This window comes from Cornus florida, unplaced genomic scaffold (genome assembly GCF_030987335.1).
Source record: "Cornus florida cultivar Cherokee Brave unplaced genomic scaffold, ASM3098733v1 CherokeeBrave_3.0.0_Hap2_Chr02, whole genome shotgun sequence".
NCBI lineage: Eukaryota > Viridiplantae > Streptophyta > Magnoliopsida > Cornales > Cornaceae > Cornus > Cornus florida.
This window is the reverse complement of record NW_026775572.1, coordinates 25123145-25194135: the sequence shown is the minus strand read 5'-3', so window position 1 is coordinate 25194135 and position 70991 is coordinate 25123145. Positions and strand designations below refer to the sequence as shown.

The window sequence follows — 70991 nt, the reverse complement described above, 5'->3', positions numbered from 1 at the left end:
CATTTAAATAATTAAATAACCACGGACCTTCATTAATTAACCCAATAAGGTTTCATACAAGCCCAAGACCACATCTTTTGGTCCAACTTTCCTTAAGCCCAATCCAATTAATTTAAATAAATAAGATAATTAATTAAATACAGAAATTAAAATAACTAATTACATGAAGCACATAAACAAACAAGAATTTACAACTAAGTCATATAATACTAATAAAATCAACACACCAATAATTCAATCAATAATCAACCACACAAACAATCAATCATCATACATAATCACGAAATATAACTTAATTAAAATAAGATAATTAATCTAGCACTCAATAAAATAAAATAAATCATTGAAAAATAAAATAAAATAATTAATCCTAATTAATAAATCTTTTAAAATTATCGGGGTATTACATTAACTTTGATCTACTTGACCTAACAAAAAAAAAATTAATTAACAAGAAGTAACAAAAAATTTAATGACATACAATAGATCACACACTAAAAGCAACAAAAAAAATCAAATTGAAACTAACTATTTACACTAATTGAAATACAAAGTACCACTGCCAAGACAAAAAACTATGAGAAAGGGTCACCGTGACCACTGTGACAAGGTGTCACTGTCACTGCTATCCTCATCAACCACCAGCACTTTATCATCAATCACTTGGGCTCACTAACAAGTGACAGTTCATGTCCACCAGCACCAGCACTAGCACTGCAGTCCACACAGCAACCGCCCAAACCACTTGAACCATTAGTGTTCACTAACAAAGTCACTGTTCATATGTACACCAAACCAGGTCATCAATTGTCTACTACCTGAGTCGCACAAACCACCAGCGACTCCCACTCACGTAACATTAATCACCAATGTGACCTCGTCCACTTAATCCTTCATAACCAATGCCAATCCCTTAAACTTGACCACCACAATTGCCAAGCCACATTGCATTTTAGCATATTAGTGCCACTTACAGTTTGGCTAGAAAAATGCTGCTTCGATTAGCCTTTTTACCAATTACAGTACCGAAACAAAGAAACATGACACTAAATGCGCAAAAAACCAACAGGTCATAAATTCAACAATCACCAAATTATCCTTTTAAATTTTAACAAGTTCCATACCAAGATTTGAAAAAGATCCTGTGATTCGGATAGTAAAGAATATACAAGCCATAAGCAATTTTAGATATCAAATCCTCTATACCAACAACCAATTCTGTAAATAATTTGTCACTTCAAGATGAGTATAAGCTTCACACCATTCACAATTCAAATACGGGACATAAGAAGAAACATAAGCTTGTATCATGGAATTTGACATCTCAGCTATATCTAACATTGAAAACATCAAATTAAAATAAGAATGATGGAATTTGACAGTCACGTGATGGTGGTGACTGTTTATATGTATATGTATATATGTATGATATACGTAATATCATGTTAGATTAGCAAAGTATGTTATAAATATATAATATTAATTATTATCTCTGTCTATAACTTTGAGTGCATCAGAGCTTTCCATTTTACTGTTGTACACTTCCTAGATCCGATGCATGAAACAAGCCAAAAGTTCACAACCCTATCGTTGCACAATTGTCATACACTTTTGTGCCCCTAACCATATATCACTCTCTCTACAAGTCCATATCGATAGAAATCTCCCATGCCAATATTAGTCAAGATACTCAGAGAGCTTATTTTGTCCTAAGTTGGATAATTCTTATTGGTGGACTCTCTCTTCTTTGCTGTTTCAGTTTCAACATTTCAGAAACTCTACCAATGCTCAAACTGATAAAATTAAATTAAAATTGCATATAATCTACTTTTTCTTTTTCACAGATAAAATTAGGGTTTAGAGAGATGAAAAAAAAAAAAGCCCAAGTAGATGAATCATATTACACACCATTGTTTCAGAATTTGAGGAACTGAAAAATCATGTGTACAATGACCAAATATTCTTGTAACTAAAAGAATTAGACACTATGCTCAATAGTATGTCTTCAACTCTAAATTTCCTTCAATTCTAAGTGCTTTGACTTAATTTGAGTGCATCAACATATTATCAACATCATCAGTCGTCATCGCTAGAGTCAACGTTGATATCAACATCCTCATAACGTTGACACTAACATCCTCATCTAGAATCGTCATCTAGAATCACGTAATCCTCTTGCATAGATATACATTTGATTAAAATAAACTGAAAAGAGACTTCCTATCATAATTGGTCATTTTAAAACCAACATCACTACTACAACGGTAAGGGGATTTAAATAATTCAATTAGCTAGGCAAAAAAAAACATACCTATTTTATTTTTGCCCACTCCACCCATTCCCATCAACTCCCTTCTTTCAGAAAAGAGACCTATATTATTAGGACAAAAGAAGAAAAGTTTTAAAAGCGTTAATTAACTTGTAAAACATATAAATGAAATTGAAAACTAAACTTCCAAGTCTTTAATTCCCATTAATAAATTGTTCAAGCATCACATCATAACAATATTATATATATGTATGTAGAAACAAAAACAAAAACAAAAAATCAATATGTAAAACATGAATAACTAAACATAACCAATGGCTAAAAATGCCAATTAAAATTTTAGAAAAAATAAAAGTTTGTTACCTGATGACTGAGAAGGCATGTTTCTTGAACCTTGTTCTTACTAAATGTTAAAGCCCGATGCTAACCCTAAAAATAAGAAAACACTCAAGTTGTGAGGAAGAGATTTCACAATCTCACTCATAACAATAAAAACACCACCATCTAAGTGCTAGTTGTATCGTGTATCAACCCAACCCAACTATGCTTGTAGTCAAAATGTTGGACACCTATCCATAGAAATAGGTGTGATTACGGATAGGTGTGATTACGGATAGATGTGATTAGCACATATTATACTCAGCTCTTACGTTAAATTAATCCAATAACAAAGTACAATGCATCAATTTAGGAATAATCTTCAAAATTAACAAATTAATATCCTGATATTCTGCATTCTAATAACAAAAGAAAATCAAAAAGCAAAATTTGAAAATAAAAATACGACAGAAAGATTGAATATATCCTTTGTGCATTACACAGATTGTATTTCTACGTGAAACAAAACATCCAGGATTTCTCAATGGGGTGGGCTAAATCAAAATATATCAACCAAAATCAACTGTTGTTTAATTCAATTTTAGTTAACTAACAATGTTTCTTTAGACAATTGACTGATTAAGGCATAGAAAATCCTATTTGGGTAATTAATAAATAAAAAAAAAAAATTACCAATTTATTTCTAAACAATTCACCATTCAGTACCCTATCTCTTCTTTTGACCAATTTACTAATCCTATTTGAGAATCTACTAGTGGAAGCAGAGTGTGAGGTAGTTCATGGCAAGCCCCTTCCAACACTATGGAATTCACTCAAAAGCATGCTTTTTGTAAGTATTTTAATTTTCAAGAAGTAACTTTAGAGCTTTACCCTATATTAAGTATTTTTGCTTGTCAAAGTTCTTGTTATTATTATTTTTTTTTAAGTTCTGAAAAGATTTCCATCTTCAACAAGTTTGGCATGTTGATAAAAATTGTTTCAGATTCAATCTCTGCAGATTTCTAATCCAATTCAGATTCTTCTTTTTTTCTTTTTTTATGCCCAGATTCAAATTTTCTTGTAGATATCATTGACAAAAAATAAAAATAATAAAATAAAATAAAATAAAACAGAAATAGAAGTTATAGAAATAAATAAAAAAATTATTTGTTTTGCTGAAATAAAATGTAGATTACGGTGATTACCTCAAAATGCAATGCAAATTTTGTTACTTTATATTGTAAAAAAAAAAAAATTATTTAAAAAAAATCATAAATAATTTCACCAAATATGATTTAGTTTGCAGAACAAGAATTACAGACCTTGATTAGTTGATTTAGAAAAAAAAAATTAAAACAAAACCCATACATACAAGTTAGCCGTTGCACAGAGAGAGAGAGAGAGAGAGAGGGCAAGCTTGAGAGTTGAGAGACAGCGGGCCAGCGGCTGAAGCTTGCGAACGGTGAACCCGAACTGGAACAGCGGGCGATGGAAACTGAAAGATATGGGTTTTGATTTTTTGAACAATCTGAAATGATATGCCGATATGGGTTTTGAACTTTTGATTCTTGCAAACTGAAATATATGGGTTTTGAACTTCTGATTCTTGTAGATTTTGTAGTTTGCAGTTGTGGAGAGAGAGAGAGAGGGGGGGAGGGGGGGGGGGGGGCCAGTTCAGAGTTGAGAACGAGAATAGAGATGGTGGAGGCCATTGGGGAGGCTGAAATGATTTGCCCTAAAAACAACCAGTCGGGTCAAATTCCCCAGTCAAAAAGGTACTGAAATTGCAGAATTTGGCTTATTTGAATCTGACAGAGTGATAATAATGATATTCACTATTTGTTGTTTTCAAACTCACAAGAGAATATAGATGTTGCCCTTAAAATATTTTGTTTTTTTGTGACCCATCATCCATGGGCCTATAAATTTTGAAGTAGGCGACCCCCTTTACCGTCTTGGGTCAGGACCGACCCCGGGCTTTTTTGGCTTGGGCCGTTATTTTTTTCTTCAAGGCTTCTTCAATCATAAACCTATCCATAACCTGAAGTCCACCCAGCTGATCAAGAATTGATTAGTATCTTGGCCCTTTTTTATCAAGTTAACTGCAAAATAGGATTTGAGTTAAAAATAAAGTCGTTACATATTATATACACACACACATATATATATAGAGAGGGGGGGGAGGGGGGGACCCCCTTTACCGTCTTGGGTCAGGACCGACCCCGGGCTTTTTTGGCTTGGGCCTTTATTTTTTCCTTCAAGGCTTCTTCAATCATAAACCTTTCCAAAACCTGAAGTCCACCCAGCTGATCAAGAATTGATTAGTACCTTGGCCTTTTTTTATCAAGTTAACTGCAAAATAGGATTTGAGTTAAAAATAAAGTCGTTACATATTATACACACACACACACACATATATAGGGGGGGGGGGGGGGGGTGGGGGGGGAGGGAGAGGGAGAGCTTAAAAGCTTAAAAAACATTTTGGAAAATTATTTTAAGGCCGAACTCTTAAAAGTGATTTTACTGACTAAAATTTTGATTAGTTGCAAAATATAAGAAAATGGGACCTACGGTCCCTACCCCCTTCTTTATACATTGCAAACATGACTAATCAAAATTATTTTGTATGTCAGGCAATTCACTTTTATTCTTCGGCTAAGTAAGAAGGCTCAAACATTTTAGATAGAATACATCATTAGCACTGCTAAGTAAGAAGGCTTAAACATTTTAGATAGAATACATCATTACCAACTGCTATCATTCATTAAAATAAAAATAAAAAATAAAAACAAACATACCATTTTTCTTCCTACAACAAATTTATGATTTTAAAAATCATATCTAAAATGACTCATTTTTCTGAAAAGGTCTAAAATCCCTTTAGACTAGCATACAGACATAACTGCCAGCCCTTGATACCTTGCCATTTGGATCAGAGCAATCTCTAAAAAAAAGTATATATAAACACATACCTGCTAAAGAGATGATTCAATCATAAAACTGTTTATACAAACCACTTTCTTCTGGCTTCCACAGGGCTGCAATTTGGACAAAAATCTAGAAAATGAGCCAAGAGCGCCACCACGGACCATCTGTAGAAAATAACACATTTCTATTACATTTTACTTCAAAAGAGTTAGCTCCAAGAGTTACGAGTTTATACAATGAATGTTACAACTTAATCAATGTCTGTCTGTAAAATATTATCAGAGATGTTAGTATGACTGACCAGTTTATAACAATATTAATGATGATAGTGATGGACTAGCTAGATAGCTTTCATTTTAGTATAATATGAAGGAACAACAATGTAGGATATGAAATGTTAATTGTGTATGTGACATTTGAATGAAACCATAGTTTTAAACAAACAAACAAAAAAGTACCTTCAGAGGAAGAGTTTATTCTATTTATTCTATTGTAAGGTACCATGACCTCCAATTTGACAATAGATTGATTGGCCACAAAGAATGCAGTTGAGTCCACCACCTTTTCAGTTGATCTGCTACCTCTTCCATACCAAAATTTTCAGTAATATTGTCAATTTGATCCAAATCATGGTCAACTTTTAGCTGGTACCGACACACTGGACATGTATTGTGGATGCTCAACCAAGGAAGGATGCAATCAGGGTGATAAAAATGTTTGCAAGGCAGCTCTCTCACTTCCACACCAACCTCAAACTCATCCTTGCAGAAAGGACAGCAGGAGTCACAGCTCAAATGTCCCGGTGTGAGTATCACCGTAGGCAAGGCCTCAATGGCTGAAACCGGTGCAGGAGGTGGCCCCAACCTATCATTCTGTGTCAGCTTCTGAATCAACTCTTCAATCCCATTACCGGGACAGACTTCCATTGAGTCCATGGCCTCAAAAACCGCACTTTCAGGTGGAGAGAGTGCTCATGGGGGACGAATAGGGAGTGCCAAATGGAGGACTATCCAGGCTTCCCGAGCACGCCAGTTTTCAACACTAGTTTTGCTTGTTATTAAGGGGTCAAGCATTGCAGCCATGGCATCCAGTAACCGCGATGCAGGGGATGGTTCGAGGCCCCTCAAGAGCATTGGCCTTGACATGTCGAGCTCAGAGCCGAGTAGACCTAAACAATAGGGATATAAAGTTTTAGATGGGTTGGTTGAGGCCGGCTATCCTGACAGTTCTTTGGCATTGCCTACACCAATAGTACTGGTGAGTTCTCATTCTCTGGACCGATTGATCAGAGACATGGCTGTGGAGGTTGAAAGTGGAGTGGGTTTTTGGAGATTGATTTAAGGTTATTATTATTTTTAAATAATAAATAAAAATTTACTATACTAATTTTAGACCAGCCCAAAAAAATAATAATAATAAAAATAAAAATTAAAAATTAATAATATTAGCCCACCTCAGCCTCCCACCCAAACATGAAATGTATTAAAACAGCGATGCGTAACAGGATTAGAGATGAATTTATTGCTGACTATGTGACATCAATCTTGAACGAAAGCTTGTTTGGAAAATTGATTTGAAATCTATTATTGACGAATTTGAGTTTTTAAAGACTCGTCGAGCACAATTTAGATGGATATTTTATAATTTTTGAATTTAAATATTTATTTTTATTTTTATTTTATTTTATTTTTTTGCTTAAGAAATTTTATTATTAAATTTATATTTAATATTAGTCCACCCCAACGGAAATCCTGAATCCACCCTGGGTGGAAAAGGAAAGAAACTGATGGAAGGTTTTATGTGTATGGGTTTGTGAATAGAAGAAAGGAAGGTATGGCTTTTTGGAGTCGTACACAGAGATCTATCTTTCTAGCAAATTGTTGCCTGACTTGTTGGTTTCTTTCCTGTCTCCTTTTAACAAAGAAAATGATGAGTGAGAGATGATGCAAAGTTATGTTATAAAGGTAGCAACGCAGGTTTAGAAGTTTTAATTGAACTGTGTGTCACTTTTCTGTCTATATCCCAATTTTCTGAATATTACAAATTTAGAAAATAAAATCTTCACTAGGGTTGCAAACAAATTGGAACTATTAGCATTCCTTTGTTAAACTGAATAACTCATAGCTTCGTTCCTTGAGCTAGTGAAAAAATGTTCATTGGTCGAAATTCATAACTTAAACCAGACACAACTAGTGAATGTTATCCATTTATTAGCATTTATATGTTTTATAAATGAATTGTTCTTTATTAATATTTACCTGACGTTTGAGCTCAAAAATTGAGTTTGGCTTTGGCTATAGCATTATTTGATCCTAGTCAGTGACTCTTATCCAAACTTGATTTGTTGATTTTTAAACATTTGGTTAATTAAGCTTGCCTCTAGGAATTATAATTCCTAGTTTTTAAGCTTTGGTGAAATATAAAATATTATTCAATGATTTAGTTGGTAAAATGCTCAGAGCAAGTGTATCCGCATTCAAGTTCACATTCTCCTTAGTTTGTTAAACTTTGGCTGACAATATAGTTAATGAATTGAATGATAATTATACCCATCATGTACATTTTGAACAATTGGATTTGGGCCTATAATCTGGACTCCACTCTTTGTGATACATCTAGCTATGGGTGGCAATTTAGGTCCAACCCATTAAACTGCTCAAATTTATACATTAAAATTAAATTAATTAGGTACCCAAATTTAAGTTAGTGTGTTAATAATGGATAAAAAGTGAGTACTTATTAAATTCAAAGAGTGAAGAGTCAACAAAAGAGTTAAGAGTGGTACCCATTTTAACCCGTTCAAATAAAATTCTTTTTTTTTATTTTCTCTCTTCTTTATTTTCTCTCATTTTTCTGTCATAAAAAAAATAATAAATAAATAAATAAACCCTTTTTATTTTTTTATTTTTTTTATTCAACAATCATAATAGTAATAAGTGTAGGTGTTCTAATATTAATATTTCCTTTTCCTATCTCTCTCTCCTCCCCTGTTTCTTTCTCCTCCATTCTCTTCTTTTCTTTTCTTTTCTTTTCTTTTCTTTTTTTCCTTATGTGATATAACTCTCTCATTCTGTCTCTTCTCCCTTTTTGTTATCTCCTCCTACTCTCTCTTCCCCCTTTCTCTCCCTTCTCTCCATTTCTATCTTCTCCTCCGTTTTCTCTCATCTCGTATTATTATTATTTTGGCATAACTCTCAAAGTAAGTTGTAATAAAATAATAAAAGAAAAAAAAAAATTGTAACAAGTGAGACCAAAAATTAATAAATTTAGTATAAAATATATATTCTTTGGTATTCAACAATTAAAATAATTTAACAATTTATATCTAATAATATTTGATTAATTAACTTGGTTGTGTGTTCACTAACCCATTTAACATCCAACCATTTTATCACCCATCATAAATAAGTTAATAATGAACTATTGATTCATTGTTAACTCGCCCATTTATTATGAGCTCAAATCTCGCCCACCCACTCAACTAACACCCCTAATACATCAAACTAACAAAATGTGAAAAGGCAAGGAACATTTTATTCTCTCTTTTTCTCTCTGTGTATGGAAAAGTGAAGCATGTCACAAATAAATTTGTGATATGTATTATATGATGGCTGTTCCACGTCTATCAAGATAATAGTAATTTACTATTTATTTTTTATTTTATTTTAAAGAAAAGTTGAAACATGGAAAAAAAATTTAATAACGCAATTTGATTCACTCTCCATTCTATAGTATTTTGATACAAAAATGAGCATTCTCGTAACAAAAGAATTACTATTTGATAATTCATTTTGACGCTTAATTCTAAAAAAAATAATTAAATACTTATCTAATTAAATGTATTTCTATAATTCTTTTTATTTTCATGATTATTTATAATTTTTGTTAAAATTTTGAAAATATCTCCATTCAATTTGTAAAATTTTTAAAAATACTCTCTCAATTTATAAAAATACCACATTTCACATTCTTACCCCCATTAATTTTTTGAATACAAAAGATAATCATCTCTTTTTCACTCTCTACTATCTGCCACATTCATGATTCTCTCTCACACATTTTGATATTTTCACTTAATTTTTAAAAATACCCATTATATATATATTTTTGCATTTTAGATTCAAAAGAAAGTACATAAATTGACTTTCTTGTTTCTTCACGTTCCACATACATGATAATCTAAAAATTACAGACACGATTAAAAAATTAAGAAATCTGAGTCGAACAAGTTGCAAAAAATTAAATTCTTATATTTCTTATTTTATTTTAAAAAATCATCTTTAATTTTTTTTTTCTTTAACGGCACCTCCGGCCTTAAAAAAATTCATTGATCTGTCATTATGTATTTAATAAAATTTTAAGTACCACTTAAAATAAAATAAAATTTTAAATTACAAAGAATATCATTTCGAGTATATAAATATAGTATATTATTTTAAAAAATTAAAAATATGGTACGGTATGTAATAATGTGGGTTCCACATGTAGGATGACAAAGAAGAAAAACAGGGAGTCGAGTGCTTTTGTCTGTGTGTGTTTGTGACCCATGTGAGTGTCGTGAAAAGTCTAATGATTAGATACTTTCTAGAGTCTATAAGACTATTGGAGTAATTTGGAGCATGGAAAAATCGTCCCGTCATTATTTTTTTGCCTGTAAAAGGACACAAGTCAACAAAAATGATGGCAGAGTAAATTTAACCTTATATATATATTTTTTATTTGTATAATTTTTTAGAGCTTTTGCTCTGTTATGATGTTATCTCAGTATGAGATTTATATATATTCATCTCCCCTTTTGTTAGAAATATTATTTTATTTTTTTTATTTATTTTATAAAATAAAAAAATGTTGCAGTAAAAGGACAACCAATAAGGATGAAAATTATGACAAGGAAAATATATGTGAATGCAAGTAGTAGAATATATAGAAAAAGATGAGATGGTTCAACGTGATACACATGACCTAGAAGATGTCCCATTCCTGCTGGAGAGCTTGATTGACTAATGTTTGTGCCCAAAAAAATAATAATTATTATTATAATAATTATTATCAAATAAAAATTATAATAATTTGTAGGAACTCTCTCACTCATAGACCATGTTACTGTGCACACAATTGTTTTTGGAGGCTCATAGTAGGCTGTATCAGTGCAAAAATTCAACATGTATAACTTTGTTGTAGCATGCATTTAATTTAATAATCTCAGATATAATTTATATTTCCTATCAATCAATGAGTGTATTATAGTTTGATATTCAATCATGTGTGGACCTTATAAATAGGATTGAGTAGCTAAAAAGCTTTCATGCATTTGTATATATACATATAAACCTGCACACCCACATATATATAATCTGATCAATGAATCAGAATGTATGGTATGAATTCTTACTTTTGTATTAGAGGGTGAAATTTGTATAACCCTAATTTCTTTCCCTATTCTCCATCCTGTCTCCTTTTAACAAAGAAATTAAGATGGGTAGGAGATGATATGCAGATAAACAAATAAATGTACAATATCTTATGGGTATTCACAGTGTAGTACGAGATATTATTAAATGGTCTTGGTTAACTAATCCAATGAAAAGTTAAACGTTGAGACCGTGGCGGATCCAAGGGGGAGCTTGGGCAGGCTTGAGCGCCCCCTCCCCCCCTCCCAAAAAAATAAATAAATTTTGTATAAGTATATTTAGCCCAATGTTTTAAAAAAGAAAAAATTAATAATAATATTAGCCTCCCTAATTTTAACCTAACCAAACAAGCCCAATATCTAAGTCACAATTTTAAAACAAAGGCTCAACCAAATAGGCCCAAGCCAAACAAACCCTAAACAATCACTAAACCAAAACACAGAGTACTTCTAAATTTCTAATCTCGCGCCAATCAGAGAGCTCACTCCTTCTCTCCCTCTAAAGTCTAACTCCGTTTCCTCTAAAATTTTCCAACTCTTTAATCTTTTGATCCCTAATTTCCCCTTGTTTAATATTAGTCCCCCCATTAACGAATCATTTTCTCAATCCAAAAGTCTGAACTGCGGCTTAGTTTATCAAATGCCAATGATTCAAAATGAAGAACAGAATATGATTCTCTATAGTTGGGCTTGGGCCAAGCAAGTTTTTTAAATGGGTTGAAATATGATTCTTGTTTTGTAATAGGCTAAACACCCTTTGTTTGGAATACAAGTCTCTTTTGTTTGAAGATTATGCTTCCATTCATGGGCCTTTGTAATGTTAATGCTTAGGCCCATCATGTACATTTATGGTAGGGCAAATTGAATAAAACAAGCTTCTACTTTCAATTTATGGCCAAAAAAACCTCCTATAAAAAAAGTTGACATAGAACCCCCCTAATTATTTAATTTATTGCAAAGTGATGTTATAATGATAAAAATACCTCTTAATATAAAATTAAGATAATTATTTATTTTAATATAAAATTAAAATTAATACAAACAACTAATTCAGTATAGTGGTGTTAAAAAAAAAATCAAATTTTTTTTAATAGTTCGCCTATAAGAATATGAAAATATCTTGGAATAATTTTTAAATTATTTTTGTTATTTCAAAAAAATCTAAAATGAAAATAATTTTAAGACCACCTAAATTTTCTAAAATTTACATTAAAGGGCATTTCATATTATACTTATTTATGTTAACTTTTTCCTTCAGAGGGTTTTCTTGCCAAAAATTAAAAGTAAAAAGGGGCTTTATGCAATTTCCCTTTATAATATCTTATATTGTATATATTTTGCTTGATTTTCCGAAATATATAAATAAATCTATGTGTCATTTGTTATTAATATGATATCTAAGCTGTAATCTGACTTGTAAAAATAAATATATATATCATAAATAAATAAATCTATGTGTCATCTATTATTAATATGATATCTAAGCTGATAATCTGACTTGTAATATATATATATATATATATATATATATATATATATATATATATATATTTTGAAGAAATAATATCAAAAGAGATTGAGAAACAATGATATAAAAAAAATAAATAAATAAATAAGACGACAAATAGGTTGAATAACAATGAGTAAACAAAAAATAAAAATAAAAACTAGATATTTGATTCTTTGTTGAAGAAAAGTGCCAAGACGGAAGAAGAAGAAAAATTAATGATAAAAATTTTATAATATGTAAATATTATATATTATAATTCAATCCTAAATATGTCACTGAATTTGGATCATGTTAAATACAAAAGAGAGAACATTTTACTGTATATATGTAAAGGAGTTTGTATAGAAAGAGTTACGTGTAATAAACAAATATATGTATATAATGACTATATATATGGTAATCCTACACAAGGTTAGAATCATATACAAATATGAATATAATATTACAAATATTAATATATTCTAACTTTATATAATATTACCATATATATATGATTCTAACCTTGCGTAAGATTACTATATATATATTCTAACAGTCCTTAAAAATCAAGGTGGATTGAATGAAACCATTTTAAGTTTGGAATGAGATCTTGAAAACGACATGACGGAAGTGATTTGGTGAAAATGGGTTTTCACCCATGATGAAGATGGAGGCACGATTAACTAGCATAGCAGGCTGTAGCGACGTGCTGACGTGGTAGGCTGTCATGGCGTGCTGACGTGGCTTAACAGTGGCGCGCGTATGGAACTGACGCGGCTGGGCGCGTGGCAGTGCGTGAAGGCGCGTGGCTGCCAAAAAAAACTAGCTGAACCTGTTGGCGGCGCATGGGAGCGCGTGCTGAACCTGCTGAAGGCGCGTAAGAGCACGTGCGTGGTGTTTTTCTTGCTGTTTTTGGCGGCGTCGGGATTAGGGACAGCAACGAGGGCGGGTTTGGGCAGGTGTACCCTTCCCCGCCCCTGCAACCGTTTAAAAATCCCGCCCCAGTCCCCGCCCAAAACCGCAAAAACGGGGAAACTTTTCACCCCATCCCCATAATCGTTTAACATTTTTACCCGGCGGGTACCCGTCCCGCCCCGTTTAAGACCATAATTTATTTATTGTTGAAATAAATTTGTTCTTTCTTTTTTTTTTTTCATTCATCTTCAATTTTACCATTGCAACTTTCCTTTTAATCAAATTCATTTGTTACTTTAATATTATTATTTGGGGTACTTAATATATAGTGGTAAATATATATCCTAATGAAATAAGGGTTCTTATGTAATTTGCCTATCTAAACGAGACGGGGCAGTGTGGGGTGACCTTCACCCGCCCCCACACCAAACTCACGCGGATTTTTATTACATCAAACCATCCCCGTCCAAATAAGCAAAACGGTTCCCCAAAATCGCCAAAAACGGGGTGGGTCAAGGCGGGGCGGGTAACTGCGGGGACGGGTCAAATTACCATCCTTAGTCGGGATGATATTAGTGTGACCTTTCGCCTGGTATGTTCAAAATTATAACTTGGCTCTGATACCATGTCAAATACAAAAGAGAAAATTATGTAAGATATGTATATAAGAGGGATTTATATAGAAAGGGTTATGTGTGATAAACAAGTAAATCATATATCTATATGATAACTATATATATACGGTAATCCTATATAAGGTTAAAATCTTATATATGATAATCCTATATAAGGTTAGAATATATTATACAATATAGTAAATGCAACCATTCACTGTTGGCACCACAGCTCCATTAGCTTTCAATGCTCCTCCATCTTAAAAATAAAAAAATTTAAAAAAAAAAAACATTGGGAAAAAAATTAAAAATTAAGCAAATTAGGAAAATCAATAAATTGAATCACATTTACCATGGAAATAAAGAGGAAGAGGAAAGGAAGATCTACACATAAACCATACAGCACAAAAATGGCAAAATTGAGAATGACTATCCCAAAAACATCAACTGTTTCTTTTCTTTTCATGCTGAACAAGTGGCACAACATCTAAATACCATTCGAGATATCAATCTCAACAACAAAATATCTACACCATCAAATACAAAAGAATTTTCATGATGATATATGCCGTGCTCATAAGAATACGCAGGTAAGAGTAACGTGGGTTATAATTTATAAGCCTTGAAGTCAACATACATTGTTTGAACTACTTTACAACGAGATTTTATATATATATATATATATATATATATATAAAAATAAAAAGACTTTACAGTGTGGATTTAGTTTCCTCTGAAATACACGGATGGAGTTTACTTTCATCGGTAAAGATGTTGACATGATCTTATGAAAGATGACCTTCAAATTGAGCTTATGTGATTCAAGAGTTGGCAGTCTAAGAGGGAGCTTGGAAAGCAGCTCACTCCCTTGACTATGAAAAGCCTTGAAGTTGACTAGTTGGAACCGTAACATTCAAGTGTAGCAGCAACTATTAATCATAAGAAAGTTATAGTATAAACAGTCATAAGCTACTTTCCAAGTATCTGTGCATTTCAGGATAGAATGAGCTTATGCCAAAGCAGAAAGTTTTGTCATCATCTCTAATAGGTACAAAAAGTTACAAATTAGCCTATACAATAAATACTTATACTCAGAAGAATTTGTCAAGTACTTGAGAGATGCTGTCGGGAAATACCGCCGTGCACTGTCCGCAAAATCTGAATCAACTTTGATTCCCTTATTCAAGTTAAAAAATTAAACTTATCAAAAAAATAATAATAATAATAATAATGTTAAAAAATTAAAAAACAAAGAAAAAAAAAATGTGAAAATTTGAATTTTTATAAAAACAATTGATAACAATTAACCAACTTGATTTAACATGACATACCACTCTGTAGCAGCTGGTTATATTATGCCCAATCGCATTTCTCATGTATCTAAAATGGTCCCAACCATGATCATCATATGCCATCACCGGAGGGGTATTTCCAGGATAAAACAACACCTTAGACAGTTCAGTATTTGGGGGAACACATCTTCGCCAATATGTTATAGGCTTCCCCTTCATAGATATACATTTAATTAAGATAAACTGAAAAGAGACTTCCTATCGTCATTTTAAAACCAACATCACTGCTACAACGGTAAGGGAATTTATATAATTCAATTATCTAGGCAAAAAAAACATACCTATTTTCTTTTTCCCTACTCCACCCATTCCCATCAACTCTCTTCTTTTAGAAAAGAGACCTATATTATTAGGACAAAAGAGAAAAAGTTTTAAAAGCGTCAATAAACTTGTAAAACATATATTCTGAAATTGAAAACTAAACTTCCAAGTCTTTAATTCCTATTAATAAATTGTTCGAGCATCACATCATAACAATATTATATATATGTATGTAGAAACAAAAAGAAATAGCTAAAAAATGCCAATTAAAATTTTGGAAAAAGTAAGAGTTTGTTACCTGATGATTGAGGAGGCATGTTTTTTGAACCTTGTTCTTGCAAAATGTTAAGGCCCGATGCTAACCCTAAAAATAAGAAAACACTCAAGTTGTGAAGAAGAGGTTTCACAATCTCACTCATAACAATTAAAACACCACCATCCAAGCACTGTTTCTATCATGTAACAATTAAAACACCACTATTAGGATATGCAAAACTGGGTACAAATCTGACATATGGTATTACTTGCACAAAATGGAAGAAAATGAGAACTTTGCATCAATAGATTCTACGCACACATGTACTTCCCCGTACTTGAAACGAGTGGTAAGTGAAGCTAGAATGAAGAAAACATATAATATAAAAAAAATACAGCCATAAAACAGTGAGTATTTGAAAGTTTATAAATTCTTCCCTCTAGAAGTAGCAACATTTTGGAACCTTGTCCAGTGATAACTTTAAATTTTTCTCACTCTATATAATAGTATATTTCAGTAAAAGTTTTCTAATTAAGTCAAAAACAACTGCTAATGGATATTAAGTAACATAAGATGGAATATCTAGAGGTAGCATGCATTACCAATCTGTAAAACCCAAAACAATTACTTGCTCTTCTACTAAAATCACTGCTGTCTGGCACCACAGCTTCATTGGCTTTCGATGCTCCTTCATCTTAAATAAAAAATAAAAATAAATATAAAACATGGGTAAAAAATAAAAATTAAGCAAATTAGAAAAATGAATAAATTGAATCACATTTACAATGGAAATAAAGAGGAAGAGGAAAGGAAGATCTACACATAAACCTGGCAAAATTGAGAACAACTCTATACCAAAAACATCAACTGTTTCTTTTATTTTCATGCTGAAGAAGTAGCACATTTAAATACCATTCCAAATATCAATCTCAAAAACAAAATATCTACACCATCAAAAACAAAAGAATTTAAATAAATACTGACCTTTCTTCATGATGATATAAGAATCTGCAGGTAGAGGAATGTGGGTTATAATTTATAAGCCTTGAAGTCAACATACATTGTTTGCACTACTTTACAATGAGATTTTTTTTTATATAAAAAGACTTTACAGTGTGGATTTGGTTTCCCCTGAAATAAACAGATGGAGTTTAATTTCATCAGTTTTCCTTTTCTTTAGTTCAAGAAGCTATGCAAAAGGAGAGAAAAGATGTTGACATGATCTTATGAAAGATGACCGCTTATGTGATTCAAGATTTTGCAGTCTAAGAGAAATCTTGGAAAGCAGCTGACTCCCTTGACTATGAAAAGCCTTGAAGTTGACTAGTTGGAACCGTAACATTTAAGTGCAACAGAAACTCGTTAATCATAAGAAAGTTACAGTATACACTGCCGTAAACTACTTTCCAAGTTAAACTCCATCGGTGTATGTCAGGATAGAATGAACGTATGCCAAAGCAGAAAGTGTATCATCTTTAATAGGTCCAAAAAGTTACAGTATACCCTAACTTTCCTCGGGGGTGGGAACAGTAAATACTTACACTCAAATAAACTTGTCAAGTACTCCCACACGGGACAGAAACCGTTGCACGGTTGCACCTGAGAGATGCTGTCGGAAACACCACCATAGGGCACTTAGTCCGCAAAATCTGTATCAACTTTGATTCCCTTTTTCAAGTTAAAAAATGAAAAAACAAAGAAAAAAAAAATGTTAAAATTTGAACTTTTTTAGAAACAATCGATAACGAACTTGATTTAACATTACATACCGCAAACTAGCAGCTGTCTATAAGATGCGCAATTGCATTTCTCATATACCTAAGGTTCAATCGAATACTATGGCAGTGTCTTTCCAGGATAAAACAACACCTTAGACAGTATTAATTTTCCAGGCTTGTTCACCTCAATGATGTTACGTTGTCAACAAGCCTAGTTATGAAATAAGTCACGTCTGCAGGACTTAGTAATGTCGAATGCTTTGTTAAGAGATATTGGCTTTTTCTGAAAACAAAGACAAAATTTGAAAAATTAATGTATTAGGAAAAAATGAGATAAGTGTGCAAAAACAAAGAAATTCCAGACCTTAAGGGACCCCACTTCAGTATACGGAGGAGTCCTCAAGAAAGGGATATGTTTGACAACATAAATGTTTTCCACTTTCCACTAGTGTGGAATCCCAGATCGTGTAGATGTGTCAAAGCAGACAACATGCCTCTGATTCAATAACACAAGCATAACTCAAAAAAAAAAATTTATTTTTTAAAAATTACTAATCATCTTAATGCATGGCTTGCTTTGCCGGTAAGTAGGTGCCTACGAGGCCGTCGGGTAAAATGGCCAAAAACATAACTTCATACTTCTTGACCCACTCGTCAAAGGTGGTCTCGTAGAGATCAAAAAATACCAAATCTAATTCACATCAAATCCTCAATATTCAACTATGTTCTGGTGTTTCACTCTCTCAGCAACATGGTAGTTGCTCTGAAGTTTTCCATTAGCTTGTATAACGTAATAGTGTATTGATCCAGGATCCAAAATAGCCTCCTCATAGTCAGCTTTCCCACCTTTCTTAGTTATTGTATAAATAAATAAATAAATAAACATGATGGTGAATTGAAATTTAATGAGACATACACTTGTTATAATAATGTGATACTTAACTTTGATCTACTTGACCTAACAAAAAAAAAAAATTTTAATTAATTAACAAGAAGTAACAAAAAATTTAATGGCATACAATAGATCACACACTAACAACAACAACAACAACAACAAAAAAAAAAAAAAAAAAAAAAAAAAAAAAAAAAAAATCAAATTGAAACTAACTTTTACACTAATTGAAATACAAAGTACTACTTTCAAGACAAAAAACTATGAGAAAGGGTCACCGTGACCACTGTGACAAGGTGTCACAGTCACTGCTGTCCTCATCAACTACCAGCACTTTATCATCGATCTCTTGGGCTCACTAACAAGTTACAGTTCATGTCCACCAGCACCAGCACTAGCACTAGCACTAGCACTGCTGTCCACACTGCAACCACCCAAACCACTTGAACAACCAGTGTTCACTAACAAAGTTACAGACCAGGTCATCAATTGTATACCACCTAAGTCGCACAAACCACCAGCAACTCCCACTCACGTAACATTAATCACCAATGTGACCTCATCCACTTAATCCTCATAACCAATGCCAATCCCTTAAACTTGACCACCACAATTGCCCGGCCACATTGCATTTTAGCATATTAGTGCCACTTGCAGTTTGGCTAGAAAAATGCTGCTTCGATTAGCCTTTTTACCAATTATAGTACCGAAACAAAGAAACATGACACTAAATGCGCAAAAAACCAACAGGTCATAAATTCAACAATCACCAAATTATCCTTATAAATTTTAACAAGTTCCATACCAAAATTTGAAAAAGATCCTATGATTAGGATAGTAAAGAATATATAAGCCCTAACCAAATTTAGATATCAAATCCTCTTTACCAACAACCAATTTTGTAAATAATTTGTCACTTCAAGATGAGTATAAGCTTCACACCATTCACAATTCAAATACCGGACATAAGAAGAAACATAAGCTTGTATCATGGAATTTGACATCTTAGCTATATCTAACATTGAAAACATCAAATTAAAATAAGAATGATGGAATTTGACAGTCACGTGATGGTGGTGACTGTGTATATGTATATGTATATATGTATGATATACGTAGTATCATGTTAGATTAGTAAAGTATGTTATAAATATATAATATTAATTATTGTCTCTGTCTGTAACTTTGAGTGCATCAGAGATTTCCATTTCACTGTTGTACACTTCCTAGATCCGATGCATGAAACAAGCCAAAAGCTCACAACCCTATCGTTGGTTCACAGTTGCCGTACACTTTTGTGCCCCCAACCATATATCTCTCTCTGCAAGTCCATATCTATAGAAATTTCACATGCCAATATTAGTCAAGACGCTCAGAGAGCTTACTTTGTCCTAAGTTAGGGAATTCTTATTGGTGGACTCTCCCTTCTTTGCTGTTTCAGTTTCAACATTTCAGAAGCTCTGCCAATGCTCAAACTGATAAAGTTAAATTAAAATTGCATATAATCTTCTTTTTCTTTTTCACATATAAAATTAGGGTTTAGAGAGATGAAAAAGAAGAGAGCCCAAGTAGATGAATCATATTACACACCAGTGTTTCAGAATTTGAGAAACTGAAAAATCATGTGTACAATGACCAAAGATTCTTGTAACTAAAAGAATTAGACACTATGCTCAATAGTATGTCTTCAACTCTAAATTTCCTTCAATTATAAGTGTTTTGACTTAATTTGAGTGCATCAACATATTATCAACATTATCAGTCGTCATTGTTAGAGTCAACGTTGACATCAACATCCTCATAACGTTGACATTAACATCCTCATCTAGAATCGTCATTTAGAATCACGCAATCCTCTTGCATAAATATACATTTGATTAAAATAAACTGAAAAAAGACTTCCTATCATAATTGGTAATTTTAAAACCAACATCACTGCTACAACGATAAGGGGATTTAAATAATTCAATTAGCTAGGCAATAAAAACATACCTATTTTCTTTTTGCCAACTCTACCCATTCCCATCAACTCTCTTCTTTCAAAAAAGAGACCTATATTATTAGGACAAAAGAGGAAAAGTTTTAAAAGCATCAATAAACTTGTAAAACATATATTCTGAGATTGAAAACTAAACTTCCAAGTGTTTAATTGCCATTAATAAATTGTTCGAGCATCACATCATAACAATATTATATATATGTATGTAGAAACAAAAACAAAAAATCAGTATGTAAAAAATAAATAAATAAACGTAACCAATAGCTAAAAATGCCAATTAAAATTTTAGAAAAAGTAAGAGTTTGTTACCTGATGACTGAGGAGGCATGTTTCTTGAACCTTATTCTTGATAAATTTTAAGGCCCGATGCTGACCCTAAAAATAAGAAAACACCAAGTTGTGAGGAAGAGATTTCACAATCTCACTCATAACAATTAAAACACCACCATCTAAGTACTATATGTATCATGTATCAACCCAACTATGCTTTCAGTCAAAATGTTGGACACCTATCCATAGAAATAGGTGTGATTAAGGATAGGTGTGATTAGCACATATTATGCTCAGCTCTTATGTTAAATTAATCCAATAACAAAGTACAATGCATCAATTTAGGAATACTCTTCAAAATTAACAAATCAATATCCTGATATTCTGCATCTAATAACAAAAGAAAATCAAAAACCAAAATTTGAAAATAAAAATATGGCAGAAAGATTGAATATATCCTTCGTGCATTACACAAATTATATTTCTATGTGAAACAAAACATCCAGGATTTCTCAATGGGGTGGGCTAAATCAAAATATATCAACCAAAATCAACTATTGTTTAATTTAATTTTAGTTAACTAACAATGTTTTTTTAGACAATTGACTGATTAAGGCATAGAAAATCCTATTTGGGTAATTAATAAATAAAAAAATTACCAATTTATTTCTGAACAATTCAGCATTCAGTAACCTATCTCTTCTTTTGACCAATTTACTAATCCTATTTGAGAATCTACTAGTGGAAGCAGAGAGTGAGGTAGTTCATGGCAAGCCCCTTCCAACACTATGGAATTCACTCAAAAGCATGCTTTTTGTAAGTATTTTAATTTTCAAGAAGTAACGTTAGAGCTTTACCCTATATTAAGTACTTTTGCTTGTAAAAGTTCTTGTTATTATTATTTTTTTAAGTTCTGAAAAGATTTCCATCTTCAAAAAGCTTGGCATGTTGATAAAAATTGTTTCAGATTCAATCTCTGCAGATTTCTAATCCAATTCAGATTCTTTTTTTTTTTTTTTCAAATTTTCTTGTAGATATAATTGACAACACAAAAAAATAAAAACTAAAAAAAAAAATAGAAGTTATAGAAATAAATAAATAAAAATATTTGTTTTGCTGAAATAAAATGTAGATTACGGTGATTACAATGCAAATTTTTTTACTTTATATTGTAAAAATAAAAATTATTTAAAAAAAGATCATAAAAAATTTCACCAAATAGGATTTAGTTTGCAAAACAAGAATTACAGACCTTGATTAGTTGATTTAGAAAAAAAAAAAAATTAAAACAAAACTCATACATACAAGTTAGCAGTTGCAGAGAGAGAGGGGACAAGCTTGAGAGTTGAGAGACAGCGGGCCAGCGGCTGAAGCTCGCTAACGGTGAACCCGAACTGGAACAGCGGGCGATGGAAACTGAAAGATATTGGTTTTGATTTTTTGAACAATCTGAAGTGATACGCCGATATGGGTTTTGAAAAGTTCAGAGTTGAGAACGAGAATAAAGAGGAGGCGATTGGGGGGGCTGAGATGATTTGCCCTAAAAACAAGTAACCGGTCAAAGTAGAGAACGAGAGTAGAGATGGTTGCCCTAAAAATATTTTGTTTTTTTTGGTGACCCACCATCCATGGGCCTATAAATTTTGAGGTATGCAACCACCTTTGTCGTCTTCGGTCAGGACCTGCCTTGGACTTATTTGGTTTTGGTCTTTATTTTAATATGATGGCTGAGTTGACTTGGGTTTGATTAAATAGGTTAATTTTATTTTTATTTTATTTTTTTTCTGACTGGGGTTAAAATTAGTATAGTAAAAAATATATTTTTTTAAAATGGACTCAAACCCATCCCTACATCCACCCTCGTATATAATGGTAATCATAGTGGTAAATAGTTAAAATATGGAACATTTTTTTTTTTTTTTTTCGGAGGCTTCTTCAATCAAAAACCTTTCCAAAACCTGAAGTCCACCCAGCTGATCAAGAATTGATTAGTCCTTGGCCCTTTTTATCAAGTTAACTGCAAAATAGGATTTCAGTTAAAAATAAAGTCATTACATATTATATATATATATATATATATATATATATATATATATTGGAAAATTATTTTAAGACCGAATTCTTAAAAGTGATTTTACTTTCTAAAATTTTGATTGGTCGCAAAATATTAAAAATGGGACCTACTGCAATCCCTATCCCTTTTTTACATATTGCAAACATGACTAATCAAAATTATTTTGTATGCCAGGCAATTCACCTTTATTCTTCGGCTAAGTAAGAAGGCTCAAACATTTTAGATGGAATACATCATCACCAAGTGCTATCATTCATTAAAGTAAAATAAAATAAAATAAAAACAAACATACCATTTTTCTTCCTACAACAAATTTATGATTTTAAAAATCATATCTAAAATGACTCATTTTTCTGAAAAGGTCTATTTTAGATGATGAATTTCGACCTTTAAATCATTGTAAAGTAAATGAGATCATTCAATTCATGGGGATATGGAAACAACCCTTTAGACTAGCATGCAGACATACCTGCCAGCCCTTCAGGTGGACAACCAATAAGGATGAACTTTATGACAAGGAAAATATATGTGATGCAAGTAGTAGAATATTATAGAAAAATATAAGATGGTTCAACGTGATACGCGTGACCTAGAAGATGTCCCATTCCTTCTGGAGAGCTTGATTGACTAATGTTTGTGCCAAAAAATAATAATAATTATTATTATTATAATAATCCAATAAAAATTATTTCACTGTTATTATTATTATAATAATCAAATAAAAATTATTTCACCGATCATTGCATGCAATGTTGCATGTATAAAAAACGGCTCCAAGGACACCTTCCTTCTCACTATAAAAAACGGCTCCAAGGCCCACCTTCCCCCTCACTTATCTGCATATATATATATCATCTAGATGTACCATTGATCGAATCTATATGTTTCCCCAGTAGTGCCACACCTCTTATTACCAATATTTGTGGCATGTGTGCACATACCTATTTATATAGGTCCATTTGATAAGAGTTGCAAACAAAACTAAAGTATATTTTTATTTGGAGCACACTAGTCTTAGCGTGATCAATTTCTACATAATTTTACCGTTGTATTTGGATTTGGATTTGGTTGAAAAAACATAAAGCTTCAATTTTGCATTTAAAAGTACAAGGAAAATTCTCTTAGATCACAATTTGTTTGACCTTCTGAAAAAATAAATAAATAAAAATACTACTAGAACACAACATTTGCTAGTCAAAAAGAAAATATATTTTTCCTCCCAAGTCTTTTATGTGGCTATTTTTGGGTGATTAATTTGTAGGAACTCTCTCACTCATAGACCATGTTAGTGTGCATAACTGTTTTTAAGGACTCTCATCTAGGGGACCATTACAGCATTTACACAATTGTTTTTAGAGGCTCGTAGTATGCTGTATCAGTGCAAAAATTCAACATGTACAACTTTGTTGTAGCATGTATTTAATTTAATAATCTCAAATATAATTTATATTTCCTATCAATCAATGAGTATATTATAGTTTGATATTCAATCTCGTGTGGACCTTATAAATAGGATTGAGCTAGCTAGAAAGCTTTCATACATTTATATATATACATATAAACCCGCACACCCACACATATATACAATCTGCATGAATCAGAATGTATGATATGAATTCCTAATTTTGTATTAGAAGGTGAAATTTGTATAACCCTAATTTCTTTCCCTAGTCCATCCTGTCTCCTTTTAACAAATAAAAGGATGGGCATGAGATGATATGCAGATAAACAGTGAAATGTACAATACCTCATGGGTATTCATAGTGTTGTACGAGAAATTATTAAATGGTTTTAGTTCATTTGACACCTGATGGACTAATTCAATAAAAAAATTAATATTAAGAATTTTTATTTTATTTTTTATAGTAATAAATTAACACACTCTTGTGAGATCATTTTTTCCATTCGAAATTCTAAACTAATTCATCAAGTGTTAATCGTCCAGACTATCTAATAATATTTTTTTGGCATTGAACCCCAAGTAATGCAGTCATACTTTCCGGATCCGACCATTAATTAATAAAAGGGTCATGTTTCTTTAGATTCTCAATAGTTGGGCTTGGGCCAAGCTAGTTTTTTGAATGGGTTGAAAAATGATTCTTGTTTTGTAATAGGCTAAACACCCTTTGTTTGGACTACAAGTCTCTTTTGTTTGTAGATGGTGCTTCCATTCATGGGCCTTTGTAATGTTAATGATTAAGCCCATCATGTACTATAGTAGGGCAAATTGAATAAAACCCCCTTCTAAATTCAAATTATGACCAAAAAAAAAAAAAAAAAAAAAAAAAAAAACTCCTATAAAAAAAGTTAGCATAAAACCCCCCTATATATTTAATTTACTGTGAAGTGATGTTATTATGACAAAAATGTCCCTTAATATAAATTTAAAAAAATTATTTATCTTAATATAAAATTAAAATTAATACAAATAACTAATTCGGTATAGTGGTGTTAAAAGAAAATCAATTTTTTTTTTAATGGTGCATCTATAAGAAAATGAAAATATTTTGGAATAATTTTTAATTTTCTTATTGTTTTTATTTTTTAAAAAATATCTAAAATGAAATAATTTAAGACCGCCTAAATTTTCTTAAATTTACATTAAAGGGCATTTCATATTATACTTATGAGGATTTTATGTTAACTTTATCCTTCAGAGGGGTTTCTTGCCAAAAATTAAAAGTTAAAGGGGGGTTTTATGAAGTTTTCACTTTGTAATATCTTATACTGTATATAGTTTGCTTGATTTTCCGAAATAAATAAATAAATCTATATTTCATTTGTTAGTAATATGATATCTAAGCTGATAATCCGACTTGTAAGTATATATTCTGAAGAAATAATTTCCAAAGAGATTGACAAACAATGATAAAAAAAAAAGGGGGAAAAAAAAAAAGAAAAGAAAAGGAGAAGTCAAATAGGTTGAATAACAAATGATTAAAAAAAAAAAAAAAAAAGCCCTGGATACTTGATTCTTTGTTGAAGAAAAATGCCAAGAGGGAAAAAGAAGAAAAAAATAATGATAAATTTATTTATAATATGTAAATATTATATATTATAACATTTAATAATATATTTATAGCATGTTTTATATTACTATAATGCACATTCGGTATGTTTAGTTAATGGATTTTAGTTAATGGATTATCAAATTCAAATAATTAACAAGTTATCGAGTTTAATATTTCAATCATAAGTAGAGTGGCAAATTATAACACGACATGACAATACAATATGAACACGACATGAGTTAAAAGAATTTGGATTTAGCATGAATGAGTTTGTGTCATAAAAGGATCGACACAATTAACTCGTTTACTAAACCGTATCGGGTTAGAGTTGAATGGTTTAATTCGTGTAACCTGTTTTTGATTCATTTAACTCGACATGTTATAATCGTAAATATGACATATATAATATGTTACCTCTTTAAACCCAATTACTATGGGTAGTTAAGCCATTTCAACATAAACCTTGTTTGTGCCTTGTGATATATATATATATATATATATATATATATATATATATTTTTTATTTTAAATATTTGGGTTAATTATGACAATTTTTTTCTATTATTTAGTATTTGATTAAATATTAAATATCTCGTTTTGATAAACAAGTCATTAAACGGGTTAACACGTTTATCTGTTTAATAAACAGGTTGGGTTAGTGTTGAGAATTATTGACACGATTATTAAATGGATTAGATTTGGGTTTACCTATTTAGTATAATACGACATGACATGAACACCATCCACGAACACGAATTGCCACCCCCAAATTCCTAGGTATACCACTAAATTTGGATCAAAATTTAATTATCAACAGGTATAAAATCTATCCAGGTGTTAGAAGTTTTAATTAAAACATATTTTACATTTTTATCTGTGGTCGTAATTATTTTCATATTTCAATTTTAATTTCAATATCTCTGTAATTTTTTTCCCCTAACTTAAATCTCTGTTAATGAAATTCAATTTTTATATGAAAAGATGGTTAAGAAAAAAAATCAAGTAATAAATGGTTCACGTTGGATATGAGATGGTTAGTGTTTTAAACTTGAGTTCTAACAATATTTTCGAGTCAAAAAGTCAAACAAAACAATTAGCTGGGCCCATGAGACTCATGACAGTAAAAAAACTTTCACCAATTCTTATGAGAATTAACTATATTAAAATTTTATTTTTTTATATATTTTAAAATGACAGTAAAAAAAACTTTCACCAATTCTTATGAGAATTAACTATATTAAAATTTTATTATTTTTATATATTCTAAAATGTCTATACATAAATTTGTACTACCTTAATTTTAATAAATGAATTGGATAGTCGACAAATTAATAAAACTTCATGATATTTGTTTGTGTTTTGTTTTTTTTTTTTTTTTTTTTCAATCTATTAGTTGTGCATGGGTAAGATGATGTTAGATTAGTCCATATAAATAAAAGGAATAGAACTTTTTTTTTTTTTTTTTTGACAGAAAAAAGAAAGGAACACTCATAATCCAATCATTGCAATTGATTTTTTTTTTTTTTATATTTATTTTTAAATAATTAGGCAACTAACCGTAATGTAATACCCTACCAAACCAAATAGTACGTTTGAAGACCAGCCGGTGAGCGCTTTGGTAAACCGAGTCGCCTCAAGTAGGGCCGGCTGAGTCGACGGATCCAAATCCCGAGTCAACTCACCTGGTGTAACTATTCCGGATCGGTTTGTCGTTAGTCGGCCATCCTCCATCTCCATCAAAAGCCCAATCCCAATCTAAATTTCTCTCTCTCTACTTTCTCTCTCTAAATCACAAAGAGAGAGAAGCAAAACCAAACCCAAAACTCGCAGCGCCCTTTTCCTTGGTTTCTCCCTTCTACCATGAAAATCTGAACAAAATTTTCTCTCTATCCAAACAAGAAAATTAAACATGTCTCACGCAGTATTCCAAACGGCCCTAATGATGCCCATCAACACTCAGATCATCCCAACCACCAAAACCTTATCAGCAAAGCCCCTCTTTCCCCCATTCAAGCCAGTTTTCCGGCCGCCGGTGCCTCTTATCGCCTCCGTCAAGGTCCATAAATGTTTTGTGGTGAAGGCTTCGTCGCCGGCGGTGGTTGACGGAGATTCCATAGCTGGATTGGAACGCTGCTTCAGAGAATCCCCACCGTCTGATTCATCGTCGTCGTCGTCGACTGCTTCTTCGTCGTCGGTGATGTACAGTCCGGTTATGAAGGGAGAGTATGGTGCTTTCGGTACGGTCACTCTTGAGAAGTCAAAGCTCGATACGTCGCAGAAGCAGCAAATGAGGTCCAGTCCTGAGGTCTGTATTCTTCTGAAATTTTTGTTTATACTCCGTTTGGTTTCTTAGAAACTGAAGGAAATCATACGAAATTCTGAATTGGAATGACTTGTGCCTAATGTGAATTTTTGGTTATTTGCGGTGGCTACTTTCTTATCCTGGAGATATTGAAATTATGGCTGACAATGTTGTTTTCCTCATATTTTTTCCCCCAATTGTCTCAGTAACCAAACAGAAGTTTGGGCTTTTACGAGTTGAATAATAGTTTCCTCGCTTACTTGGCTTAACTATTAGAGCAATAAGTTCATTTTGTGTGTATGATAGTGCATGAATGCTATTACTTGACAACCCCTATATTCTGTAAGTTGCAAGATTGTCTTAAAATTGTCTTCGGATGCCTTTTTTTTTTTACTGCATCTGTAGTTTCATTGTAATGCTTACTGGGGATATTTTATACGGCAGAATGTTGGGTAGTTAAGAAACAACATATGTATAAAGAGTGTTGGGGGTAAATGAGAATGTTGAGATGAATGTGCGGCAAGGTAAAAAAAAGGATAGAATTAGAAATGAATGGTTGAAGTAACCCATTTGAGATCAAATGAAAGTAAAACAATTAAGATGGTTTGTATATGTATAAAGAAGATCACCAAGTGCACTAGGTAGGGAGAATAACATGGTTTACATGAGGGTATTGTTAGGAGAAGGTGAAGACCAAAATTAATATGAGTAGTGTTAGGAAATATACAACACTGTGTATTTTGATTATGGTTATGGTCTTAGATATAGAGTAGAATGTATGAAATATGATTCAGGCATCTGATCCCATCTAGTCTGGGAAAAGCTTTGTTGAATTGAATGATCAAAATAAATGACAAAAAAAAAAAAAAAAAAAAAAACCTAGACGAAAAATTGCCTGATTTTACTTGTCTTTAATCACACTTATCATGACCATGGTCAATCAGGCCTAGGTATACAGTTATTACATTGCTGATTGATTTACATTCGTGGTTTAATACTATATTGCACAGACTCTTCAAAAAACAAAGGTACTTGTGTCGAACACGCAACACTCGGACTTAAGGATGAGTTATTTGTTAGACACGCTTGGTTAGACATGTACCTAACTAGTATATCCGGTAATTCAATTAATTGTACATAAAACTATCTTATTATGTTTCTTTTGTCATGTTATTGTTTTGAAAGTGGGTTAAGTGTATGTGAAATTCTACTTGTTATATTAAAATATATTTCACCCCAACATGTGATAGAGAAATGTTATATGAATATTTAGTTCAATAATTGGAGTCATTGGACACAGCATCACCCAACATACAACCGAATCTATGTTAGTCGGGTCTAATATTTATCAGTGGTTTCTTTTCTTTTTCGTATGTTTTTGTACAACTAAACTGTATTATTGTCTTAAGACCATTACAAAGTTCATGTTGTTCTGAAGTTCTTTTATACTGCTTGGCTTGAGTAACATGTGTGAGATATAAAGTGAGAGATGCATTCAACTATTGATTTATTGAACAATATGCATGAGTCTCATCCTCTAGGATGCTAATGATGGATCTTAGAATAGTAAATACTATTGCTGGATGCCAAATGAGTTTGCTGGTGTGGAACCATCGTATAAGACTCAATTAGAAGTTTGTCAATTCTGAAAAGTGAAAAGGAATCATTCAAGACTATTTTGATTATTACTTATCAAAAAAAAAAAAAGAGACTATTTTGATTATCTAATGGTCACTAGGATATTTTTCAAACAAATGTCTCTACCTGTTTAAAAGTGCTAAAGAAGGTGGTTAACCATATATAGGTGGGTCCCATTTAAATCCTTGTGAGTTGTGAGGGCAAGAAATAGGTGCTCATAGAAGTTTGATTACTCAGGTTTAAATTTGTTCTTTTGTTTAGTAATTGAACTTCACTATGCTTGACTTGGTTTATCCCATTGGTTCCCTGTTAGACCATTCTGAATCCTGGGATATTGGCTCATCTTTTTGTGATATCGCAGACTGCAATTGGGGGAGGCGGTGGTGACATTGGCAAAAGAATCAATTTTGGTGGTGGTGACGGAGGTGATGATGATGGTGACGACGATGATTACTTTGATGACTTTGATGAAGGTGATGATGGCGATGAGGGCGGACTGTTTAGGAGGCGGATTGTTCTTCAAGAGGTTGACAAACTTATCCATGTTAAAGCACAAATTCAAATTTCCTAGAGATTAAACTTTTTTCTTCTCTTCAAATGTGTTTCACTTAATAGTATTAGTTCCAAATGATGATTTTAGTGAACTTTCTGCCAGCTTTTTGATCGAAAATTTGTTGATGCGGTATTGAATGAGTGGCAGAGGTCAATGATGGACCTGCCTGCTGGACTCCGACAAGCCTATGAAATGGTAAAGTGTTTTTCGTGTTCTACACTGCTTTATGGGGATTTTGAGGCTGGATTCTGATGTGTGATATTCTATTCAGGGTTTGATCAGCTCAGCTCAAATGGTAAGATTTCTAGCAATCAATGCGAGGCCAACCACTGCTAGGTTTATTTCTCGAGCACTTCCTCAAGGGATATCTAGGGCATTCATTGGCAGGTAAGTTTAATAGAGAGCTGCCATATTCAAAGGATTTATCAATTGACTTCTTTAAGTTCTATCATTCTTTATGTGCATTCTCCGTGTGTGATTTTGTGCTAAAATTACAAATTCGTCTTTCTAAATACTTGGCAATTACTTAAATATTAAAATTCGTGCTCCATATTATGTTATATTGAACATCTTTTTCTCCTCTCTCCTATTTTTGTTATTTGTTTTTCCTATTTTACTCCAGAGGGTATGTTCAGAATTTTCTTTGTTCTTTTACATTTCCATTCATTTAGGGAATATTTCTTTCTTTTCTGTCTTTCCTTTTTAAATTTTCTCTGAAGAGGTTAGCATCACCACTTTTGTACAATTATTATAGAAACCTCTGACCTAATAGACTAGGAAAGATTTGTTGTGGGAACTGCCAAGGGTCAGATTTTCGCATGACCATTGGTGGGAGGATGGCACTTTAAAGTGATAGCTTTAGACCTGTATAAGGTTGCAGTCAATAACAAGACTTGATTTTGTCAATTTTCAAAGGGTTGCATTCAATGAAGAAATTGTTGGTCATTTACTATTTTCTCTCATTCTCTCTCTCTCTCTCTCGGGATTCACTTAGTCATGTCTGGAACAACTATGGAAGCTTTGAGTACTTGGCAGGATATAGAGTGAAAAAGAAAGTCAAACCAGTGTAGCAAGCAGCCTGTTGTGCCTTTGATGCCATGTAATGAGAGAAAAATGTGAATGTTTGAAGGGGTGGGGTTGCCAGTTTTGAGATTTGGACCCATGTTGTTGTCTTCCTTGTATTTGGCTTACGGGAAGACCTTAGTATTTGGATAATTCTTCTGTATTTTGTTTTTGTATATGTTTATATGATGTGCGCACACGAGTTGTGTGCTCTGTATTGATTTTCTTTTATCTAGTGAAAGAATAGGTAGACTAGGAAGGAAGTAGACTATTTAGATTTAAAGAACATTTAAATTGAATAGTGCCCCATGAGGAGGCACTAGGTACATATGGAGTCATTTGATTAAAACTGTAAATGACAATGAGTTATAGAATCCAGTTTTCGAGGCTAGGCTGAGAACCAGATTTGAAGTTTGGCTTCTCTCAGTGGTGTCTATAATTATGGGTTTTGTTTCATAAGCTGTAAGATTTAAAAAGATATTTTTCAAGAAGCTTTATATTTCGGCGAGATTTGCCTGATTTAAAGACCAAGTGGTTCCATCATATGCACAAACAGCTACAGTGAGAAGTAAACCAAGGGGGGTCAAATTTCAACTGCCTAGCTGTAATCACTGTGAAAATATTTAATTTTGTACTGGTGCCATAGGAGCTCGTCACTAAAGAAGCTGTTGTAGGATGCTAGATTTTCTTTTTTGGTTGTAAGGATGTTTCAAATATTTTAAATCTTATTAGTTTTGGAAAATGGCAATTTCATATGTACATATTAGGGTGGAGAGATTATGTATGGAACTTATAATGGATATTGAAATTACCTGGGAAATAATAACTTTAATCTCTCCTAAAATATATGTATGTATATATATATTATTGAATAAAAAGTGTCAGATATGGTACTTAACAAAAAAAAAAAAAAGTGTCAGATATGAAGTTAGTCTTTGCCATTTAACTTTTCAAGCCTTGCAAGTTATCAATAGGTGCATGTTGGTTATGCATTTTACTCTTAAGTGACAAAGTATTAAAGATAGATGGGTCCCTCCTTTAATATCCCTACCAGAACGATTTAAGAAATTAAGATGCATATCACATTTGTATAATTAATACTGTCTCAGTTCTCCTGTAATAGTATCTCAGATAGATGGGTTGCCAGTTTTGAGATTTGGACATATGTCGTTGTCTTCCTTGTATTTGGCTTAGGGGAAGGCCTTAGTATTTGGATAATTCTTCTGTAGTTTGTTTTGGGAGAGATCAGTATATGGTCTTTGTTTTGTTTCTTCTTCCTTTATTTTTTTATTTTTTATTTTTTTGTATGTGTTTATATGATGTGTGTGCAAAAGTTTTGTACTCTGTATTAATTTCCTTTTATCTATTGAAAGAATAGGTAGAGTAGGAAGGAATTAATAGATTATTTAGATGTAAAGAACATATAAAATTAAATAGTGTCCCATGAGGGGGCACTTGGTACATAGGGAGTCATTTGATTAATACTGTACATAATGAGTTACAGACACCAGTTGGTGAGGCTTGGGTGAGAAGCAGGTTTGAAAATTGGCTTCTCCCAGTGATGTCTGTCATTATGAGTTCTGTTTCATGGGCAGTAAGATATAAGAAATTTTTCAAGAAGCTATTTATTTCAGCGAGATTTGCCTGATACAAACACGAGTGGTTTCATCATATGCACGAACAGCTACACTGAGGAGTAAACCAGGAAGTGTCAAATTTCAACTGCCTAGCTGTAATCACTGTGAAAATATTCAATTTTGCGCCAGTGTCATAGGAGATCTTATCAATGAAGGAAGCCGTTGTAGGATATTAGATTTTCTTATTTGGTTGTAAGGATGTTCAAAAGATTTTAAATCTTATTAGTTTTGGAAAATGGCAATTTCATATGTCCATATGAGGTATGGAGCTTATAATGGATATTGAAATTACTTGAGAAAGAATAACTCCAATCTCCCACGTAAAACAATAAATATTATTAAAGAAAAAGTGTCAGATATGAAGTTTAGTCTCTGCCTTTTAACTTTTGAAGCATTGGGAATTTGGAAATTATTAATAGGTGCATGTTGTTTAAGATGTGTATCCCATTTGTATAATTGAGACATGTCCCAGTTCTTTAATAGTATCTTCGGCAGTAAATTGCTAATTTGCTAACTTGTTTGAGTGCACATTTAACATGATCTTTTAGCAATCAACTGATTTCTGTTGTATTCATCTTTATATTTGCAGGATGATCGCAGATCCTGCATTTTTATATAAGCTCCTTCTCGAGCAGGCTGCTACAATTGGTTGTTCTGTTTGGTGGGAGTTGAGAAGTCGCAAAGAGAGGTATATACTTTCTATATATCTATGATCCAAATTCTTTGATATTTAAGGCTTATTAATGAATGTTTTACCTTATTGTAGGATAAAGCAGGAATGGGATCTTGCACTCATGAATGTTCTCACAGTGACAGCATGCAATGCAATTGTTGTTTGGTCGCTTGCCCCCTGTCGTTCATATGGGAATACGTTTCGATTTGATTTGCAGAACACATTGCAAAAGCTCCCAAACAACATTTTTGAGAAGAGTTATCCACTTAGAGAATTTGACTTGCAAAAGAGAATCCACTCTTTCTTCTACAAGGCTGCAGAGCTGTGTATGGTTGGAGTTGTAGCTGGAGCAGCTCAAGGTGGTTTGTCAAAACTTTCTGCCAGTAAAAAGGAGGGAAGGTAAACAATTTCTTTTAAGCATGTTTCTCTTTTATTTACTAATTGTTTCTTTCCATTTCAACATGTGCCTTTATTTTTCCAGACCAATCATCCTGAAAGTAAACTCTGAATCATTACTTTGGCAGGTTATCCGTGACAATTCCAACTGTGAGTAGTAATGCGCTTGGTTATGGAGCCTTTGTTGGTCTATCCAAAAACCTGTTTAATCAGCTTTTATGTGGAATTGATAGAACAATGATGAACCATTTTGATGTTATCGGAGTGGCACTAATTTTTAGCACGGCCATGAGGTCCGTGTTTCTCTCTATACTATTCTTTTGCGCATCTGTTTGTTACAATTTTTAGCAGGTTTTCACTTATATATTTCTTTTCAGCTTTTTAACCATTTATGCTCCGTGATTGTGCTTATATTGTTAAAAGTTTCAACTCATTTAACTGGTTTACCATTTTCGTTGAGATGGTTTTATATTGTATTCTATATCCTCAGTCCTAATACGTTCTCATTTAACTCTCTCAATTTTGTATCACTCGTCATATTGACTTGACCTCCTAATTCAGTATCAGTAGGATTCTCTTGGGTTATTGCTTCGACCTATAAAATGAACAATCTATTGCTGTTGTAGAATATTCAAGGCAATCCGGATTTCAGAGTGGTTTTGCACACCCTTGATGGAAATGTTGGAGAGATGCATATTTGGCAATTCTTTGATAAATCGTGCAAATTGCTTTGGCCAAAGTTCTGACATACAAATTGCTACATGCATTTTCTCTCGACTTCTGTGGACCACTTGATAATAATGCATTGTTATTTGATGTTTTTCTTTAACATGTGCAGGATTTCAAACGTTCAGTTAGGAGAGACATTAAGGCGGGCTTGGCTTGGAGTGGAGGTGGATCCACTGGCTCAGTCAGATGATCTTTTGAAGGCTTACAACAGGCCGTCCGAGGCAGTTGCTCAGCCTTCTTCAAATTGGTTCATATCCAAGAATGCCATTGTTTCTGGGCTTGGTCTTCTTGGCATCAAACAGGGGCAGACCGATTCTGTTGCCGCGGGGGAGGCACCACCTCCTAAGGCTAGGAGAAAGAGAATTGTCAGGAAAAAGGTGGCGACGAGTTGAACATAGCTAGTCTACATGTAGTTACCATCAAATGTTCATTTTTGCTGCCTGATGATTTGACCTAGACTTGCTCCATAACCCATGAACTAAAAGCAGCTGAGAGATGTTCGATGATAATCCTAGGTAGAGGTTCATCATTAGGCACGTGTTGTTCAACTGTAATGAGAAAATATCCGGGAAGATTTTTTATTTTTATTTTTATTTTTATTTTTTTTACCCCCTTCATTTCCTCATAGTTTTTAGTAGATTATTGTTTTGACGATATGAAAGTACTGTATTTTGGATTGCATTCATCTGAATTCTTTGTCAAGTAGATTATCCGTTGAGAATTGTATCCAGATGGTTTTGTTTTTAAAAGCAGGAAAAAGAGTTGTGTTTTACTAGTATATGATTTGTTTGACAATATGAAAATTTTAAAATGACTTGTTCTTTCATCTTCCAAGGGAGGTTTTTATGGAATTTTAGGTAATTGAAACAAATGCCTAGATTTCATGAGAACAATTTAGGGTTTTACAAAAAAATGAGTTAAACAAAGATAGAAGTCACCATTTTCTTTCTGAGGTTAAGCATGCTTGTCAATATAGAAGTTTAATAAATTTAGAGAAGTGCAACAGAAATTTAGAGAATCTCAAAATTCTGCTGAGAATCGATTAAAAAAGAAAAAAAATTAGAGAATTTCAATCATACATGGCCCATTTGGTATAATCGTTGAAGCCTTCAAAAGAAAAAAGAAATGAAGCATTTTTCAATAACTTTTCCTTTCAATTCCATCAATCCAAACGAAGCCAAAGAGTAATACTAATATCGTGAATCTCACCATCAAAACTTTTCCAGCATAGGAAGGGTTATCATTCACACGGGTATTCTACCGGACTTAGCGGCGCACACAGCTTGTGTGGGTGTTGTTACCGGACTTAGAGGCACACGTAGCTTGTGGGATGAATTATAAAAATAAAAAAATTAACCTTTTCTTAAACTGTTGTTTTATTGTCAATGTTGAAAATTTTCAAAAATAAATAAACTAAATGGCCCTTGATGACACAAAAATAATTGACTGTCAGAGTTATTTTGAATTATATTATATGAATTTCTTTAAAAAAATAAAGAAGGATTGATCATTTGTGATGTTATTATAGAAGTATTTATATACTAATGTGTGTATACATATATAAGGATATATAAGAGGATTTTGGACCGTTGGAATAATTCAGTGGTGGTAGCACACCCACATCGATTATACAAAAAAATTTGAATGCATCACCCTATCTTGGAGACTTGGTGGAAGACAAAAAAAAAACTCTCTCCCCTCTCTCTCTACGGCGGCGCGTGTCGAACACGATGGACTTCATCTCCTCCAATCTCCACTACTGGTTAGTCGACCACCCAACAATAACCCACTTCGAGTGGTCCCCAGGCAACACTTGGGGCTCCTCCCCAACCTTCCTAGCCCTCACCATCCTCACCTATCTCTCTCTAACTCTCTCTCTATACCACCTCCACCTCCCTCCTCTCCCACCCACACTCCTCCGCCTCATCTCCGCCGCCCACAACCTCCTCATCCTCCTCCTTTCCCTCATCATGGCCGTCGGCGGCTCCCTCTCCACCCTCTCCCAAATGCCTCACCACCGTTGGATCTTCTGCTTCCCCCGCAACCAAACACCCCCCAGTGGGCCCATCTTCTTCTGGGCCTACGTCTTCTACCTCTCCAAAATCGTCGAATTCGTCGACACCCTCCTGATCATCCTGGGTGGGAGCATCAGACGGCTCTCCTTCCTCCACGTGTACCACCACGCGGTGGTGGTGGTGATGTGTTATTTTTGGCTGTCTACTTCGCAGTCCCTGTTCCCCGTGGCGCTCGTTACCAATGCCTCGGTTCACACGCTAATGTACGCCTACTATCTATTGTGCGCCATGGGGAGGCGTCCGTGGTGGAAGAGGTTGGTGACAGACTGTCAGATTGGGCAGTTCGTGTTTAGCTTTGCGGTGTCGGGTTTGATGCTGTACTACCATTTCACCGGATTAGGGTGCTCCGGGATGTGGGGTTGGTGCTTCAATGCGGCTTTCAACGCTTCGCTTTTGGCGCTTTTCATTGACTTTCATACTAAGAACTATGCTAGGAGGAAGAGGAGGAAGGATGATCATGACGATGAGGATAAACGGTCTTGATTTGATGATTTTTATTTTTTAGTCTTAATCCGAGGGTGGAGATTGAATATTCTGATTGGAGTGGCAACAACTTAAGAAGATGATGTAATTTGTAGCATTGTTGGTTGGACTCGTTTGGGATTTTGTATCCTTTTGTCTCTCTCCTTTTTTTTTTTTCAAAAAATAAGGGCATACGCCCACTTTGCACCTTTTAATTTTGGGAGATTAATTATTGGACGATGATGTTGTTTTTAAGGGCACAAATAGTGTGAAAATAACGCATACACCCAATTTGACTTTTTATTTTCTTGTTTATCAGTCTTATTTTTAATTATTTAATTTTTTTATTGTTATAATTATTTATTTTTTAATAACTAAAGTCCTATATACTCACAATTTTACCCTTTTACCTGGGAAGCTACGAGGCTCCACGGGATATTTTTTTGACAGAAAGTCCAACTCGTGTATACGAGGGAGATCTTCACAATTCACTTGGTAAAAGTTCCTTTGATGTTCTCTTATGAAAAGTTTAAATTTCTGACTTCAAATTGTTACATATTTTATTTTGAAAAAAAAAAAAATTGGCTTTCCATTCTATTCACTGCAACATGTGAAAAACATTATTTTGTCTCGATAACAATAACCTCTTATTTAAGTATACATGAGGTTGGGATTGTAATTGGATGACTAATAATTCTCCATAAATTTGAGTTTTCAGCTTCAATTCTTACTTAAGAAACCGACATGTGGAAGGTCAGAATATTTTTTCACAATTCGGTAATAAATATTGAAATTATGTAAACAAATAAAAAATATTGAGTATACTAAGTGCACACTGTGTATTGAACTTATCTAAAAAGTAAGTCATAGGTAGTTATAGACATGTATGATGCACATACTGCTCAAATATCCAATACTATCATGTAGGCAAGAACTTTTAATTTCAATTTTTAGAGAATACTTTCAATTTTGAAACAATCACAATAAAATAATCCTACCATTTTACCCTCATATTAACCACTTTGTCAACCAACTCTAATACCAAATGGTAACATGTCACACACCTCAACAAACACCTCACTCCGGCAAGTATTCCTGTATGATAACATGTCACACACCCCACTCGGAAACAAACACCTCAACACTCCATTTCCATGGCCTTATCTTCTCACACTGCACACACAATCCTCACCACACACTCATCACTCCCCAAACTCCTCCATTCTCAATCCTCACTCACCGCCTTCTCTTTCCCTGCAACCAAACCCACCACCCACAACCTCTCCACCACCTCCTCTCCTGATAAATGGAGAACCCATGTTTCTTTCTTTCCCACTTTCTTGAAAAAGCCCAAAGATGCCAAACCCATTAAAGAAGAGCTTCTTGAGGCCATCGAGCCGCTCGATCGCGGTGCCGATGCCACTCCTGAAGACCAACAAAGAATTGATCAGGTTGGGTTTCTTGTTTAACACTTGCTCCTTTAATTTCAGCTCTTTTTTTCTTGAATATTTGTTATCTTTTTGTCATTGTAAATTGGAATACAAGACTTTCCCATTTTGTTGTAATTTATGTTGTTCTTTCCTTTGTTGGGTTGTGAAGAAAACCTACGAAAATCTAATTTTGTGTCTTGTGTTATTTGTATTGGCTTAAATAAAAAGGGAATGCAAAAATTGGTGTTTTTACTTAGTTGGTGGGCTGTGATTCCAATCAATCAAAATTCAAAATTTAGGACCGTAAATTATTAATTCCTTGCACTTGTTTTGATTGACAAGAAGATAAGAACCCTAGGTTGATACGTATACTTTTTCATTATTGAGGCAAAATGTGGTCTCCAGGACTTACTCTTACTATCCAGAGCTTTTTTTTACTGGGTTTTGTTTACTTGAAATGAGGATAAGGTTGCTCCATCGTGACCTAGAGGTCATGGGTTCGAAACTGGAAACAACCTTTCTATGGCGAGGCTGCGAACATATGACCCTTCCCAGACCCCTCAATGGCGGGAGCCCCTTGCACTATGCTGGCCCTTTTTCTTTTTATTTTTTCACTTTACATGAAAAGAGAGACATTACCACCCCACCCCCCCCCCCCCCCCCCCCCCCCCCCCCCCCCCTCCTCTTTAGCCTTCCACATTTTAAGTGCATTGTTTTGAGCAGCTATTTACTAAGCAAGCTTCTCAAAGTTCTAATGCATGTTTTGCTCTCTGTTGATTCTCAAGTTATATATTAGAAATTTTCCTTTTGATACTTTGTTCAAATTATATAATTTCATTGAATTCATGGTGTCCTTTTATCTTTCACATTCTTGAGGGCGCTATCGTTCTGTGGTATCAACTTCTAAATCTTGGCTGGTAGGTATGGATTTTCTGCTAGATTACCAATTACCATAAATAATAACCTTTGTTGTGAAGATCATGGTACTTGTTTTGTTGTTTCCATGATCTTAAAAAAAAAAACTGTATAATAAGTTGTCATTTGAAATGAGATGAAGTGGCATTGATTCCTGATATATATTTAATTTTCGATCTTTTTTTTTTTTTTCTTTGGAATAATCTTTTATTAGATTGCTCGCAAACTTGAAGCAGTGAATCCAACAAAAGAGCCCCTCAAATCTAACTTACTGGATGGAAAATGGGAACTTATATACACAACTTCAAGCTCAATTTTGCAGACACAGGTAAAGTGATATAATTTTTCATCTGTTTCCTTTTCATGGATATTTCATATCTTTTCAGAATACTGATGTCTTTCAAAATATGTGATGCTGTACATTAATATTATTGAATTGGAGTGCATTGTTAAATTTGTTTGTATTTGCTTAATATGATCCTATCTTGCATCTTTCTTTTACATGTTACAAAATGTAAGGGGAAATGAATGTGCATCAACATAGAAACAGTAAATTAAACAGTCCATTAATTGGAAGCTTAATGTGCATTGGGACCAAAAAAAAAAGCTTAATGTGCACAAACCTCTTGTGTGTGCACTGTCAATGAACATTGGTTAAATACGTTTTTTGTTTATTGATGTTAATAAGAACTCCATTAAGACAAGGAGAAAATTTCACAATCTAGTGTATATACAGGGAAAGCAGATTTATGAACACCAAGCAAACTAATATGAGAAGGTTCTGCATTTAGAAGAAAAGAAGGGAGCAAAGAAAGTTTAAAAATTAAGCCTGACGGGATGAAATTTGAACGAGGTTCTGCATTGTAATCTCTAACTGATATAAAATGCCAACCTAGAATTGAATAGAAAATAGAGCAAAAAATATTTATGACAAAATTCAAGTGAAAACAGTTATTGGATATTAGAAACTACAATACAAACTCTAATATCATTGATCTTAACTGACCTTGACTATGTCGTGTAAAAGGGCAGACTGAACAGGGTGGAAGCTAAACATCTATTATAAATGTATCGGTTGAATTACTGTGTTTATGTTATCTCCAGGTATTTGCTTGAGTTAAAGTTTCTCCTTGCTTTCAATTTCTTCTTATGTTCTTGTGGGCCTTATTAGATGCTTTAATATTTCCTGTAATGTTGTCAGATCAATTTGTTAATATTTACAATAGGACATTTCCCCTTTTTTCTTCTTGCTCTTATAATTTGAAACTACTCACAAATTAATGTTACAGAGACCAAAAATTCTTAGATCAAGAACAAATTACCAAGCAATCAACGTGGACACACTTAGGGCCCAGAATATGGAATCGTGGCCGTTCTTCAACCAGGTAATTTGATTAACTCTTATATTAGGTGTTGTTTAACTTATGGTACAAAATATTATAGGGGTTCGAGCCTCATTAACTTCTTTCAACACAATTTACAATTCAAGTATACTGCATTCCCCTCATCGTGCACCTCGATCAGGTGTTGGTGCTTCAGCCCAGTTAACCTATGAAATACTGTTTCACAAACCATCCCCAGTCATATATATATATATACATCTCCGGTCATTTTACCTGTCCTTGTTATTTGTTCTATAAATAAGCTCTTTTCTTATCTAATTTGTATCACCGGGAAAAATGTTGTTTCAATGTCATTGTTTATGGAGTCGAATCCTATTTTGAATTTTTGATCTTTCCAACCAGTATATCTGCTTAAAAACAAGATTAATTTTATGGAAGCATGGATAGTAAAAAGGTAAAAATCAACATAGAAAGAAGGTGTTTTAGAGGTTCCATGGTTGTTCTTAGTTGATTACAGCATCCATGCCTGAGTACTGGACCATACCATTCCTCGATGGTCCAAGATGACAAAACCATATGGGTGATATAGCCTGGTTCTCGTAACAATTCCTGTGTGATTTTTCATACTATGTCACTCCAGGGTCATCCATACCATGGACTAGGGAGTTTGGTCATCTATCTATTTATAGCAAGCATATGAACTGAAGTTAATATACTTTTCTGGCTCTAGAAGTTCTGCATGTCAAGCTGGACTAGGCAGTTATCTAAAGCTATTTACTATATAAAGTAAATAATTTCTGTTTGTATCATGAGATTTTGAAATCATTCTTCTACATTGATATGCATTGCACCAGCATATTCTTGTTAATCTCACTTCAATCTTCTCTAGGTAACAGCAGATCTAACTCCTTTGAATGCAAAAAAGGTGGCTGTGAAATTTGACTTCTTCAAAATTGCAGGCTTGGTAAGTGATGTTGTTTACCTTATTCTGAAGGGGTGAGTTCAGTATTGAAAGTGAAGCACATTACGTTAGGCTCCCTTTAATAAAGAGATCATCGATTGAATTTTTTTTTTTATTTTTTTATTTTTTTTACGAGAAATGAGGGTACAGCTTGTATTGTATTATTTTCTCTCTCTCTCTCTCTCTCTCTATATATATATATATATATATATGTATGTATGTATATATATAGGTTGTGCCCCTTTGGTGCCTTTTAGTGGAAGTTTATCAATCAGATAAGAGCACAGAACATATTGCTTGGATGGTTATAAAATGTTATTGCACTCAGAGTTGGTTTGGTTTGGTATCATCATTTTAAGTGCAAATTTTTAATTTTTTTTCAAATTTCAACTCTTGATTAGGTTCATGACATTTTAAATTCTTCCATGCAAAATGCTTGTGCTCCCTAGACACTGAATTCACCTCTTTCTGAATATTGGGGATTGTAGAATCTTTTTTGAAAAAAAATAAAAAAATGACTTGATTTAAAGCATTTTTTTAATTCATCACATTCAATGCCCCTTAATTAATTATTTGGTACTATCTCAATTGTTTATTCTTCATGTACTCGAACCAGACGGAAGGTTAACATAAAAATCATCCTTCGCATATAATGATCTGTTTTCATTCAAGTTATACAATGGAAGTTTATGCTTAGATAGTTTTACTTCATAACATTCTTCTAAGATGATTTATTTAAATGAGGACGTTCAGATGGAAGAAGAGATGAAATAAAAATGAATTAATTAATGTTGGGGTTACCATTATCCTTTTTGTAGTGACTAATCTTGTATGTGTTCCTAAGAAAATGAATGAAAGAATTTCACTCCTTGTGAAGGATTTCTCATCCTTCTGTTTTGTTTCTCTTTATCTTTTGTACTGCATGTTGTTCATACTTCATAGTAAAGATGAAAAGAGGTACCTGTGAAGCTTCTATATTCCAAATTGTGCATTCTTGTGACACATGCCTTAAAAAATCTAACATATTTGCACATTTTACTAAATTCTCTATTATTAATTTTTTTGACATACGTGATTGATGTCACTGTGGTGTACAGATTCCTATTAAAGCACCTGGAAGAGCACGAGGTGAACTGGAAATAACTTATTTGGATGAAGAGTTGCGGTGAGTTTTTGTATTGAGTTTACCATTATATACCAAACATTCCTTTAGAGTTCGTAATGAGAATGACATATCAATGTAGGTAGGTGAAACAGCCATCCATTGGCTTTAGGCCTCATTGAAACACTTTATATGTAGTTCTTTTATAACACCAACTCTTACATAAGAACCAAAAAATATCATAAAAAGAAATAAAACAAACTTTTATTATTAGAATCACCTGCTGAGAGATAGATAGGGGATCAAAGATGCATCATAGATACATTTTATGGAAGGTCTACTGAGAAGACGCCTCTCATGGAATATATGATTTGGATTAAAAGAAGTTGTTGGGAACCTTCCGTCCCCAATTTCTTTCCATGGGTTGAATATATGATTGTTTAAATACCAATTAGGATCAATCAACGATCTTATGATCCAAAAATACTGAATAGCTGCTATGAGTTCAGAATCCTTTTGGAATTTTCTACGGGATTGAGCCAGGGTCAGTTTGAAGGAACCCCGATATTCTGAGAACAGTTTGTGTTGAAGAAACTTGATAGTTCTAAGGTGTGTTGCGCTAGTTAAGTTCTTAATTCGAAGTCATGCAAATGAGTCAAATGAGCTTTCCCTTGCTCAATTGATAAACCGCATCATGCTTGATTTGTCTTTTGAGCCCGACTTCGTTCCTGAAAGTACTTTTCTAAGTTTCTGTTCTCTGATTGCCATGATAAAAGATGGGAACTAACTATCATAATCATTACTGATTTCATGACTTAGATGACAGTGGTCATTAGTCTATCAATCTTATTATCCATAAAAAGATTTATAATGTCAACTCGTAAGTAGTAAGACATGTTGTTAGTAGAATTACATGCTTGGATTTCTGTATCCAAAGAGGGAAAGAAGAAAAGAAGAAGAAGAAAAGAAGGAAAGGAAGTAAAAGAACTTGAACATCTTCATCTTGCTTGCCAATAAACTCACAGTGTCTCAAAGTTCTGATTCTCATGCCTTTTCTTTGTGTTTGCACCAACCATTTTAATGTTCCATTTTCTATATATGTGCCTTTTCAGTCCCCTGTTGCATATGTAGTTTTCTTTATTAGCCTATTGGTTAAGGTTCATAAGCAAATAATCATAATTTAGATTTATCTTAAATGCATATTAATATCAATATCAAGGCTAAAGCTTGTTCATGCTTGTACTGTATTTACTAGTTGACAAAAAAATGGTTAGTTAATCACTAAATAAAAGAGAGTTTTGCTATTTAAAATTGCTTTGTTACTATGAACCGTGTTATACTTAAAAGTATGATTGTTTTGTCTTTTGACAGGGTATCAAGAGGTGACAAAGGGAACTTATTCATCTTGAAAATGATTGATCCATCTTACCGAGTTCCCGTCTGAATTTGGAATAACATTGCAGCACTTCAAGCGTCTGGAAGGGATGATGGATCAACTTCCCAACTTCTGCTCAAGCACTTTGGCTCACATGTACTATATAAGAACTACATACTATGACACAAAGTTCTTTTTTGATAGACAACATTAGATAATGGGGTTTGAACTCTATTTTCTCCTGTGGAGTTAATTCCAAGTTATTACTGTGTAAAGAATAGGGTAATGGTATAAGTTGCATTAATTGCAGTCACATTTTTATATTGTAATAAGAATTATAAAAAAATTGTTTTTCATGTTAAATATTATTAGGAACAATCCTCTATCTCTCTTCCCCCAGTTTTTAATGTTTAAGATTTAGCTGTGGTACATCATTTAGACAGGATGAAACATTACACCAGCAGGAACTAGTGCCACAAGGGTAGTGAAAAACTTGTTTGGTGAGCTTGGGTATTTTAAGAGCTAGTTATAACTTTTCTAGGGCAATTGGGTCAGAGATTGTTACCCAGCCCAAACCAATCCATTAAACGAACTCGTGACCAAGTAAGCTAATTGCCCTGTGTACGTGGGATGGAGAATTGCATATATTTCATCATAAATTATAAGGGTAAAAAGCTCAACACTATCATCATCGACAAAAAATAAAAAAATAAAAACTTAATTTATATATGGAAATTTTGACAATGAACTTCATATTATGGCAACTCCGATTCAAGTGGCTACCTCTGGGTAAATTTTTTTGAGTGACAGTTCATCTTTCATCAAAATCCATTTATACGACAAATTAACAATAAAATGGACATTATTAAGGGAAAATATGAATTCCATGAGTAACAATCAAATTATTGATGTTCGTCAAAGTTGTAAATTGCAACTTTTTGATAAATAAGAGGTTTCTTAAAATTAGTTAAAGAAAACGAATATTATTTAATAATTTTTTATTTTTATGTTTTGATATTCCTATTTAATTATAAAAATAAGAAGTTATTGAATCTAAATGTGCACCGAGTAGAATTTGGGTTAAATATAGCAAGAGATATTAGTGGCGGGAAGTTAACTAGAAATGATGGAAGATAACAACCCCCAACACTATCCACTGTCAACCAAAATAAACAAAATCAACAAAAACTAAGATTTGAAATCAGATCAGTCATCATCAAATGGCTCTCTCTTCTTGTTGTGTTACTCTGTCAAACGACAATATCAATAATACCTTTTTCAAATCATCAACCCATCATATCTTCAATTCTCACACTTCAGCAACTATCATCACATCAAACCCACTTCTCTCATTTCCAAGAAAACCCCAATCAACCACCACCCGGATCGAATACATCCCCAACAACAAACCCTTTGAAGTTTCTGGTCATCAGAGGTGGAGAACTAGGGTTTCGTTCTTTCCTTCCTTTTTGACGAAAGGCAAAGATAGTGAGAGCCTCAAGGAGGAGCTCTTCGAGGCCATAGCTCCCCTCGACCGCGGCGCCGAGGCCACTACTGAAGATCAAGAACGGGTCGATCAGGTGATTTTATGTTTTACCCCAATTTATATATATGTGTGTGTGTGTGTGTGGTTAAGGTTTCAGAAAGAACCCAGAAATTAATAAAAGTGAAAAATCACAATGCATGTCAGAAATCATCTATTCAAATTTTTTATTTTTAATTTTCAACTCATGTGGGAATTTTCTAATTTTTTATGGGAATTGTTTGTGATATTCAGGATATTTTTAGGATATAAAAGTTGTGTGGAATTTTGGTAATTTAACAGGATTAATATTTTGTTGTTGTCTTAAGGTTCATAGAGTTGGTTTGAGGCATTCCATCTGTCCCTATGCTTTCACATTTATATTCTAATAAAAATCCTTATTTTTTTGTGATTTTGCAAAGTTCTATACCATTACCATTTTATGTTTTGAAAGCATTTCACCACTTCATTTCATCATCAAGGTTTCTTCGATAGTGGCCATTTCTTTCTGCTTTTGTTACTCTTCTATACATTTGGCCATCTGCATATGAGCATATCATTAGTTTTGTTTATAAAATTGTATTTTTCTGTTTTATATGTTATTTGAGAAAATAAGTTATTAATTTAACTCCTTTATAAGCTTCCCACTCTCTTGTTCTCCCTTCAAATATATATCTAATACAGTTAAGTAAAACTTGAGCTTAGGTTCTGTCTAGTAGCCTTGCAATGTTTGCATGCTAATTTGTTAACTCTACTTGTCTGAAAGAAGTCTGCTGGACTCCTACTTAAGGGTCACTAGATGTTTTTTCCCCCACTTCTGAGGCCTTTTTTTTTTCTTTTCTTTTTTTCTTTCTTTCTTTCTTTCTTTTTTTTTTTAATTTTTTAATTTATATATTTTATAAGATCACATATGGTTCCAACTCTAAGACAGCCTTCCTTGTACCATTCATTTCTCCATTTCCATATCGCTCTTATACCACCTCTATAGTGTAAAACAGAAGCCTCCTACAAAAGGTTCCTACTTTTTAGGTATTACTTGATTTAGTTCATCTATACTTTTTCAAATTGTTGTGTTACCTATTCCTAACTAAACCGTACAAACTCAAGTTCATTTGCCATACTTCATTTAGTACAGTTATGATAATTACTTGCTTGCCCCAATGTCGAAGAACAGTTTCAACTTCTTTCATGATTCTTTTTCTACAATTTTTTTTCTTTTTAATTTAAGTGTTTGTCTTCAAGTCCCATTAGATATATTTACTGTCAACTCATGTCTCCGTGTGATGGAAATGCATAACCATGTGCATACTATTTGTGCCGTTGTGAATAAATAAAAAAGGGATATTGTTTGGTTACAATGAGAAAAGAAGGTATCTCATACTTTTTTCATTAATCTACATGTCCTAGGTTAGAGTTAGAATTTCTATCTTGACATTTCTGGATTTTTTCTTTTTTCTTGTTTAGATTGCACGTAAACTTGAAGCAATGAATAAAACAAAGGAGCCACTGAAGTCTAATTTGCTGAATGGAAAGTGGGAACTTCTATATACAACATCTACATCAATTCTTCAAACCCAGGTATGACCAAGTTAGTAATCTACTCCACCAGTGGCCATATTTGTTATCAAAATTTACATCATTATGTGCCTTGAAGGCCTCTAAGAAATGAAACCTACTAAGAAAGTCCTCCTATCTTTTATCTTGAGGTGATCATCTATACACTTGTGGCAAATAGTTTTTTGTCGCTTCAAGCATTCTTTTTCAGGGCTTGCACCTATTACAACCCATTTGTAGTCGAATTTTTCAACCTCTGGAATTACAGATTTACAGGTACGAGGTAACAGAAGGGTTTTACTGTTTGAATAAAAGGGTTTTTGACCTCTTTTATCTGAATACTGACTAAGAAGAATGCAGATAAAGTTTGGTTTTTAATCTGTATGCATCTGGAATTAAATGAAAAATAATTTTTCTCTTTATAGGATGTTTTACTCATTTCTCCCTCATATAGTTGTTAGATTTAATGATGTCTGTCTAATGTGTTTATCAGACTATTTTCTTGTTTAGATTAGATATTTGTTTGCCCTGAACCCTCTTTTATTTAAGGAATTATCTCTTTTATCTGCATTTAGTCTTGTATTATTTTTTTGATGCAGACAACTAGAGTTGACTATTTCCAATCCAATGCATTCTTTTAATTTTTTTTGTTTGTTTGTTTGTTTGTTTGTTTGTTTGTATGATCACTATTTCTTTCTAAATTTGTTCATGAACCTTTCTTCCTGCTACAAATTTTGACAGAGGCCCAAATTCTTTAGGGCAAACGGAAAAATCTACCAAGCAATTAATTTGGATACTTTAAGGGCTCAGAACATGGAAACTTGGCCATTTTTCAATCAGGTATTCTTTTTGCTTACCATCTCATTTCCTTCTTTCTTATTTCTAATTCATTAACTTCAGTTCCAGTTCTTAAGTTCATGATTTTCAGCAAATAAGTAAACTGAATGTTGACTAGCATCTAGTTGGTCAAGTTCAAGTGTTCACATGCAGCATTCAAACAACATTTGTGTACTTTGGTGTCATTTGATCGCTGTAGAGTTTGGCCTTTTAATTGTTTGTCAGTTTCTAGATAAATCATTCACCTAATACAATTGGTGTCCATAATATAGTTATAATAAATCAAACTTAATCAGAAATCTAGACTAAGAATTCTTCGTCTGTACTAGCATGCATTTTTTGCCATCCCACATGCATGAAATGTAAAAATAATAATAATAAAAAAGGAAAACAATTTTAGGCCGGAGTTGTTTCTTTGGTGCGACACTTTTTCAACTCCTAGAAAGCGTGTGTTGATGGTTCATCCCCATTGTTAAAGTCTTGAGCTAACATGGTTTCTGGTATGTGATAATTGATAAAAGACTGTTTGAATGGTTGATTTTAGTATTAAAAATGTGTATCATTTTGGTCTTATGAAATACATTTCCCCTCAAGGATATAAATCTTTACTAGCATTCAGGACACTGCGATGTTGTTAATAGAGGTTCTATGTTATTTTGAAACAGTTTTATGGAGGCTAGTTGCTTTTCAATAAGCTTTATATGATTGAAAATACATGTTTTAGTGTCTGTTATTTGGTACCTAAAATGGAAATGAACACCAACTGAATAGGACAGCATCAACATACAAGACCAATGCTGCTTTGTGCATGCTACTTTAGCTTTTTGTTTGGCCGACCTTATTCATTTGGGTTAAAGGCAAGGATGATGATAATGACACTGTAGCTCCTTGTTGAAATAGGTTCTAGTTCAGAGTAGTTACACCAAGGTTTTATTAGTTGATCCTGACTCCTGAGGCTAATCTCATATTGTAAGAATTTGGTGGTTGTAATTTACTATCTGTGGTGAATATCGGTGCCGATTTTCCTCGGTTATTATAAACTTGTAATGGTTTTAAGCTTGTCCGTCAAGTTTGAAGCCACTCTCCAATATTTGCAGGCCACTGCTAATTTAGTACCTCTAAATGCGAGAAGGGTGGCTGTTAAATTCGATGCTTTCAAAATTGCTGGTGTGGTAAGTGAAATTCTGCTTTTTCTGTAAAGATTTTAATTTTATTCAGATAGTCACATCATGTATGTTTAGTTAAGAAAATTCCTTCATGAGATCTAAATTATATGATGAAACAATAGAATTACAATCAATTTTGTTGGCTGGTACACAACTGTTACATCTTTACAATCTTAATCATAATAGCATATACAACTCATATTTTATAGTTTGCTCATAATTCTTCAAACAAGCTCTACGAACATTTCTGTTGCTTTGGTAGGAGGATTATAATAGCACTGTATAACAAGGGGAAAAAATACAGTGTAACTTTTATTCCTTCGATTCTTTGACAAACAAAATTTTTTTTTTTTTTTTTTTTTTTTTTGGGATGATACATAATTTTTTGGATTTCTAAATGACCTGAGTTCATGTGGTTACTTATGGACAAGCACTAGAGTTACATCTACTCCCCTCCACACTTTTGTCAGCTTTGGATTTCTGTCTTTAAAAAAATCCTTAATTGAACCATGTCATTGAAAATCTACAATTTCAAAAACAAATCGTACTTGCAGTTTCTCATAAAATCATCAACAAAATTTAAGATTTTCTTGTTTCAACTTTTTTTTGGGTAAGGATTTTATTGTTTCAACTTGTCCAAGTGTAACTTTCCAAAAAAAAAAAAAAACTTGTCCAAGTGTAATTGTTTGGAGCAAGGTATTTTCTTCTTCTTTGTCATCATCATTGCTGTTGCTCTTATTCTTACCATCATCATCATTAGTAGTCTACTACTAAAGAAGAGCATCTCCTAACACCTTTTGTTGCTGCCACTTTTTTTAAAACAAAGTCAAACTTGTTTAAACAGTTCATTTTAATGGTTCTCAGATACCTATAAAGGCACGTGGCAGTGGTCGTGGTCAACTAGAAATCACGTACTTGGATGAGGAGTTACGGTAAAGATTCTCAAAGCTTATTGTCACAAAACTGTGAATTTGAGATTGCCTTGGATTCTCAATTATGGGGTGTTGACCCCATGAAAAAAGGTTGTGGAGGATATTGTGGCAACTTTTAATGAATTTTACATCAAAGTAGGTTTGATTTAATTAGTAAAATTTATCACCAGCTTTTGAATTAAAGTGGTATCTCCTAATATTCCCAGAAGGAGAAGCTCCGTGTTCAAATCACATTAAGCCAAGGCGGGCTTATACTACCTCTAAAAAAATTATAATAACAACAATATGACAATCATAAATACAATTGTCCTTCGTTCCTTGAGTTCAACAGTATGTATAATATATTTTTCATGGTTAATTATATACTCATATGTTGAGAAAACCTCATATGTTGAGTTCCAATGTCAATATTGGTCTCTCTGTTGTCGGGCTGCCTTATTATCCCACGGAATCAGCTCCAATTGTTTTACAGTGCCTTATTATAGCAAAAAGTTATACAGTGGAACTTTTATTCCTTTTGTTTCTTTGACATGCCTTTGAATTTAAAAGCATCAATTTCATTTGTTTTGACCTTATCTTGTATCTATGTTAAATCGCTGAGTCAATGTTTGCAGGATATCAAGAGGCAACGAGGGAAACCTGTTCATCTTAAGAATGGTAGATCCATCCTACAGAGTTCCTCTTTAATGTAGCGGTTGCGAGAACTTGCAGTTGAATTGTGAAGGTACTTATCAATTTATAGATCAAATTTTGTTGTATATGTAGAATATGTGGATGTACCTTATCATACATTTTTAAAGCATAATCAATATGCATTTTTGTCACAGGCTTGAAAAGCTTCCATAATTTAAATTGATGAATAATCTTTCTTCCAGAAATCTGTCTGTCTCTCTCCCTCGGTGATTGTAAGCATGCTAAACCAGACTATCTGTATCCAAATTTATCAAGAAATAGATACGACTCCTTTAGAACTGTCTTCCATTCCTCCTACCAACTGGAACATAAGCTTAGAAATTTATGTCATCCCCAAGTTATATAACTTGAGGAAGGAGGGAAATAGATGGTACAAGTCTTGCTGCCCAGGGCTTAAGAAGATGAAAGAGAAAATATGCATTTTGAAGCTGCTTTGAATTATATATATATACACACGTCTATCTACAAAGTCAACTTCAAAGGATGAGAATACTGCAAAGGATGAAAGTTAGAGAGAGAGCTTGTGCCTTGGGATTTATTTTTGGTTTCATCCCACATCGACAAAGAGAGGGAAAGAGGAGTGAATAGTTGTCTTATAAAACAAGCGGCTCAAGAGAATTCAAAGCATACCTTTCTCGGCCTTTTGGCTAAGATCAAGTGTAGTATCTGTTCTTATCAGTTTAATATCTGGTACGTGGGCCAATGGCTCACCCAATATTAAATTTATTTTTTCAGGGGAAGGGTCCACCACAGTAGCTTGCTATTGGGGCCTTTAAGTGTCGCCCATGTGTTGCACCATAGCATGGGCCTGGCGCACCCCTCCAAGCCCAGTTCAAATTTTAACTTTTGTTCTTTCACACAAATTAATTGATATTTTAAATCTATTCAGATAATATGTTTCTTTCTTTTAATAAAAAAAAAATTATTTCTTACACTGTAAACTACAGAAAAAGTCATAAAATTGGAATATATAAATATAATAAAAGTTGAAACCAAAAGCTCCTTGGAAATTCATCTCCCCCTCTGTGATTTGGAAATTGAATCTTGTATGAAGCGGATGTGTCTATAAGTGTGATTTTGTTACATGAACTTAATGGTGACTTTTCATACGTATGTAATAACTTATCATAAAAATGTTAATTTGGTATACAAGAATATATTTTTTATTTGATATAGTTGAAAGATGAAAGGGTCAAAACATGTGTACGATGTTTTGTGAGTCGAGTAGAAACACAATATGCGCAATTCTTTTAATAAATTATTTAAAACCTGACACAATACTGCTTGACACGTTTAATTAAAATTTTATAAAATTATTATGACACATTTATCAAACAAATTTAGTTAAACGAATCATTTATAACATGATCACGACACGGTTAGTCAAACAAGTTGAGAGGTCAAACACGAACACGATGTATTTAATTTTCATTATATTAGTTTGAATCAACATAATTACAACCCAAATATTACAATTTAAACCAAACTCAAAGTAACACAATTACAATCCAAATACGTTTATTGTGTCATGTGTCGTATTGAAAATTGTCATCCTACCTAAGCCCCTTTGTTTCTTGCCCCTCTAACAAAGATGTTCCACCCAAAGTTTCAACTTTTGTATACACATCTCAGTGGAAGACATTAAAATACGTTTATTTTTTAATGCAATGACAATTTGAAAAATACTTCAAAAGATGAGAAAGTGAGAGTGCTTCTTTGGGGGTTTTACTTATGTTTTCAACCCACATCGACTAAAAGATGAAAAAGGAGGCCATCCGTTGTATTATAAAAAAAGCAGCACAAGAGAGTTCAAAGCATACCTTTCTCGGCCTTTTGGCTAAGATCAAGTGTAGTATCTGTTCTTATTAGTTTAATATCTGATACGTTGGGTCAATGGCCCACTCGATATTAAATTTATTTTTTTAGGGGAAAGGCCCACTGCAGTAGCTTGCTACTGGGCCTTAAGCGTTGCCCATGCCTTGCACTATAGCATGGGCCTGGCGCACCCCACCAAGTCCAGTTCAAGTTTTAATTTTTCTTGTTTTACACAACTAACAAAAATAGTTTTAATTTTTCTTGTTTTACACAACTAACAAAATAATTAAAATATATGTTCGTTTGTTTTTTGGGAAAAAAAAATTATTGATCTAAACTGTGAGAAAAATCATAAAATTAGATTTATGATTTAAGAAACCTTAAAGAACAATTAATATTTTCTCTCTTGAAAAATTTAACTTGGGCGATGTTTATACTGGGCCAAATTAGAGAAAGATTGATTTTGGGCCCAATGGCTGTTGAAAATATGTCTGGTAATTAATTGTTGTATATGGTGCTGTAGCTTATGGGAGGCCCAGCGTACCAAGCCCAATTTCAAGTTGTTTAGGTAGTGTACGACTGTTTGATTGAAATTGCTACTCTATTTGGACTTTCTTTCCAACAAAAAAAGAATGCTAATGCTATATTTGATAAGATATTTGTTTGCCCCGAACCCTCTTTTATTTAAGGAATTATCTCTTTTATCTGCATTTAGTCTTGTATTATTTTTTTGATGCAGACAACTAGAGTTGACTATTTCCAATCCAATGCATTCTTTTAATTTTTTTTTTTTTTTTTTGTATGATCACTATTTCTTTCTAAATTTGTTCATGAACCTTTCTTCCTGCTACAAATTGTGACAGAGGCCCAAATTCTTTATGGCAAACGGAAAAATCTACCAGGCAATTAATTTGGATACTTTAAGGGCTCAGAACATGGAAACTTGTCCATTTTTCAGTCAGGTATTTTTTTTGCTTACCATCTCATTTCCTTCTTTCTTATTTCTAATTCATTAACTTCAGTTCCAGTTCTTAAGTTCATGATTTTCAGCAAATAAGTGAACTGAATGTTGATTAGCATCTAGTTGGTCAAGTTCTCAGAGTGTTCACTCGTATCATTATGGTCTTATGAAATACATTTCCCCTCAAGGATATAAATCTTTACTAGCATTCAGGACACTGCGATGTTGTTAACAGAGGTTCTATGTTATTTTGAAACAGTTTTATGGAGGCTAGTTGCTTTTACTACCTATCAAAAAATTATAATAACAACAATATGACAATCATAAATACAATTGTCCTTCGTTCCTTGAGTTCAACAGTGTGTATAATATATTTTTCACGGTTAATTATATACTTAAAGCCCTGGGAATGATGAGAAAACCTCATATGTTGAGTTTCAAAGTCAATATTGGTCTCTCTGTTGTCGGGCTGCCTTATTTTCACACGGAATCAGCGCCAATTTTGGGGTGTTTGTCCATTTCCATTAACAATCTAGCCCCATGCCTTTGAATTTAAAAGCATCAATTTCATTTGTTTCGACCCTATCTTGTATCTATGTTAAATCACCGAGTCAATGTTTGCAGGATATCAAGAGGCAACGAGGGAAACCTGTTCATTTTAAGAATGGTAGATCCATCCTACAGAGGTCCTCTTTAATGTAGCTGTTGCGGGAACTTTTGTCAAGGCAGTTGAATTGTGAAGGTACTTATCAATTTATAGATCAAATTTTGTTGTATATGTAGAATATGTGGATGTACCTTGTCATACATTTTTAAAGCATAATCAATATGCATTTTTGTCACAGGCTTGAAAAGCTTCCATAATTTAAATTGATGAATAATCTTTTCTTTCGGAAATCTGTTTACTCTCTCTCTCCCTCGGTGATTGTAACGCATGCTAAACCAATTTATCAAGAAATAGATATGACTTCTTTAGAAATGTCTTCCATCCCTACTACCAAACGGAACATAATCTCACAGGCCTAGAGATTTGGCGCAGCGGCACGGCCCGTGCGGTACGAAGGCGTTGCTTCAGCTCGCGCAAGCGCCCTGGTCAGCCACCACGATCTGCCCTCCCAAAGATACATGCTGACTGGTTTCAGCCTGCCATGGCCTCGTCAGGGGAACGACTCTAGCTCCCGACCAGTTTGTGCAGGGATGGCCAATTCCCTTCTTCATAGTCAAGTCCACGACTAGCGACAAGCACCTCGAACTGAACCGAGTCAACCTGCCTGAACTCTGAAGAGGTACCATCCTGTGGTCCTGCACGCCCTTTCCCTGGAACCATTCCCAGTCAAGGAATGTTCTTAGCCAACCAGCATACGTGTCTTCTATGCTCATGGCGTCGTTAGGAATCGGATCATGACACTCTCCCTCACCCAAATCCTGCGACGCCCTCGTCGCAGTGCGGCGCTGACTCCGCTGCGTCCAACATTCCAAAGTCTCTCTCCTCCAAGTGGTATGCTCGCCTGCCCACCATTGCTTCCTTGTATAACCCTGGCTACACTCGCCCAATGATAGAGTTTCGGGCTAAAGGGATGCCCACTTCTTCGGGACGCAACCCCACGTTATGCCGCCTCCGCGACACCTCGAGCAAACAAGGGCCCTCCGGCTGACTTGATACCCGCCCTTCACAATGGTTTGCACGCCTCTTGAACTTGCAAGAACTTTGGTGCGCGTGGCCCTCCGGCCATCCGTTGCGCGCGGCCCTCCGACTTCAAAAGACGCGTCTTCATGGGAATATGGAGGCTCTCCTCCAACAGCATTGATTGCCCACCGACGCTCTGGCGCACCTACTTCATTCTCAAGACCCCCGGATCAACAAGGGGGCACACCTTAGTCACGGGCCTAGAGATTTGGCGCAGCGGCACGGCCCGTGCGGCACCAAGACGTTGCTTTAGCTCGCGCAAGCGTCCTGGTCAGCCACCACGACCTGCCCTCCCAAGGATACATGCTGACTGGTTTCGGCCTGCCATGGCCTCGTCAGGGGAACGGCTCCAGCTCCCGACCAGTTTGTGCAGAGATGGCTAACTCCCTTCTTCATAGTCAAGTCCACGACTAGCGACAAGCACCTCGAACTGAACCGAGTCGACCTACCTGAACTCTGAAGAGGTACCATCCTGTGGTCCTGCACGCCCCTTCCCTGGAACCATTCCCAGTCAATGAATGTTCTTAGCCAACCAGCATGCGTGTCTTCTATGCTCATGGCGTCGTTAGGAATCGGATCGTGACAATAAGCTTAGAAATTTATGTCATCCCCGAAGTTATATAACTTGAGGAAGGAGGGAAATAGATGGTACAAGTCTTGCTGCCCAGGGCTTAAGAAGATGAAAGAGAAACTATGTATTCTGAAGCTGCTTTGAATTCTAAATAACACACACGTATGTATACAAAATCAACTTCAACAGATGAGAATGCTTCAAAGGATGAAAGTTAGAGAGCGAGCTTGTGCCTTGAGATTTATTTTTTGTTTCATCCCACATCGACAAAGAGAGGAAAAGAGGAGTGAATAGTTGTCTTATAAAAGAAGCAGCCAAACAGAGTACAAAGCATACCTTCCTCGGCCTTTTGGCTAAGATCAAGTGTAGTATCTGTTCTTATCAGTTTAATATCTGGTACGTGGGCCAATGGCCCACCCAATATTAAATTTATTTTTTCAGGGAAAGGGCCCACCACAATAGCTTGCTATTGGGGCCCTTAAGCGTCGCCCATGCGTTGCATTGTAGCATGGGCTTGGCGCACCCCTCCAAGCCCAGTTCAAGTTGTTGTAACTTCATAAAAATGTAAATTGGGAGTCATAATTTCGTATACAAGAATATTCTTTTTTTTAATTTGGTATATTACATAAAGATGAAAGGGGGTGGCAATTTATATCTGCATGTCATATGTGTATCATGTCAAAACATGAGAATGATGTTTTGTGGGTTGAGCACAAAAATTATATGTGCAACTCTTTTAATAAATTGTTCAAAATACTACTCGTTTAATTAAAATTTCATACTATTAGGATTGTTATTACTGGTTTATCAAACAAATTTAGTAAAACGAATCATTTATAACATGATCACGATACGGTTAGTCAAACAGGTTGAGAGGTCAAACACGGACACGTTTAATTATCATCATATTAATTTGAATCAATATAATTACAACCCGAATACTATGATTTAAACCAAACTCAAAATAACACAATTACAATCCAAATACGTTTATTGTGTCTTGTGTCGTATTGAAAATTGTCACCCTACCTAAGCCCCTTTCTTTCTTGTCCCTCTAACAGAGATGTTCCACCCAAAGTTTCAACATTTGTATACACATCTTAGTGGAAGGCATTAAAAAAGTTACAGTATATTTTTAATGCAACGACAATTTGAAAATACTTCAGAAGATGAAAGTGAGAGAGTGCTTCTTTGGGGGGTTTATTTCTGTTTTCATCCCACATTGACTAAAAAATGAAAAGGGGTGTCATTAGTTGTGTTATAAATGAAGCAGCCAAAGAGAGTTCAAATCATACCTTTCTCGGCCTTTTGGCTAAGATTAAGTGTAGTATCTGTTCTTATCAGTTTAATATCTGATATGTGGGCCAATGGCTCACCCGATATTAAATTTATTTTTTTAGGGGGAGGGCCCACTACAGTAGCTTGCTACTGGTGCCTTTAAGCGTCGCCCTTGCCTTGCACTATAGCAAGGGTCTAGCGCACCCCGCCAAGCCCAGTTAACATGGTTTCTGGAATGTGATAATTGATAAAAGACTGTTTGAGAATGGTTGATTTTATTATTAAAAATGTGTATCAATTTGGTCTTATGAAACACATTTCCCCACAAGGATATTCTTGCAATGTTGCTAACAGAGGTTCTTCTATGTTATTTTGAAACAGCTTTATGGGGAGGCTAGTTGCTTTCCAATAAGCTTTATATATGATTGTGAAGAAAATTGGTTCATCAACTTGTCCAACCACATCAAAGAGCAGAGATGGAGTTTGATAACATGACAAAAGTCGGTTCGTTCATCACCCCCAACACATGGTCCTTCCCTATAACCATCCTCAACCACCTACCACAGCTGCAAAACATTGGTTCATTACCAACCCCCAACCCCAGCAGCAGAGATAAGTTCATTTGGCTTCCCTCCAACTGCAGCCGGTTCTCCATCTCAAGAACAATGAAACACTTCAACCAACAACACCCTACCCTACCTTGGCCTCACCTAGTCTGGTCTAAATCATCCATTCCAAAAACTCCTTTACACTTTGGGTTGCCATTCAACACAAACTGCCAACTCTCAACAGAAGGTGCACAGCACACATCAACTCAACAATGTGTACTCTTTGCAACACTGAAGCTGAATCTCATGATCATCTATTCCTCTCTTGTTCATTTGTCAAGCCTTTGTGCACTTTCTACAAGCAAGATGTAGGTTCTACATTCAGCCCCCCTCCTGGGCAGGATTTATTGTTTGGGCATCACACCATTGGAGGGGGAACTCAGAAGTCCATAGCAATACAATCTCCAAAATGAAACAGCAGAATCTTTAAAAAGAGAGCACTCAGTGCCAACTCTATCCTCCACCTCATCTTGGAAACAGTTCGAGCAAAACTACTCTCCTCTACAATCACTGATTCCCTCAATACCACAAGAATTGCTTTGGAATGGGACCTCCCTGATTCAGTGATTCGTCCACCTGCAAAGCCACCTGACTTGAGGTGCTAAATTTCTCCCACCACTGCTGGAAATTAGCTCCATGATCACCGGATAGTTGTTGATATTCAATATCACACATTACTGCTGTCGGGCTGGTTTATTAGTCTTCAATGTTGTATCTTTCCCACTGGGCCTTTTGGGTTGTACTTGTATACTATTTTGTAGTCAATATTTTGCTAACTACTGGGCTGTACTTGTACTTTTTTCATATTTGAATTTTAAATTTAACTTTCAAAAAAAAAAAAAAAGAGTTAAGAAAATTCCTTCATGAGATCTAAATTATATGATGAAACAATATAATTACAATAAATTTTGTTGGCTGGTACACACCTGTTACATCGTTACAATATTAGTCATAATTGCATATACAGCTCAAATTTTATAGTTTGCTCATAATTCTTCAAACAAGCTCTATGAACATTTCTGTTGCTTTGGTAGGAGGTTTACAATAGCACTGTAAAACAAGGAAAAAGTTATACAGTGGAACTTTTATTCCTTTTGTTTCTTTGACATGCCTTTGAATTTAAAAGCATCAATTTCATTTGTTTTGACCCTATCTTGTATCTATGTTAAATCGCTGAGTCCATGTTTGCAGGATAGCAAGAGGCAACGAGGGAAACCTGTTCATCTTAAGAATGGTAGATCCATCCTACAGAGTTCCTCTTTAATATAGCGGTTGCGAAAACTTCTGTCAAGGCAGTTGAATTGTGAAGGTACTAACAATTTTATAGATCAAATATTGTTGTATATGTAGAATATGTCTGATGTACCTTATCTTACATTTTCAAAGCATAATCAATATGCATTTTTGTCACAGGCTTGAAAAGCTTCCATAACTTAAATTGATGAATAATCTTTCTTTCAGAAATTTGTTTACTCTCTCTCTCACTCCCTCGGTGATTGTAACGCATTCTAAACTGTATAAACGGAACATAAGCTTAGAAATTTATGTCATCACCATGTTATATAACTTGAGGAAGAAGGGAAATAGATGGTGCAAGTCTTGCTGCCCAGGGCTTAAGAAGATGAAAGAGAAACAATGCATTCTGAAGCTGCTTTGAATTCTATATATATATACACATGTATATATACAAAATCAACTTCAAAGGTTGAGAATGCTTCAAATGATGAAAGTTAGAGCTTGTGCCTTGGGATTTATTTTTGGTTTCATCCCACATCGACAAAGAGGGAAAAAGAGGTGTGAATAGTGTGTTATAAAAAAAAGCGGCCAAACAGAATTCGAAGCATACCTTTCTCGGCCTTTTGGCTAAGATCAAGTGTAGTATCTGTTCTTATCAGTTTAATATCTGGTACGTGGGCCAATGGCCCACCCAATATTAAATTTATTTTTTTAGGGGAAGGGCCCAACACAATAGCTTGCTATTGGGGCTTTTAAGCGTTGCCCATGCGTTGCACTATAGCACGGGCCTAGCGCACCCCTCCAAGCCAAGTTCAAGTTTTTACTTTTGTTCTTTCACACAAATAAAAATAATAATTTAAGTGATTTTAAAACTATTTAGAAAATATGTTTCTTTCTTTTTCCGGGGCTCTTGTAAAGATGTGAGTTGTTCACATATTTTTGTGAATAATAAAATATATAAAAATAAGAAAAGTTGAAACCAAAAGTTCCATAAAAATGTAAAATAGGTGTCTTACTTTGGTATACAAGAATATTCTTTTCTATTTGGTATATAACATGGATGAAAGTGGGTGGCAATTTATATTTGCATGTCAATGTGTATCATGTCAAAACATGAGTATGATGTTTTGTGTATACACAATATGCGTTACTACAATACTAAACACGTTTATCAAATAAATTTAGTTAAACGAATCATTTTTAACATGATCACGACACGGTTGAGAGGTCAAATACGAACATGACACGTTTAATTATTATTATATTAATTTGAATCAACATAATTACAACCCGAATACTACGATTTAAACCAAACTCAAAATAACACAATTACAATCCAAATACGTTTATTGTGTCTTGTGTCGTATTGAAATTGTCACCCTACCTAGACCCCTTTCTTTCTTGTCCCTTCAGAGATGTTCCACCCAAAGTTTCAACGTTTGTATACATACCTCAGTGGAAGACATTAAAAAAATTACAGTATATTGCAATGACAATTTGAAAGATGAAAGTGAGAGAGCGCTTCTTTGGGGGGTTTATTTCTGTTTTCAACCCACATCGACTAAAAAATGAAAAGGGGGCATTAGTTGTGTTATAAAAGAAGCAGCCAAGATTGATCAAAGCATACCTTTCTCGGCCTTTTGGCTAAGATCAAGTGTAGTATCTGTTCTTATCAGTTTAATATCTGATACGTGGACCCATGGTCCACCCGGTATTAAATTTATTTTTTTAGGGGTAGAGCCCACTACAGTAGCTACTGGGCCTTTCAGCGTCGCCCATGTCTTCCACTATAGCAAGGGCCTGGCGCACCCCACCAAGCCAAGTTCAAGTTTTAATTCTTCTTCTTTAACACAAATAACAAAAAAATTAAAAAATTAGAAAAAATCATAAAATTGGTGACATATGTGTCAGATTTTTTATTTAAGAAACCTTAAAGAACAATTAATTTTTTCTCTTGAAAAATTCGATATCTGTAAAGATTTTAATTTTATTCAGATACTCACATCATGTCCGTTCAGTTAAGAAAATTCCTTCACTAGATCTAAATTATACGATGAAACAACAGAATTACAATGATTTTTGTTGGCTGGTACACAACTGTTACATCATTACAATCTTAATCATGATAGCATATACAACTCAAATTTTATAGTTTTCTCATAATTCTTCTTCAAACAAGCTCTATGAACATTTCTGTTGCTTTGGTAGGATGATTATAATAGCACTGTAAAACAAGGAAAAAAAAAAAAATACAGTGCAACTTTTATTCCTTTTGTTTCTTTTACAAACAAAAAGATATCTATATATATATATATTGGGATGACACATAATTTTGTTTCTAAATAATTTTGTGACAACAGAATTTACGATTTTCTTGTTTCAACTTATTTTTGGGTAAGGATTTTCTTGTTTCAACTTGTCCAAGTGTATAACAATTGCTTGGAGCAAGGTATTTTCTTCTTCTCTGTCATCATCATTGCTGTTGCTCTTATTCTTACCATCATCATTAATAGTCTACTAGTACTAAAGAAGAGCATCTCCTAAAACCTTTTGTTGTTGACACTTTTTTTTTAAAACAAAGCCAAAATTGTTTGAACATTGCATTTTAATGAGTTCAACAGTATGTATAATATATTTTTCATGGTTAATTATATACTTAAAGCCCTGGGAATGATGAGAAAACCTCATATGTTGAGTTCCAATGTCAATGTTGGTCTCTCTGTTGTCGGGCTGCCTTATTTTCACACGGAATCAGCTCCAATTTTGGGGTGTATGAAACATCATGGTGAAGGAATTGCACTTTTTGGTTTCTAATTGAATTTGAATGAGCATCCATTACAACTCCTTTTTCACCTCTTCGGTTTGGAAAATATCATATTTTTGTATTCTAACCAAATCTTGCAATTAACTGACATCATGAAATTGCTTTTCCTTCCTACAAAGTATAAGTGTTCTTTCTGAATTCATCTATGTGATTCTATGAATTCAAAACATACTTTTCTCAGCCTTTCGGCTAAGATCAAGTAGTATCTGTTCTTTATCAGTTTAATATTTGGTATGTGCGCGTTCACCCAATATTAAATTTATTTTTTTAGGAGAAGGGCTCACCACAGTAGCTTGCTATTGCGCCTTTAAGCGTCGCCCATGTTTTGCATTATAGCACGGGCCTGGCGCACCCCTCCAAGCCCAGTTCAAGTTTTAACTTTTGTTTTTTCACACAAATAAAAAAATAATGTAAGTTATATTTTAAAACTATTCATAAAATATGATTCTGCCCAGTTCAAGTTTTAACTTTTGTTCTTTCACACAAATAAAAAATAATTTAAGTTATATTTTAAAACTATTCAAAAAATATGATTCTTTCTTTTAATAAAAAACTTATTTTTTGTAAAATGCAGAAAAAGTCATAAAATTGCTAGCAAGATGTACATTTTTTGTGAATGATAAAATATATAAAAATAAGAAAAGTTGAAACCAAAAAAGCTCCTTGGAAATAGTTGGTATAGAAGTCAGGCATTACCAGTGACTAGTTGATGGGTGTCTTAATTTGGTATACAAGAATATTCTTTTTAATTTATGAAAATGTCGGTGTAAGGTATAACATGGTTGAAACATGAAAGGAGTGAGAATTCATATTTGCGTGTCGTATTTGTATCATGTCAAAACATTAGTATGATGTTTTGTGGTCGAAACTAGGGGTGACAAATTATGACACGATAATACGACACGAGTTAAAAGGGTTTGGGTTTGGCATAAACGGGTTGAATTAGTGTTGAGTGTTCTTGACACGATTATTAAATGGGTTGGGTTTATGTTTACCTATTTAATATAATACCCTTACATCAACACGATATGATTATGACCCACAAACACGATTTGTCACTCTTAGTCGAAACAAGCAGAAACACAATTTGCATAACTCGTTTAATAAATTGTTCAAAACCTTACAAAATACAACTTGACACGTTTAATTAAAATTTCATACTATCAGGATTATTATGGTTTATAAAACACATTTAGTTAAACGAATCACTTATAACATGATCACGACACGGTTAATTAAACAAGTTGAAAGGTCAAACAAAAACACGACGCGTTTAATTATTATCATGTTAATTTGAATCAACATAATTACAACCCGAATGTGATTTGAACCAAACTCAAAGTAACACAATTACAATCCAAATACGTTTACTGTGTCTTGTGTTGTATTGAAAATGGTCATCCTACTTAAGCTCCTTTCTTTCTTCTTGTCCGACAACTTGAAAAATACTTTAAAAAAACGATGAGAAAGTAAGAGAGCGCTTCTTTTTGTGGGGTTTGTTTATGTTTTCAACCCACATCGATTAAAATGAAAAGGGAGACCATTAGTTGCGTTATAAAAGAAGCAGCCCAAGAGAGTTCAAAACATACCTTTCTCGGCCTTTTGGCTAAGATCAAGTGTAGTATTTGTTCTTATCAGTTTAATATCTGATACGTGGGCCAATGGCCCACTCGGTATTAAATTAATTTTTTTAGGGGAAGGGTCCACCACAGTAGCTTGCTACTGGGCCTTTAAGCATCGCCCATGCGTTACACTATTGCACGGGCCTGACGCACCCCACCAAGCCCAGGTCAAGTTTTTAACTTTTGTTCTTTCACACAAATAAAAATAATATAAATGATCTTTTAAAACTCCTCAGAAAATATGTTTCTTTTTTTTTATTAAAAAATTTTATTGTTAAAAAAATTATAAAATTTTTATAAACCGCAGAAAAAGTCATAAAATTGGGACATATGCGTTAGATTCGTTTTCTTGAAAAAAAAAATCTTGTTTTTACTGGGCCCAATTAGATGGTTCGACGAGAGAAGAATTGGGCTTCGATTGAATGTAGTACCAAAAACAGATGGGCCAACGGCTGTGGGGAAAAAGGCTGGTTATTATTGTTATTATCTCTTGTTGAATAAAAAGATATCACTTAATATATATATATATATATATATATATATATATATATATATAATATCACGGGTGTTTTTTGCGTTTTGTGAGAATTCAACCAAGATGTCTAGGGGCGAAGCCAGGATTTCAATCTGGGGGGCATAGTGTATTTGATATGAGGAAAAAAAAAAAATCAATGACATATATAGAATTTTCACATCAAAATACAAACAAGACCAAAAGAAAATCAGAGCAAAGTCACTATTTTCAAAGGGAAATATAGAATTAATATCTAATTTAATATCTATAATCATTTACAGTAAAAAATCAATAAATAAATAAATAAATTACCTGGCAAGCTTAGATACTGGATGAACTAGGAGTCTAGGAGCCATTTCAAAGCAATCATACCAACTCTCTGAGTCTCCAAGCACATAGTGAATCCTGATAACCAAAGCAGACAAGATTGTATTTCATTATTTTTATCTTAAACTAAGATGGAACTAGATGTTCTTTAACAATGTAAATTGAAAATACCAATAAAAAAATTTATTTGTTTATCTAAAGAACTAAATAGTAACAAGTAGATATAAAATTTAAATAAAAAGAACTAAAGTAGAATACTTGACACATATAAGATCCAAAATATTGATTGATAATATTTTATTGAATACATTTACAATTGCCCTCGATGGCTTTTCATCTTTTGAAAGCGTTGAATGATAGCCTCATTATCTATGCCCCTAAATATTTCTTTTTCAATATACACAACCAAGCTATCATTCATAAATTGATCTCCCATCCGATTATGCAATTCATTCTTTATAATATTCATAGCAGAAAATGTCCGCTCCACCATGGTAGTCGCGACTAGTAAGATTTTACCATGGTAGTCGCGACTAGTAAGATTAATGCCATTGTCCCTTTCAATCTTTCAAACCTGATATTAGAGCGCACATCAAGAATATAAGTTTCAAGTTGACTACCAAGTTCTATGAGCTTGGCTGGAGAAAATTCTTTTGGATAGTATTCAACAAAGCGAGTAATCTTTTACTTGTCAAAAGCAAAGAATGCATCATCTGGACATAGGCATGCCACAGAGAAGTAACTCAGTATTGGCCACATTGAAATGACTATTTAGCTCTTGAAGTTGCATATCTATGACAGAATAAAACAACTCAACACGATAGTAATGCAAGTTTGTCATTTCTTGCACATTTCGTGGTCATCGTCCTTAAATAATGAACAAATCATCTATGTTGGGAACATCAATCTCATGCCTCTCACAAAAGGAATAAACTTTATCAAGCAAAGAATCCCATCCATCACCCCTCATCATTTGTAGTCATTGCTTACATACTTTGACAAGCTCCATGGCATTCACGATATCTTGATCTTTTCTTTATAGTGCTTTTGATAATTCATTTGTCATGCCCAACAATGTCTTCATCATATGGAGATCGAATACAAAAATAAAGGATTGTATCGACCCAAGTAGAATAGATGTTTTACCTCTTTGATCAGATTTCAATCCATCATTTTCGATAATCTTAAGAACAGCAATTACAGATGAGAACATTGTAATCAATCTAATTAAAGTACCATAATGTGAGCCCCAACCGGTGTCTCCTACATGTACAAGAGAAGTACTTTGATTTAGGCCTTACCCACTTATAAGCTTGCCTTTGTTAAGTCCATTAATAACTTCAGCTATTTGTTTCTCGTGAAGTATATCACGATGTTTACATGAGGCTCCAACTACATTCACCACATTAGCAACAAATACGAAAAAAGTGAAAATTTGGCCATGATTCTTTGCCACAACAACAAGAGCAAACTAAAGTTGGTGAGCAAAATAATAAATATAAAAAAGCAAATTCATTCTCTTTCAGAATAAGGGTTTTGAGACCATTGAACTCACCTTGCATATTGCTAGCCCCATCATAACCTTGTCCACGCAATCTAGAAATGCTCAATCCATGTGTAGAAAATACATTATCAATTGCCATCTTGAGTGAGAGAGCAGTTGTATCGGTAACATGTACCATACCAATAAAACGTTCAATGACACTTCCATTCTTCACGTAACGTAACACAATAACCATATATTTGCTCATTTATCGATACATCACAAGACCCATCAATTAAAATAGAAAAAAATCCATCTCCAATATCTCTAATAATAAAATTGACAACCTCTACTACAATGGCATTTACAATCTCTTTTTGAATCTTAGGTGATGTTAACTTCAGACTTTCTGGAGCATTTTCCAATACAACGGCTCTAACATCCTCATTGTGATGAGCATGAAATCTTAAAAGTGTGAGGAAGTTCCCTTGATTGTTTGAATCTTCAGATTCATCATGGCCACGAAAGGCAAGTCCTTGGTGTAAAAAATATCGGATACATTCAATTGATGCAGTCAAACTAGTCCGATATTCATTTCTAGATTAGTGCGACTGCTTGTATAAGATTGTTTGAATGTGTTGTTTTTGGTTCACCAAAGCTTCACATGACCTTCAAGCTTGGTTGTGGGCATTATTGGGCCTCCAACGTAAGTTTGAAATTTTTCTTTCTTTGTCCAATTTGAAAACCCCTCACCCACAAAAGATTCACCTCCTGCTTGTTCTCCAATATCCGGCCTGAAAAGATAACAACATAGGCAAAATGCCACATCTTGGGTTATACTATATTATAGCCAATTAGAATATTCACTAAACCAAGCAGGGTTGAAACGGCATGATGTTTGCCCAAAACTCGTATAGGGAAAACGATGAGTCTTGGGCTGACAAGGACCCTTAAGATAATATGCTTTACGAATGTCATCTCGAATATTAGGATGATTATCTAAGATTCGAGTTCGTAGTCTTGGATCTGTGGAAGATTTTTCAAGTTGATGTCGGAATGACTTTGCTTCATTCAATCATCATCTCTCTTTATAGGAGGTGCCAACCTTGATTTTATTTTATAATATTTCTCCATAACTGTTTAAAATTAAAAAAAGAAAAGAAAAAAAAAGGGCATATTTTACAAATAATAATTAAGATGGATATTTCAATCTTATTAATTTTATTTAAACTACTCAATCTTTTCATTTAGAATGCATTAGGAAAGTAAGTGCTAACTAGTAACTACCCAATAAAAATTTAGAAGAAAATGCCCAATTTAAGTGACAATCTAGCATTAGCTAAAGTTGTTAAGTTGAAATTTAAAAATCCCTAATCAGTAATCAGAAAAGAAACCACCGTACATGGTATCAGATAAATGAGAACATAACAAAATTAAAAAAAAAAAAATTAAAAAAAAAAAAAAGCAGAGAAAACTAGAGATAAATTAAACTTGTCAATCTTATTGAATCAAAAGTTTAAATCTATGTTTAACATTATTAGAAAATATTAGATGGGACGAGGGATATAATTTGAAATCTAGAAAGAATTCAGGTTCCAAAAAGCAGAGTCGATTAGATAAAGATGTATCTGTTGACACCCATTTTGGTATTTGGGCCATTTTGGTATTTGGGCCGTAAAGATATTGGGCTGGAGGCATGTATTGTTGGACTAAACAATAGATTTAGGTTAAAACCAGAATTGTTGTTGATAGCATGATAAGGAGTTGGTTTGGTATATGGGCCAATTGCAAGATGGGACTTGAATTACTGTTGATAACATGATAAGGAGTTGGTTTGGTATATGGGCCGATTGCAAGATGGGTTTTTGAAGGAAACGGTTATGTAGGTTCATATGGAGCATAACTAGCGTGCAAGGATTGGGTTGAATTTAAAAATGGATAAGGATTGCAGTTTGTAGTTTTTATCTTTTGGTTAAGGTTAGCTAAGTGTAGTTTATCAGTAACTTAGTTTGTTTTAGTTTAATAGTTAAGCTATCGATGAATTTGATTTGAATTTAGTAGTTAATTATGTGATAGAGTTTGATGTATTTAGAATGCTTGTATTTAGGAAGATAATTTATGTTTTTCTATAAATAAGAAAAGAGACATGCTGTGAAAGAGGTCCAACACCCTTAGAATCAATTTATTATTTTGTTTGCTTTCTCAAGCATTTTCCTCAAATAGCATCCTTGCTATCTCTATCTCTCTCTATCTATTTCAGTCTCGTTCTATTTCTCCCCCTATATCTCTGTCTCTCTATCTCTTCTCCCTATCACTTTCTATATCTATTTCTCTCCCTTTTCTATTCTCTCAATATTTACTATAAGTTATTCATCGAAAAGTCCTTTTAACTACGGCAATTTTGAACCCAAAGAGGAATTTTCTTGTTCCTTTTTCCTTGTAATCGCCTGAAAGCCAACTTGCTCAAAGGGACTAAAAGTTGACAATTTACACTTGAACCATATAGTTGGTTCTGGCACGCCCGCATTACATCAATTTAAGATCGGATCTTGGGAGCCGATTTTAGCGTCAACATTTTTGGCACGCCCGGTGGGACATCAATTTAGAATCAGATCTTAGGAACTGATTTTAGCGTCAATATTTTAGGCACGCCCGGTGGGACCCACTAGGTGAATAATTTATTTACAATAATGATGCCTCCCAAAAGGAACACAAAGAATACAAATTCAAATGATGAAGAAGAGGAGGAAGTCGAGCCAACTGGTCAAGCCGGATCTCATACAGCAGGAGCTTCCTTCCCATCAGATGCTCCATTCATGTAAATACTTGAATCCATTTGGCAGGGAATGGAAAACCAGGAGGCCCGTTTGGGAGCTCGTATTGATGGGATGAGTCAAAAGGTTAATGCTCGCATGGATGGGATGAATCAAAAAATGGATGCAGTATCAAATCAATTATCGGTGGTTCAAAGCTTATCTGATCAGGCCGAAGCCTCAAATGTGCATGAGTCATTGGTTCAGCAAATTTCTTCGTCAAAGGTGATTATCCCTGAAGAACCAAGGACAACAATGACAGAAGCAATGCTGTAAAATCCAACTCTTAGAATACCAATTAGTATGATGCCAATTCAACCGTTGGGTATTACGATTGGCAATGTGCCGAATCCAACTATTGGCATGCCGATTGGTAACCCACCAATATTGTCAGATTTACCGGCAGTAACAGTAGTACCGATGTATCAACCACCACTGATTAATCAACATAATCAGAATGAGCAATGTCCACCAATGCAGCCGATTCTAGTGGTGAGAGATCGGCAGGAGGTGGTTGAAAACCAAAACCAAGGCAGGGCTAATCTATTGGTACCTCCGGCGGCTGCTGGGGGGCAAGGCAATGCTAATCAACAATGAGAATGGGTTAATCCATTCGTTCCATTACACCCAAATGATCCTCTGGGACAAAATACAGGGATCGATAGGGCTCAAATTCTGGCTTTAATACAGGCTGAGGTAGCACAGGGATGCACACGTGTTAGGCCAGTATACAGAAAGCCTTATCCTGATCATGTCGATGCCCATGAGTTACCTAGGAATTATTGGTATTTCGATTTTTTTTTGTATAGTGTTGATGAATATTTTTCTACGGTGCAACACATTGTGAGGTTCACAGCACAATGTAGTGAAGCAGGCCCTAGTCCTTGGTTGAGGACGAGGTTATTTTCTAGCTCTCTCGCTGGGGCGGCATTTGAATGGTACAACAATTTACCAGCCAACTCTATTCGGACATGGGACGAAATGTGTGATACCCCTCGGATCCGAGACACGGGTTGATCAGTCCCAGGCCTAAACCCGAAGGAATATCAAATAATTAATATTTTATAATGAACACAGAATACAAATCGAATTAAGAAATGAAGTTTAAGCTAAAAGAAACTAAAATAAAATCCTCAAAATATAATTATTGAAATCCATTAAATCCAAACTCCAAAACTCCATCAGTTTACAACTCGGGAATCCATCTCTAGTGGACCCCTAATAAACATCCAGACTGAAATAAAACAATTGAAATAAATATCCAGAAATAAACTATGGAGAGAATCCTACATCATTGGAAGAGTGAATAGAAACCTCTGCTCAGCACGAACACGTCTAAGTCTGGAACTGTCGTGTACCTGAAAAATAGAAGTGGGTCAGGCCCACGAACAAGTTCTAACCTTCTACAATCCAAGCAGATGCTCGATACGTATATACATCCTAAGCAGTTCAACAATAGCTAATAGTCCTTACATAAGTATATTCACACTACAGGACTCTCACGGGACTATGGAGGGGGTCTCAACCTGAATAGAAGGCAACATGCAAAAACGCACCCAAAGGTGGGCATGAGTACCTAGACTTAACAGGGTATACCTCAACCTCTCATATCCAGCTACGCATCCTATTGCATATACGCTCCCTAACCGACGACTCTGAGACTCAAGCTCAGATCGTGGTACCATAACATATATATTTAAAGTCCGTCCTATCCATACAAAGTCCAGTTAGTCATTCAGCTTGTGCAGCTTCTTTGACTTAACATAACTTACGAGTAATCCGAGTAGTCATTCAGCTTATGCAGCTTCTTTGACTCCATTATAAGTAGGATTTATTATAACATCCATTCCCTTATTCCGTGTAGGTAGGATTTAGTATTTTGAAACTAATCCAAACCTAGGCATGCCACTGTCCCATACCGGTGCATGTAATCCAACATCCACAGTTGACAACACAGGTAAAAAATGTAACTATCAACTATATAGTCTATTCAACAATAATCCAACATCCACAGTTGATCATACAAATAATAAATGTAATTATCAACTCTATAGTATATCCAGCAATCAACAGTCAAACATTCAATTATAAACATCAACTGCCTCACATTATGCATGCT

General features: G+C 33.9%; 5 protein-coding genes, 1 long non-coding RNA gene and 8 other non-coding genes across 21 annotated transcripts in view; 13 read left to right on the top strand and 1 right to left on the bottom strand.

Annotated features, from left to right (window-relative positions):
• Nucleotides 1-22647, bottom strand: part of LOC132294343 (uncharacterized) — a 33092-nt gene extending 10445 nt beyond the window's left edge. Inside the window, exons 1-11 of one of the 5 annotated variants that reach the window (XR_009478034.1) lie at nt 21997-22608; nt 20731-20796; nt 20415-20474; nt 17582-17813; nt 17354-17480; nt 16797-16820; nt 16415-16506; nt 15855-15920; nt 15577-15636; nt 15275-15448; nt 14516-15120 (exon numbers count right to left, since the gene is read on the bottom strand). The gene's annotated coding sequence lies outside the window, so the exon portion shown is untranslated. Of the gene's footprint in view, nt 1-407; nt 2372-2632; nt 2699-14515; nt 15121-15274; nt 15449-15576; nt 15637-15854; nt 15921-16414; nt 16507-16796; nt 16821-17353; nt 17481-17581; nt 17814-20414; nt 20475-20730; nt 20797-21996 lie in introns of those variants that run through there. The other 4 variants (XR_009478035.1, XR_009478036.1, XM_059792168.1 and 1 more) reach the window with 4 other exon arrangements.
• Nucleotides 22648-27533: 4886 nt separating this feature from the next.
• LOC132294341 (protein RETICULATA-RELATED 1, chloroplastic) lies at nt 27534-35544 on the top strand. The gene is made up of 8 exons (XM_059792166.1): nt 27534-28081; nt 30078-30242; nt 30372-30464; nt 30541-30656; nt 33558-33656; nt 33735-34040; nt 34166-34330; nt 34876-35544. The coding sequence occupies exons 1-8, from the start codon at nt 27686-27688 to the stop codon at nt 35156-35158; spliced, it is 1623 nt and encodes a 540-aa protein (XP_059648149.1). The 5' UTR covers nt 27534-27685; the 3' UTR covers nt 35159-35544.
• An 824-nt stretch (nt 35545-36368) lies between these two features.
• On the top strand, nt 36369-37618 carry LOC132294336 (elongation of fatty acids protein 3-like). The gene has a single exon (XM_059792159.1). The coding sequence runs from the start codon at nt 36497-36499 to the stop codon at nt 37322-37324; it is 828 nt and encodes a 275-aa protein (XP_059648142.1). The 5' UTR covers nt 36369-36496; the 3' UTR covers nt 37325-37618.
• A 778-nt stretch (nt 37619-38396) lies between these two features.
• Nucleotides 38397-44792, top strand: LOC132294339 (probable plastid-lipid-associated protein 4, chloroplastic). The gene is made up of 6 exons (XM_059792164.1): nt 38397-38754; nt 39863-39976; nt 40938-41033; nt 41881-41955; nt 43050-43117; nt 44426-44792. Exons 1-6 carry the CDS (start codon nt 38458-38460, stop codon nt 44496-44498), a joined length of 723 nt encoding a protein of 240 aa, XP_059648147.1. The 5' UTR covers nt 38397-38457; the 3' UTR covers nt 44499-44792.
• A 755-nt stretch (nt 44793-45547) lies between these two features.
• Nucleotides 45548-51958, top strand: LOC132294337 (probable plastid-lipid-associated protein 4, chloroplastic). 4 transcript variants are annotated; one of them, XM_059792162.1, is made up of 7 exons: nt 45549-46009; nt 47416-47529; nt 48247-48345; nt 49440-49514; nt 50373-50440; nt 51055-51164; nt 51316-51958. In XM_059792162.1, the coding sequence occupies exons 1-6, from the start codon at nt 45650-45652 to the stop codon at nt 51125-51127; spliced, it is 789 nt and encodes a 262-aa protein (XP_059648145.1). In that variant the 5' UTR covers nt 45549-45649; the 3' UTR covers nt 51128-51164; nt 51316-51958. The 4 variants fall into 4 exon arrangements, with proteins under 4 accessions (XP_059648146.1, XP_059648145.1, XP_059648144.1 ...); XM_059792161.1 differs by having other exon boundaries at nt 51268-51958; XM_059792160.1 differs by lacking the exon at nt 51316-51958 and having other exon boundaries at nt 45550-46009; nt 51055-51264.
• LOC132297616 (U2 spliceosomal RNA) lies at nt 51760-51955 on the top strand. Its single transcript, XR_009479317.1, has one exon. It is a non-coding gene; the product is annotated as a U2 spliceosomal RNA (small nuclear RNA).
• Nucleotides 51959-52949: 991 nt separating the features above from the next.
• LOC132297622 (U2 spliceosomal RNA) lies at nt 52950-53144 on the top strand. The gene has a single exon (XR_009479322.1). It is a non-coding gene; the product is annotated as a U2 spliceosomal RNA (small nuclear RNA).
• Nucleotides 53145-53600: 456 nt separating this feature from the next.
• Nucleotides 53601-54779, top strand: LOC132294340 (uncharacterized). The gene is made up of 2 exons (XR_009478033.1): nt 53601-53910; nt 54534-54779. It is a non-coding gene; the product is annotated as an uncharacterized LOC132294340 (long non-coding RNA).
• Nucleotides 54780-56499: 1720 nt separating this feature from the next.
• LOC132297614 (U2 spliceosomal RNA) lies at nt 56500-56695 on the top strand. Its single transcript, XR_009479315.1, has one exon. It is a non-coding gene; the product is annotated as a U2 spliceosomal RNA (small nuclear RNA).
• A 763-nt stretch (nt 56696-57458) lies between these two features.
• On the top strand, nt 57459-57654 carry LOC132297617 (U2 spliceosomal RNA). The gene has a single exon (XR_009479318.1). It is a non-coding gene; the product is annotated as a U2 spliceosomal RNA (small nuclear RNA).
• Nucleotides 57655-59895: 2241 nt separating this feature from the next.
• Nucleotides 59896-60091, top strand: LOC132297613 (U2 spliceosomal RNA). Its single transcript, XR_009479313.1, has one exon. It is a non-coding gene; the product is annotated as a U2 spliceosomal RNA (small nuclear RNA).
• An 821-nt stretch (nt 60092-60912) lies between these two features.
• LOC132297625 (U2 spliceosomal RNA) lies at nt 60913-61103 on the top strand. Its single transcript, XR_009479326.1, has one exon. It is a non-coding gene; the product is annotated as a U2 spliceosomal RNA (small nuclear RNA).
• Nucleotides 61104-62281: 1178 nt separating this feature from the next.
• On the top strand, nt 62282-62470 carry LOC132297631 (U2 spliceosomal RNA). The gene has a single exon (XR_009479332.1). It is a non-coding gene; the product is annotated as a U2 spliceosomal RNA (small nuclear RNA).
• A 1228-nt stretch (nt 62471-63698) lies between these two features.
• On the top strand, nt 63699-63893 carry LOC132297620 (U2 spliceosomal RNA). The gene has a single exon (XR_009479320.1). It is a non-coding gene; the product is annotated as a U2 spliceosomal RNA (small nuclear RNA).
• Nucleotides 63894-70991: the final 7098 nt, after the last annotated feature.

Bases quoted from the DNA above. Each gene is read 5' to 3' on its own strand.
- LOC132294336 (XM_059792159.1), top strand. From the start codon at position 36,497: ATGGACTTCATCTCCTCCAATCTCCACTACTGGTTAGTCGACCACCCA.
- LOC132294339 (XM_059792164.1), top strand. From the start codon at position 38,458: ATGGCCTTATCTTCTCACACTGCACACACAATCCTCACCACACACTCA. The intron at 41,956-43,049 runs GTAAGTGATGTT...TGTGGTGTACAG, and splicing joins TCTTCAAAATTGCAGGCTTG to ATTCCTATTAAAGCACCTGG. The intron at 43,118-44,425 runs GTGAGTTTTTGT...GTCTTTTGACAG, and splicing joins TATTTGGATGAAGAGTTGCG to GGTATCAAGAGGTGACAAAG.
- LOC132294341 (XM_059792166.1), top strand. From the start codon at position 27,686: ATGTCTCACGCAGTATTCCAAACGGCCCTAATGATGCCCATCAACACT. The intron at 28,082-30,077 runs GTCTGTATTCTT...GTGATATCGCAG, and splicing joins AAATGAGGTCCAGTCCTGAG to ACTGCAATTGGGGGAGGCGG. The intron at 30,465-30,540 runs GTAAAGTGTTTT...TATTCTATTCAG, and splicing joins TCCGACAAGCCTATGAAATG to GGTTTGATCAGCTCAGCTCA.
- LOC132294337 (XM_059792162.1), top strand. From the start codon at position 45,650: ATGGCTCTCTCTTCTTGTTGTGTTACTCTGTCAAACGACAATATCAAT. The intron at 46,010-47,415 runs GTGATTTTATGT...TTTCTTGTTTAG, and splicing joins ATCAAGAACGGGTCGATCAG to ATTGCACGTAAACTTGAAGC. The intron at 47,530-48,246 runs GTATGACCAAGT...AAATTTTGACAG, and splicing joins CATCAATTCTTCAAACCCAG to AGGCCCAAATTCTTTAGGGC.